The 72089-nt window shown below is 41.1% G+C and overlaps 5 protein-coding genes across 5 annotated transcripts; all 5 read right to left on the reverse strand.

The window, feature by feature from the left end:
* Positions 1–1636: 1636 nt before the first annotated feature.
* LOC117348151 (olfactory receptor 1019-like) lies at positions 1637–2590 on the reverse strand. The gene has a single exon (XM_033919853.1). The coding sequence runs from the start codon at positions 2588–2590 to the stop codon at positions 1637–1639; it is 954 nt and encodes a 317-aa protein (XP_033775744.1).
* Positions 2591–19034, reverse strand: LOC117348153 (olfactory receptor 1019-like). Its single transcript, XM_033919854.1, has 5 exons — positions 19019–19034; positions 17131–18032; positions 13262–13339; positions 9394–9567; positions 2591–2608 (listed from the first exon to the last, which is right to left on the reverse strand). Exons 1-5 carry the CDS (start codon positions 19032–19034, stop codon positions 2591–2593), a joined length of 1188 nt encoding a protein of 395 aa, XP_033775745.1.
* Positions 19035–29513: 10479 nt separating this feature from the next.
* Positions 29514–30465, reverse strand: LOC117348154 (olfactory receptor 1044-like). The gene is given in 2 exon segments (XM_033919855.1): positions 29514–29864; positions 29866–30465. Coding segments are annotated over 2 exon segments (951 nt in total).
* A 9126-nt stretch (positions 30466–39591) lies between these two features.
* LOC117348155 (olfactory receptor 1020-like) lies at positions 39592–40545 on the reverse strand. Its single transcript, XM_033919856.1, has one exon. The coding sequence runs from the start codon at positions 40543–40545 to the stop codon at positions 39592–39594; it is 954 nt and encodes a 317-aa protein (XP_033775747.1).
* Positions 40546–50356: 9811 nt separating this feature from the next.
* LOC117348156 (olfactory receptor 1019-like) lies at positions 50357–60391 on the reverse strand. Its single transcript, XM_033919858.1, has 2 exons — positions 60380–60391; positions 50357–51280 (listed from the first exon to the last, which is right to left on the reverse strand). Exons 1-2 carry the CDS (start codon positions 60389–60391, stop codon positions 50357–50359), a joined length of 936 nt encoding a protein of 311 aa, XP_033775749.1.
* Positions 60392–72089: the final 11698 nt, after the last annotated feature.

The raw sequence follows: 72089 nt of genomic DNA on the forward strand, positions 1-72089 counted from the left end.
TAAAAGGACAGGGAGATGTATGTTTTTAGATGTATCTAAATAAAAATAATAACAAAAAATTTATCTTTTTTATGTCATCTTAGCATATTTTATGCTGCAGAACGAATTATTTTTTTTTACATGTATTCCTATGGGAAAACGCGTTTCACATAACGAACGTTTCACATAACAAACTTACTCCTGGAACCAATTAAGTTCGTTGTGTGAGGCACCACTGTATATTCAAAAGTTGATAGGGAGCCAATGAAGTGGCTTGAGAAGGGTGACATAAAGATAGCAGCAGTTGTGGAATATGAGGCATGCAGCAGAATTTTGAACAGAGTAAAGGGGATAGAGATGATTTAATGGAAGACTTATGAGAAACAGTTTGCAGTAATCTAGGCATGAGGTGATGAAAATGTGGATAAGGGTTTTGATACTGTGATCAGACAGGAAAGATTGGATTTTGGTAATATTATAGAAAAAGAAATGACAGGCTGTAGTAATCTGTTGGAGAAGGACGATGAGCCAAAAATGATTTGCGAGCTGACAAGATAGAGAAAATAAGTGTTATCCATACGAATAGAGAATACGGGAAGAGGAGTGGCGGATTTAGGAGGAAAGATAAGAAGCTCAGTCTTAGCAATGGTGAACAAGCAGACTGAGATTTGGGCCTAGATTCCTGTAGAAATGTCACATGTAGGGATGTAAATCTGTGAGTCATCCACAGAGAGGTGATCAGATCACCAAGGGAATAAGTGTAGATGGAAAAAAGAAGAGGTCCCAAGACAGAGCCCAGTAGTACACTGACCGATAGCGAGAGAGTGGAGGAGAAGGATCTACCAGAACGTGCACTAAAAGTATGATTGGAATAATGGAAAGAAACCCAAGAAATCATAGAGCTCTGAAACCCAAGTGAGAACAGAATGTTGACCAGTAGTTGGTGAACAACAGTGTCAAAATCAGCAGGGGGTTAAGAAGAATATAGGCCTTTGGATCTGCAGGTCATTATAGACTTTAGCAAGTCTAATTTAGGGTCTACATGCAAAACACCCCCAATATCTGTCCCTTACCATGCCCACTTTCTGGTAGGTGCCTTGGATAAGTGTGTGTCTGGGGAGAAAGGTCAAATTTGGCTGTAGGTGGCCTCTACTTATACACGAGCCACACCAGTTTTGGCCATTTTCAGTCTCAAAACTGCTCTCGAAATATACGTGAGATCAACTTATAGTTGAGTATATGTGGTAGTCTCAACTAGATTAGAAGTGGATAAGACAATTCCTTCTACAGTATGTGGAAACTGGTGTGCTTGTGTACCTAGCTAGTAGCATAGGGTTTTCCTCAAATGCATTATACCTTTGATGGTAAAATTACAATTATCTCACACCTTTCTCAGAAGTTCATAAGCGATATTCTGGTATAGTAGAAATGTTTCTTGTCCCTGGAGGGCTTGTAATCTAGGTTTGTTATTGAGGTAATAGAGAATTAAATGACATCCAGAATCCCCAAGATCTTTGGTGAAATCAGAAGATGGCTTCTCCAGTTATCAGTTCACTACTCATACCTTATAGTTACTGATATCCATCCAGGGACTTTAATTATTAATTATTTTATATACTGTCTTACTAATGTATAAAATTGAGTCACAATATAACACTTATCTAGTGAACCCTCTAAATGCTGTGAATAATTGTTTCCCCACCTTTATCAAGGCTGCTTTTACATCTTTGTTTCTCAGGCTATAAATCAGGGGGTTTATCATAGGGATTAAGACTGTATAAAACACTGAAACTATTTTGTCCTGGTCCATAGAATAACTTGAATTCGGCTGTAAATACGTGACAAAAAGAGTCCCATAGAAAATCAACACAGCCGTGAAGTGGGAAGCACAAGTGTTAAATGCTTTGCGTCTTCCTTCAGCAGAGCGAATCCTCAAGACGCTGGAGATGATATAGGTGTAAGATATTATGATGGCCGTAAAGGTGGCTATGGTATGGAACGCAGCTAAAAAAAACAGTATAATATCAATGACAGAGTGGTCTGAGCAAGAAAGAACCAAGATTGGAAGGATATCGCAGTAAAAGTGATTAATTACATTGGACCTACAATAGGACAATTGAAAAGTTAAAATTGGAAGTATTACAGGAGAGCAAAAGCCAATAATATAAACCGCACTCAACATCCGAATGCATAGACCCCTGGTCATAATGACTGGATAGAGCAATGGGTTACAGATTGCCACGTATCGATCATACGCCATCACTGCTAGCAGATACAACTCTATGGTAGCAAAACAGATAAAAAAATACATTTGAAGAGCACAACTAAGGACGGAGATATTTTGGTGCTCTGTCAAGAGGGTTTGTAAGGTTTTGGGGGTTATATCTGAAGAATAACAGATATCTACAATTGACAACTGAAAAAGGAAAAAATACATTGGAGTCTGCAGGCGCACATCCAGCCTAGTTACAAGAATGATACCAATATTAGCAAGCAGGGTAATAACATAGACCAGTAGGAACAGCACAAAGAGTGGAATCTGGAGCTTTGGATCACGAGTGAGTCCCAGGAGAATGAACACAGTCATTGACGTCTGGTTCCTGCTTTCCATTTAGTATTCTGAATGTGACTGTTGGTAAAAAAAAAAAAAAATTAAATTTCAACCAAGCTTATGTGTTAGAGAAAAATAAACAATATACACCAAAGTAAGGCAAACTTGATAGATGTGAATGATACCCAGATTTTCAAACTTTTCTAAAGATTAGCCAAACAGGAGGAAGAACAGACCTCAAATGCCCAAAACGTGACCTATCATTTGACCAATCAAAAACCTCCTTATCCTAACATAGGTGCCACTAATCTTACATTAGCTACAAAACAATAAAAGTTACTTAGTTTGTAAAGCTGTTGGGCAAATAGCCGGGACCGTAACAGTGATAATTCCCTCAACGGAGTATCCCCGTTTCACCTCAAAAGATAGGCCCAGTAGTTCCCCGTAGCTTTTAGGGAGCACTGCAAAGTTTCCTAACTGAAGCAGTATGCAACACACCCATCGCTTCACGTTTGGTGATCAGACAAGATTTTTCTTTTTTTTTTTTTTATTCATTTTTTTTACTTGAAATTTTATTGAGTTTTAGTGAAATACAAAAAGGAGAAAGGTGTACAAGGGTCATAAGAACAATCAAGGACAATCATATAAAGGCAATATCAAAGAAATCAGGGATTAATGATAATAGATAATATAATACAGTACGATGGTCAAGCATGTCCAATTATGTTACATAAAATGGGAAGGGAAAAGTGGTAGGACGAGAAGACAAAGGGGGTGAGGGAAAGAAATGTAAAAGAAGGAAGAGAAAAGAGTAAAAAAGGGAGGGGAGGAGAGGCTAAACGAAGGAAAGAAAGGGGAAGGAAAGGGTAGAAAAGAAGAAAGAAAATCCCTCAGAGGTCAAGGAAAGAAAGGAGAAGAAGGAGAGAAAGAGAAGAAGAGAAAGCTAAAAGAGAGAATCAAAGAAGGTTAAGATAGTCTATGAAGGCAGATTTTTCTATATCAGACACCTGTGGGCACTTGAGGTCCGTTCTTCCTCCCGCTCTGCTAATCTTTTGAAAATTTTGAATATCTGGGTGTCATTCACATCTATCAAGTTTGCCTTACTTTGGTGTATATCTTTTTGTCGATTTTGATTTTTTTTATGAAGGTTGTTTATGTATAGAGAAAAAGCAATACCATAAAATTGGCTTATTTTCATTTTTAGTACACAGATTTATAACAAAGCAGCTCATATAAACTTTTTCCTGATGCATAACACAGTTTTATATGGATGATTAATTATCCATTAAAGGTTAGCCTACTGTTAATATATAGCAGTATGTAAAGTTTATATGGACTAACCGGTGCTCTTTTAACACAGGTTCCAGTTTAATCATGGCCCACTGTGTTTATTGTTTATTGTTTATTCAGATTTTTGATTAAACGCTTTTTCGGAACTACAAAGCATTGAACAAGGTTTAAAATAAAATTTAAACAAATTACCAATTAAGACATATATTTATATAAAAATTACTAGACTGACGGCAATTACATACTGGGTAAATACGGACCTGAAGGCCCCTAAACACAAATAGGAAGGGGGGGAGAAATACAATTGATATAGAAAATGTGAGAAACATTTAAGGTAAACACAAAAGGAACTGGGAAAATGAATATAAAAAACAAGAATAGATTAATCTCTAATTTTCAGATAATCAATTAAAAGCATCTTTAAAAAGAAAGCACTTTAAATCATGGCCCACTGTGATAACTTCCCCCCTAAGTCTGGCATATTCATACATTTCAAAGAGATGATTTGCCTCTTTGCGGATGATACCAAAATCTGCAATAGAGTAGACACACCAGATGGTGTGAATAACATGAAGAAAGACCTGGCAAACTTGAAGAATGGTCTGAAATTTTGCAGCTAAAATTTAATGCTAAAAAATGCGGGACTTGAGTATGATGGTATTTGATGATCTTAAGGTGGCCAAACAAGTTGAAAAGGTGATGCCAAAAGCTGGAAGGATGCTAGGTTGAATAGGGAGAAGTATGGCCAGCAGGAAAAAGGAGGTATTGATGCCCCTGAATAAGACTTTGGTGAGAAGTCATTTAGAATATTGTGTACAATCCTGGATGCCGCACCTTCAAAAAGATATAAAAAGGATGGAGTCGGTTCAGAGAAGGGCTATTAAAATGGTGCGTGGTCTTCATTATAACGAATATGGGGAGAGACTTAAAGATCTCAATCTGTATACTTTGGAAGAAAGGCGGGTGAGGGGAGATATGATAGTGGCGTTTAAATAAAAAATTCCAAAAATGCCACTCACCTGCAGCGGGCTACCTCTCCTAGATCCAACATTAAGAACCAAACCAGGTGGAGAAAAAGCCTCAAAAACGATTATCACGCAACAATCTTTGATGATTTGCAGCTGGCGTTATTGTCATTGGCAAAAAACCTCGCACCTACAGCACAATGTTAAAAGATCTAAAGAGGGAAAAACTCACTACTGTGCACAGTAATAACTTTTCGTTTTAAATCATTTTTATAAATAGTTTAAGTTATAAAGATTCAAAATGCAAAAAAGGCTGAAAGAAGAGATGCTATGAAATTTTGTTTAATTGTCACTACGATAGTGTTCTTGAGAGACGTTTGAATACCTACATGATGTAAATGTGCATGAGTCGAGCCTCTTTCATTTGAAAGGAAGCTCTTGAATGAGAGGGTATAGGATGAAGTTAAGAGGTATGAGAACCCAGTGGATGTCCTGGATCACTTCCAAATATCCCTCCCATACTACGAATACTCTGGTCAGTGTTCACTTTCCCTTGCCCTCCATCAGAAGATCTCCAAGTGTTAATATAGTTCTCAACTTTTCCAGTTTCTTCAGGGCAGTCTATGAAAAGGAAAGGGGCTACTTTCAAAGGCGGTTTTGTACATAAACAACTTAATTTTTGTAATTTGCGCTAGCCAAATGATTTGAACAGCTAATGTTTTTTTGTAGGACATTAAGATAAAAACTGGTGCATTCCTATTGAGTCCTGAGGAAGCAGCTGAAGAGCAGTGAAACGTTGACACGTCTCACCGATTTGAATGGCTGACAAATGAGATACATTTTTTTATTTTGATTCATCACACATATAAGACTATAAAAATATCTCTAAATATATTAATCAATAGTGTGTGGTGAATAATTGAATTGTACTTTTTTTATTTGCTCACCACGATCCTGAGGCTTTTTCTTTCATTCAGGGTGGTTGATCAGCTTTGTTGTGGAGTGCAGTTTTTGTCTTTGTATTATATGAATCCCCTACTTCCTTATCATTAATTTAGTTTCCAAATTCACATTTTTTTATGTGTTATCCCACACTGCTTGTGCTTTTACTCTCTTATAATGTTGGTCTGTGTTTTTAAATGTAGAGTGAAAATGATTGTCTTTTAAAAATTTGGTTCCATGTGAAGTACCAGATTATAATATTTTTTTTTAAAATATAAATCTTTATTCATTTTGAAGCCAAAAATAAGTGCAACATTTTATACTTTAACAGCACTTAAAATCAATCAAAATTATATTCTATGACAAATACATATATCACCCCCCCTACTACATATCCAACAATTTGCACTCAAATTAAAAATATATCTTCCCACCCCCCTCTCACCCACCCACCCTGGACATGTATTATCAAAGGGCAAAATCAACAATCACTCCTTACAGAATTTTGTCAATGGCTCCCAAATATCCATAAACTTCCTATAATGTCCCTGTTGGATGGCCATCATACGTTCCATTTTAAAAGTGTGACACAGAGATTCCCGCCGAAAAGTATAACTTAATCGATCCCAGTTTTTCCAGTTCCTCAAAATAAGTTGTATGGCTACCCCTGTCATTATAAAGAGAAGTTTGTTATTCCGGGCAGATATTTGGCTTTTAGCCCTCATTAACGTACCAAATAGGATGGATAATATTTTTAATATGGAAACAGGAACTTGGGGAGATTTCTACTGGGTTGTGTTTTCCAGAGTCTCAGAACAACAAGTTTTAAAGGTTTTGTTGCGATTATCTCATAAATTGTATGTTTTAGACATTTGTCCTCCTGTTTTACTGCCATCAGTTCCATCTGAGATTTTATATTGGTTAACTAACTTTCCTCCCCTTTGATCAAACTGTGCTAGAGGTGCGAAGTAAGTGCTTTGACGCTCATATGAATTCTATGAGTGTCGGAGCACTGTCAGAGCCTTTAGCACTCTGGGCCGTGGTTTAGTAAAATTTTAAAAAAGTTTTTTTAAAAATTATTTATATTTTACTCATCCCACTATTCGCTAGGGATTACGGACATATGCAATGAAGAAAAAAAAATGAATGGATGAATAAATGATCAGCAAATCTTTTCTTTCTCCCACCAGGATTCTTCTCCCTGGCCTCCCACGCTTGTCTTTCAACTACTGTAATGAACAGAATTATACTTTTCTAAAATCTCTGCACGCATTTTCCAGAAAGTGCAATGGAAGCAGCCGTTATACAAATACATATGTGGGAAAAATTAACGGAGCGTACGCCTCAACGCTTATGAGTAAATGCCCTCATGTTGCTAGATTATAACATACTAGTCGTTAAGCCCGTTACATTAACGGGTGCTAGAATTTATGTCTGTATTTTTCTTTCTGTCTCTTTCCTCCCTCCATTTCCCTGTGTAGTGCTGTCTCTGCTTTCTTCCTCAGTCTCCACTCTCGAGCTGTAACATTACTGCTTAGCTTTTTCTCCCTGCAAGCATCTCTGCTCTCTTTCTCATCCCCAGTCTCTTTGCTATTTTTCTCTTCTTGCAGGGGTCTCTGCTCTCCTTTCTCTATATGTTCCTGATTCCTGCAAACTTCTGTTTTCTCTGTATGCTCTTGATCCTGTGTTTCCCTGTAGGTGTCTCTTCCTTTTTTTTTTTTTATTCCTTCTTCACGTATGGTTGATTTATTAAAAGTTTTTATATTTTTCCTATTTGTTGCATGCCTGTCTCCTTGGCCGCTGTATGTTTCTCTTTTTTTTCTTTCTGTGTTTGTTTGTGGTTTTTTGCTGATTGTCTACTTGGTCGCTGTCAGTCTGTCTGTCTCATTGGCTGCTGTATGTCTTTTTTGCAGTCTAACTCCTTGGCCACTGTATGTCTGTATGGTTTATTTTCCTGAATTTATCCTTGGGCATTGTATTTTTTATTTTTTTCTGTTTGTCTCATTGGCTGTTTGTATTTTTTTTTTTGCTGTCTCCTTGCCCACTGTCTCTCTGTCTGTCTCCTTGGCTGCTGTATGTCTGTTTGTCATTTTTTTCCCTGTGTCTCTCTCTCTCTCCTTGTCCTCTGTGTTTTGTTATTTTTTCAATCTGTCTCTTTAGCCCCCTGTCCTTCTGTGAGTGTCTGTGTGTCTCTCTCTCCTTGTACACTGTTGTTTTTTTGTTTTTTTCAATATCTCTTTAGCTCCTGATCCCCTCTCACTGACCCTTGCGCGACTGCATGTTATTCCAGCTGGGTTTCCATGGCAACCCTGCTCGCGGGTCTGTGAGTGTAGGGCCGTTTTGTCGGGTCTGGCGGCGCTGTGTAGCGGGGAGGCGGGGCCTCAGCACCGGCCGGGCGGCTCGCACCGCCGGCCCCCAGGAGCCCGAGGCCAGCGGCGGGGGAGGCAGGGACATGCCTGGTGTGCCATGGTGCAGGAGGAACGGAGATCAGCGGCTGGCTGCAGTCCTGCTTGTGGAGGCGATCGGCTGGTGACGTATAAGCGCGCATGCGCACTCCTTCGGCCACAGACCTACAGCGCACGGAACACGCAAATAAGAGTGCGCATGCGCGAGTTAGCCTTTTATTATATAGGATTGTATAAGTCTGTGTTCGCAATTACACATCTATGTCAACCATTTCACAACCATTGGTGCATAAGTTTTCCTAATTAAGGGACCTTTTTATTAAAAGTAGTTAACACCTAATGCACACATAACCCACCCAGGGGAAAACATATTACCGCAAAAAAATCTTTTGGCATTTTCCTATTTTTTGGGATGCAAACCGCATCATTTATTGTATAGTTATATACTCTTTGTAGGGTTGTGCCTTGAGTGGATAATGAGCGTGGAAGCATTTTCCAGGAAGTGCATCAGTATTAGTACATGCTAAGTGGATAACTTAGGGCTCCTTTTACGAAGCCGCGGTAGCGGTTTAATGCACATAAGAGCGTGCGCTACACTGCCGGTTGCGCTAGCCACTGCTGCCTCCTCTTGAGCAGGCAGCAGTTTTTTGGCTAGCGCGGGGCTTAGCTCTTGATTAAAAGTCACGTGCGATAAAGCTGCTAACGCGGCTTCGTAAAAGGAGCCCTTAGAGTTAATGTAGAAACACTTGGCACCTTCTAAATGACTATTTTAAGATAATCAGATACAATCACCCGAGGTCCATCTCTTCGTTTGTGCAAAGAAGAAATTCTCATCCATTCTGTATCACTCGCTAAGGCTTTTGTAGCACAGATATATGACTCCATATTTTTTAGCCTTTAACATTAACTGTTATGATATGAAGCATTCTTCACGCTGTGTTAGATCCCTCCTCATGTGACTCACACCGTTCTCAATGTTTCTCCTGTTGCAGATTTTGGTATCACCTACAAAAATTAATCGGATTCATCCCTGTTGAACACTACTGGTGAAGACTTTTTACTTGGTAGTAGCTCTATCTGCCACTATCACTTTCAGCCTTCCACTCAACCAACTCCTTATCTAGACAATCAGATTAGGACCTTTATTAAAGACACACAGTCTATTTATAAGTCTCTATGCAGAACCATAACTAGTGCAGTCCCTTGATAGAACTCTGCTCACACAGTCAAAGAAATTCATCATTCTGCTGAAAAGACCTACCTCTAGGAGAACCAACTTGTTCAAATCATCAGTAGATTTGTCTTTTGTGACTAAGAAAACGTGCAAGTATGATTCCATTCCCATGAACAAGCTTCTAATGATCTGGTGCCTGAATCCAATGAAAGAGTTTATAGTTTCTGCAGTGAGACCTGGGACGTGATTTATACAGATCGCCTTAATCAAGAAAATTAAATAAGGAAAACAAAATGTAAATAATTATATGCAATTGTATCTCTTCATATTCAATAATTGGACTAATTCCTTCAGGATGTATCTTCATTTACATCATGTTTTGGATTTAAGTTTGTTTGTATTCTTTCCAATGCAATGAAAAATTATGAACAAAATATGCATAAGGCAAATATGTCTTCCAAATATTTACGGAACTGAATTAAAATTTAGTATGGGTGAAAGTGCAGAAAAGACACATCTGAGTAGATATTCTGTGGTGCTTAATTGGGCAAGAGATGTTCCTGCCTGCTTAGACCTTGTTAAGTGGACTCTTCCTGGATATTCAATATCGCTTAATTACACAGGCCCTGATTCTATAAATGGTGCCTAAATCATAAGCATCAAGGAGCGTGGTATATAGTACATGTTAATTATGAGTTAGGTGTGGAGGCCAATGTAATTGATGTAGACTGTATTGATGTTGAAGAGTCAATAAATACATCCACAATATGAAATGGTGAAGAGGACTATTTCATATTGTGGTTGTTTTTATTGACTCTTCAACATCAATTAAGTCTACATCAGTTACATCGGCCTCCACAGTTTTTTTGCTTCAGATTTCTATTTCTTTTTTTTTTTAATTGTCTTTATTAGCAACTGCAAAGGGACATACAACCAGGATCAAAGTAAGCATAAAAACAGTAGCAGCTGGTCCCAATATTTAGGCCAAGAAAATCTTGGCAGAAATAGGGGGTGTCTAAGGTTTTGACACCTACCGGCACCTGAGTCCAATTTAGATACTGCTAGGTGCCGTTTTATAAGAGCACCTAACTCATAATTAATCAAGAGGTTGACCCGTAGAAATCTACATATGAAACAGAAATCTGTTTTTCTGCCTGCTCAGATTTCTGTTTCATATGTAGATTTCTACAGGTCAACTTTTTGATTAATTATGAATTAGGTGCTCTTATAGAACGGCACCTAGCAGTATCTAAATTGGACTCAGGTGCCGGTAGGTGTCAAAACCTTAGACACCCCCTATTTCTGCCAAGATTTTCTTGGCCTAAATATTGGGATCAGTTGCTACTTATTACATATCATTTCTATAGCAATGCCAGACTCATTCATTTAAGAGGCAGACCTTGCTAGACGGAGCTCATAATCTAATCAAACAAAAAAGGACAATCAGAGTAGAGAATTACAGAGGGAGTGACTCTTTGGTTCCTCTTAAGTAAATATTATGACATCGCTTATGCTATTCCTATTTGGTACTTCTTAAGTAAATATTATGACATCGCTTATGCTATCCCTACAAACTTTTAATGTAATTCTTGATAACTTGATGTAATCTGCCTTGAACCGCAAGGCATTGGCGGAATAGAAATCACTAATGTAATGTAATGTAAAATAGACATGGGTATTTTCCACGTAGGTCAGAGTTAGGAGTTAAAAGCAGCCTTGGAAAAGTGGATTTTAGCCTGGATTTGAATATTGCCAGAGATGGAATTTGACATACTGACTCAGGTAGTCTGTTCCAGGCAAACGGTGCAGCAAGATTGAAGGGACAGAGTCTGGAGTTGGCAGTAGAGGAGAAGGGTATAGTTATGAGAAACTTCCCTAATGAATGGAGTTTCCGGGAAGGAGTATAGGACCAATAAGAGGAGTTTGAATTATATGCAGAAGTTGATAGGGAGCCAATGGAGTGACTTGAGAAGGGTGACATAAGCATAGCAACAGTTGTGGAATATGAGGCGTGCAGCAGAATTTTGAACAGAATGAAAGGAAGAAAGATGATTTAGTGGAAGACCTATGAGAAGCGGGTTGCAGGAATCTATGCAAGAGGTGATGAGAGTGTGGAGAAGGGTTCTGGTAGTGCGCTCACACAGGAAAGATTGGATCTGGCAATATTATACAGAAAGAAATGACAGGTTTTAATAATCTGTTGGATTTGTGCAGCGAAGGACAGAGATGAGTCAAAGATGATTCTGAGATTGCAAGCTGACAAGACAGAGAGGATAAGTGTTAACAAAATGTCTAGAGAATGGGGAAAGAGGAGAGGTGGTTTTAGGAGGAAAGGTAAGAAGCTCAGTCTTAGCCATGTTAGTTTTAAATGGCGGTGAGACATCGAGGTAGCAATGCTGAACAAGCAGACTGAGACTCGGACCTTGATTCCTGTAGAAATGTCAGGTGTAGAGATGTAAATCTGTGAGTCATCAGCGCAGAAGTGATCAGATCACCAAAGGGAATAAATGTAGTTAGAAAAAAGATGATGTCTCAAGACAGAGCCCTGGGATACATCGACAGATAGCGAGATAGCGGAGGAGGAGAATTTGCCAGAATGTACACTAAAAGTATGATGGGAATGATTTAAAGAAAACCAAGAAATAATAAAACCCTGAAACCCAAGTGAGAGCAGAATGTTGATGAGTAGGCGGTGAGCAGCTGTGTCAAAAGCAGCAGAGAGATCAAGAAGAACGAGGATAGAATAGAGGTCTTTGGATCTGGTCATCGTAGACTTTAGCAAGTCCAATTTAGGGCCTACATGCATAACACGCCCATGATCCACCCATGATCTACCCCTAACCATGCCCACTTTCTGGTAAATGCCTTGAATATGTGCCTTTCTGAAATTCGTAGGTGCTTACCAAGTTAAATATCTATGACTCAATTAATTTTAATTTTTCCCAATAATGAGCTCATTATTGCTCATTATCAGACCTAGTTAAGTTTTTAAAATAAGGTAAGCACCTACTGTTGACCAGCTAGGCATGTCAATCTAGGCGCCCAACTTCAGGTGCCATTTATAGAATCTAGGCCACAGTGCCACAGAATATATTTTCTGACCTGCGTGACACTATTATGGTTAGGCACCAAAGAAAAGCCAAAAAAGGACGCTCTACGATGAGCACAGGAAATCCAATACACAAAAGAAGTTGCAGAGCAAAGAAGTCACAAGCCAAGTTCAGGATTGGCCAAAGCAATCTTTATTCATGACAGCCACTATAGACTCGACCCTGACAATGTTTCGGCCAATGCAGGCCTTTGTTAAGAATCCAATCTGTATAACTCTTCTAATCAAACATTAGTTGAGAGATGGAGATATGAAGCATACTCAGTCCCTGTAGATCTTCTGTTCAAAGACATTAACGTGCCTTATCTATTTCTGCAATGGTAGTACTTTTTTTTATCAGTTCTCAAGAGTGATTCAGATCAAAGTGCTTCCACTCTGAGCATTATGAATTTATTTGCTCCATCAGTAATGCGACACATCATGTCCCTGAAGATTGCTGTAATACTGCCATGCAGCAGTTACAACTCCACGAGATGGGTTTGCCTCTTTCCCCAGACTTATTTCTCCCCGGCTCAGTCTTGGCAGCTATTATTATTCCAAATTTTTCCAACCGAATTAAAAAAGTGGAAAATCACTGGACTAAGTGTACTACCCTCTATGGAGACTGCCCCAACTTTTTAGCAGCCCCTTGTTTACCTTGAAACATTGTTACCTAAAGGTGATGGAAAATTATGAGGATCAACTCTGCGGGTTCATTTCATAATGTGACCAAAAATTATTAACTGACAATGTGGCTGGTAAGCTTAAAGAAAAGTGAATAACAAAGTGATCAGACTGAGATATCGAGGCTACAAAGAAATTAGAAAGGGTGAATAGGCAGCTGGAATAGGTCATTAAAAGACTGACGTATATATCCAGTTTGATAGATGGGGGTAGGGTTACCAGGCGTCCGGATTTCTTCAGACATGCCTTCCTTTTGAGGACCTGTCCGGGGGTCCAGATGACATTTCAAACCCCAGCACTTTGTCGGGTTTTGAAAAGCTTTCAACGTCGGGATGGCATCCGCGAACACATGGATGCGACACGGTGATGTCATGCGCATCCACGCAACATCATCGCGTTACATCTACGCATGCGCAGATGCTGTCCCAACACATAAATAGGTTAAGGGGCGGGGCGTGATGCAGGAGGGACTGGGCGGGCCTGGGGGTGTGGCCATGGTTCCGGATTTTCCTTCAGAAAATATGGTAACCCTAGGTGGGGGATGTAGCCCACAGAGTGATACCCAATTCATTTGATCTGAACATATCCACTTGGAGCTTTGTCTAAGTGTAAAGGCCAAATGGTAGTCATAGAAACTTGGGAATTTAACTCCTTCCTAACGCTTATCACACTAACTTTTTTAGGCTAATTTGGGGGGGTTTGTTATTCCATAAAAATCCTTAAACTAAACTAAGCCTTAGGTTTATATACCGCATCTTCTCCACTACCGACTGTTACATTGGCTCCCGGTGGAGGCATGAGTACTATTCAAATTCTCTTGCATCTGTTTTAAGCTGGTTTGGGGATTTGCCCCAACAAGGATAACTAGGAATTCCAATCTAAACTAATCTAATCCTTAGGTTTGTATACCGCATCATCTCCACATTCGTAGAGCTCGACGCAGTTTACAGTAGGAGAAATAGGAAGGAACTACAACAGAGGGTTAGAGGTAGAAGTGTGAAGAAAATTTAGAGGACTTGGGATGCCAAGATATAAGAGTTTCCTTGATTCCTAAGTTGGAGGGAGACTTACATTTTTTGAGAAAAGCCAGGTTTTCAGATGTTTGCGGAAAACTTGGAGAGAGCTCAAGTTCCGAAGAGGGGAAGTAAGGTTGTTCCAGAGCTCAGTGATTTTGAAGTGGAGGGAGGTCCCTAGCTTTCCTGTGTGGGAAATGCCTTTTAGCGAGGGGAAGGATAGTTTTAATTTGTGGGAGGATCTGGTGGTATTAGGGTTTGAGGAATTCCAAGAAAGAGGGATAAAGGGAGGGAGGATACCATATAGGATTTTGAAAGTTAAACAGGCGCATTTATAGTGGACCCTGGCGATTATCGGAAGCCAGTGGAGCTTGGCCAGGAGCGGGGAGACATGGTCAAATTTACTTTTAGCGAAGATGAGCTTATCCAAAAATTACTGGCTGCAGATACGAGACTTTTTTGGATAGGACTCTTGCATTTCAAGCAAGTAAGCAGCAGTCCTGGTGGGGTAATTGTATTGGAGGAGTCATGTTGTCTTATGGGGCATTTCAAAAAGTAATTAAGTCAGCGTGGTTTGATAAATTCATTTCCTAAATGTGGATGTTACTGTTAACAAAATTTTACATTGAACATATTTAAGAAACTTCTTGTATTTTAATTATTTGTATTGTATTTCGCTGATTGTCCAGCCTTCTTTTGTGCAAACCACCTAGAAATTGTTTGACTATGGCGGTATAGAAGAATAAAGTTATGTTATGTTATGTTGTTTGAATTTTATGATATGTTGGCCTGTCCAAAAGAATAGACAACATACTGAGCATATAATTGGTCACCAGCAGAATCATCATTTTAATCATATCCAGCTTACCCCACCATGATAGTTTAAGAGGTGACCAAAGTGAGGTCAGTTTTGTTATAGTGTCATATAAACATGTAGTGTTATATTCCATTGTTTCTTCAACTGTCAGTTCTAGTCCTTTTGTGTGTCTGACTAGCTAGTAGTGGAGTGGCATAATCAAAACATACTTCTAAGTCTGATTCGGACATATGGTGCTAAAACACCCAAAGTCAGCAATGGATAAATGTCCAGTCTTGAAAAATACATCTACATTTTTTTCTTCCAAAAATCATCTATCTGGATGTCCAGGTGGTTGATCGTCCAGACCACAAGAATGTCTATCTTTATACCACATTCTGAACCAAAAATTTGTCCAAGTCTCAAATGTCCAGAACGAGATCTTTTGGATGTGGGAGGGACCAGCATTGTGATGAACTGGTCACCCAGATATGACAACAGAGCAGGGGGACACCTTACAGGGCACCGCTGTGAACTTTACACAGAAGAACCTCGAACCCTTTCGCCTTCCCCCCACTCAAAGGCACACAACGCAAGAAAATGTTTGACAACCTTCTAGCAACACAAGCAGCAAAAATCAACCATTCCATCTCCAATCTTATGACAATATCAGACAACCTCAAAACATTCAGAAAAGAAATCAAAACCCTGCTTTTCAAAAAATTCATCCAAATATTTTAACCCCTCCTCTTTTACCTCCAGAAGATTCACCTACCTTCAGATAACCTTCCCCCGAATTACCCACCTTAACACCTTCCAATTAAACAAATACCATCAATAGATTGTAACCTACCCTCTCTAACTGCATTCCATATGTATTTTTCATACAGTTCTTCACTGTCAGTTTAATTTCCATCCTATAAGTTCACATAGAATTTTTCTTTTTTCAGCCATCTTTATTTTCTCTTCTTTATTAATTTCCAGGTACTTTAGTTAGATTGTGAGCCTTCGGGACAGTAAGGGAATTTTTTAAGTACCTTCTTACTTCTCATTTATAATCTTAATGTATATTTTCTTCAAACCGCTTAGAACCTAAAGGATATAGCGGTATATAAGAAATAAATTACATTACATTACATTTACAAAAAAGGTATCAGATAAAGATCTCACCAGAAGTCCCTTATAGGTTATGGTGAGCCCCCCAAAACCCACTATACCCACCTGTCTGCAACCCCAATAGCCCTTATGGCTTCAGGTGGTACCTACTGTATATGGCAGTAGAGTAGAGTTTTGGAGGTTTTTGATGGGCTCACACTTTCCACCATGATTGTAGTGGTTAGAGTGGCTTATGGACCTGAGTTCTTTTCTCCTTGGTTTATTAGCCCATCCCCCAGGCTACTTAAGACGCTTCTGTGCGGCTTTACTAGGCTTTCCTATACCAGGTGCTGATATTCTGGAGGCAAGTATGTAAGTTTTTATTCTGAATTTTGAGGGGGGGGGTGAAGAGGTCAGTGAACACGAGGGAGTGTGTGTGGGTTTTTGTCTCTGCAGTGGTTATCTGGTCACTTTCTATACTTTTTTGCACTTATACCCGTCTTTACATTGTCTAACTCACAACGTATAACTTTCGTCCAAGAAGTCTCATAAAACATTCGATTATCCCTGCAGAATGACTAAGTCTAGGTTGTCCCACATCGCACCCAAATACCCCCCTTACCACTCCTCCAGAAATGCCCCTTTCAGCTCTGGGTGCACAGCAGGATTCAGATGCCTAAGAAGTTCCTCAATATGATGAGAAATTCGGTTTGATTATCGGCAACTGGACGACCTGTCTTTCAGATCACTCAAGTGCTGACTTGAACAGGTTTTTAGATGTGTTTAAGTTTTGATTATGAGTCCCATAGAGTTGTACCTTTGATGGAGGAATTGAATTTTTCTCACACCATTCTTAGAAGTTCAAGGTAAGTGACATTCTGGTACAGTAGGCATGTTTCTTTTCCCTGGAGGGCTTGTAATCTAGGTTTGTTTCTCAGGTATTGTCACGGATCATCGGTGAAATCTGAACAAGGCTTCTCCGGTTATCAGCACACTACTCTCACCTTTGAGTTACTGATATCCATCCAGTGACATTAAGTATTAATTAATTATTTAATATACTGCTTTTAACCGATGTATAAAATTGGGTCACAATATAACATTTACCTAGTGAACCCTTTAAATGCTGTGAATAATTGTTTCCCCACCTTTATCAAGGCTGCTTTTACATCTTTGTTTCTCAGGCTATAAATCAGGGGGTTTATCATGGGGATTAAGACTGTGTAAAACACTGAAACTATTTTGTCCTGGTCCATAGAATAACTTGAATTCGGCTGTAAATACGTGACAAAAACAGTCCCATAGAAAATCAACACAGCCGTGAAGTGGGAAGCACAAGTGTTAAATGCTTTGCGTCTTCCTTCAGCAGAGCGAATCTTCAAGATGTTGGAGATGATATAGGTGTAAGATATTAGGACGGCCATAAAGGTAGTTATAGTGTTGAACCCAGCAAATAAAAACACTATAATATCATTGACAAAGGTGTCTGAGCAAGAAAGGACCAAGATTGGAAGGACATCACAGAAAAAGTGATTAATTACATTGGACCTACAATAGGACAGCCGAAAAGTTAAAATTGCAAGCATTAGAGGAGAGCAAAAGCCAATAATATAAACCGCACTCAACATCCGAATGCACAGACCCCTGGTCATAATGACTGGATAGAGCAACGGATTACAGATTGCCACGTATCGATCATACGCCATCACTGCCAGCAGATACAACTCTATGGTAGCAAAACAGAGAAAAAAATACATTTGAAGAGCGCAACCAAGGATGGAGATAGTTTTGTGCTCTGTCAAGAGGGTTTGTAAGGTTTTGGGGGTAATATCTGAAGAATAACAGATATCTACAATTGACAAGTGGAAGAGGAAAAAATACATTGGAGTCTGCAGGCGCACATCCAGTCTAGTTACAAGAATGATACCGATATTAGCCAGGAGGGTGATAACATAGACCAGTAGGAACAGCACAAAGAGTAGAATCTGGAGCTTTGGATCACGAGTGAGTCCCAGGAGAATGAACACAGTCACTGATGTCTGGTTCCAGCCTTCCATTTATTATTCTGAATGTGTCTGATGGGACAGAAAAAAAATCAAATTTTAATTAAGCTTAAAAAAACAGTATCATAAAGTTGGCTTATTTTTATTTTCAGTACACAGATTTATAACAAAGCAGTTCATATAAAATTTTTGCTGATACATAAAAGAGTTATATATGGACGATTAATTCATAAAAACTTAGAAACATGATGGCCCATCCAGTCTGCCTATCCGCAGTAACCATTATCTCATTCTCTCACTAAGAGATCCCACGTACCTATCCCACACTTTCTTGAATTCAGACATAATCTCTGTCTCCACCACCTCTTCCGGGAGTCCGTTCCATGCATCTACCACCCTTTCAGTAAAAAAATATTTCCTTAGATTACTCCTGAGCCTATCCGCTCTTAACTTCATCCTATGCCCTCTCATTTCAGAGATTCCTTTCAAATGAAAAACAATTGACTCGTGCGGATTTACTTCATATAGGTATTTGTACGTCTCTCAAGAACACTATCGTAGTGACAAAAATCCAAAATTTCAAAAAATGTCACTCTCCAGCAGTGGGTTACCACAATAAGATCAAACATTAAGATATAAAACAGGTGGAGAAAAAGCCTCAAAACCTTATATCACACAGCAATCTTTGATGATTTTCAGCTGGTGTTCTTATTGTCATCGACAAAAAACTCACACCCTTGTAACAATGTTTAAAGATCTACAGGCGGAATAACCCACTACTGTGCACAGTAATCAAAAAAAAATTTCAAAACGTTATAATACTTTTTACTATTGTTTTAAACATTTTAATCATTTTTATAATTAGTTTTACAAAAGTTTTCAAGCTACAATCTACAAAACTTTAAAGTTTTTTGCCGATGACAATAATAACGCCAGCTGAAAATCATTAAAGATTGCTGCGTGATATAAGGTTTTGAGGCTTTTTCTCCACCTGTTTTATATCTTAATGTTTGATCTTATTGTGGTAACCCACTGCTGGTGAGTGACATTTTTTGAAATTTTGGATTTATACATCTCTATCATATCTCCCCTCTCCCACCTTTCCTCCAAAGAATAGAGATTGAAATCTTTAAGTCTATCCCCATAAGCCTTATGATGAAGACCACACACCATTTTAGTAGCCTTCCTCTGAACCGAACCCATCCTTTTTATATCTCTTTGAAGGTGCTGCCTCCAGAATTGTATAGTCTAAATGAGGTCTCCAAAGTCTTATACAGGGGCATCAATATCTCCTTTTTCCTACTGGCCATACCTCTCCTTTACATCCTAGCATTCTTCTAACTTTCGCCACCACCTTTTCAACCTGTTTGGCTACCTAAACCCTCTAGGTAGACTGCACTGGGTCTGAATCATTCAGACTCAGCAAACCTCCTCGCTCCTCCGGCGCCTTTATACACTGTGGCTGCCATATGATGCTATACATCTATATATATATATATATATGCCCACTTCCCTCCGGCTCCCCCCCCTACACCCTGCCATGGCCTACATACCACAGGCCCTGGCCATGTCGGCCGCAGCGAAGTCGGAGTCGCATCCGCCTCCTCTGAGTGCCGGATTGAAAGAGCGACTTTCTTTCCACCCTCCGCTATCCTTTCTATGCTTCCTGACCTGCCCTACCTTGATTGGCCCTCCTCATGGCTCCTCCCCTCTCCTAGCCTTCTCTGCCCCTGCCTAACCCTTCTTCCTACCCCCCCTCGCAACGGCTTCGGCCGATTTGGCCGTGCTCCTCCCTAGATGGGATAGGAGCTTGTTTTCATCCTAGCATCCTTCTAGCTTTCGCCACCACCTTTTCAACCTGTTTGGCTACCTAAAGATCATTACATACAATCACACCCAAATTCCGCTTATGTTAACTCCATAAACTATACCGTTCCCTCGGGTTTTTGCAGCCCAAATACACGACCTTGCATTTCTTAGCGTTAAATTTTAGCTGCCAAATTTCAAATGATTCTTCAAGCTTCGTCATGTCTTTCTTCATGTTATTCACATTATCCTGGGTGTCTACTCTAATTGCATATTTTGAGATCATCCGCAAAGAGGCCCTTCAGCAATATCGTTTATAAAAATGTTAAAAAGAACAGGCCCAAGAGCAGAACCTTGAGGCACACCACTAGTGACATCCCTTTCCTCAGAGCGATCTCCATTGATCACTACCCTCTGTCATCTTCCACTCAACCAATTTTTGACTCAGCCCGTCACTTTTGGACCCATTCCAAGAGCACTTAGTTGAAGCTATCAGTGTAGCCTACTATTAATATACAGCAGTATATAAAGTTTATAGGACAAAAGTTCATTCATCATTAATACAGTAGGTGAGGTTTTGGAAACTCTAGAGGCTCAATTTTCTATGCTCAGATCTCCACTTTTCAGCATGTGTGTTTCTAATTTCACTTTTGGAATTTAAAAAAATCTTTTTTTTTTTTTTTGGAATCTTTATTGATTTTCCATTACGAACAAAAAGTGCAACACACTATTCATATCAGTAACAATAACAAATAAGCACTTAAATTCAGTCAGTAGCATTGCAACAATATAAGCTCTCCCCCACCCCACAATTACATCAAAGAATCACATTAAAGATATATCCCTCCCCTCCCTCCCCCACTCCCCCCCGGATGTGTTTGAAATATACCAACAAAAAGAAGGATAGAAAAACTAAAAACTGATAAATCGCCGTGCCCGGACGGAATCCACCCATGGGTTCTGAAAGAACTAAAGGAGGAAATAGCGGAACTACTACAGCAAGTTTGCAATCTATCCCTGAAAACAGGTATGATCCCGGAGGACTGGAAGATAGCCAATGTTACGCCCATCTTTAAAAAGGGATCAAGAGGTGACCCGGAGAACTACAGACTGGTAAGTCTGACCTCGATTCCGGGAAAAATGGCGGAAGCACTGATAAAGGACAGCATCGATGAGCATCTAGAAAGAAATAAACTTCTGATAACAGACAACATGGCTTCTGCAAGGGAAGATCATGCCTAACGAACTTATTGCACTTCTTCAAAGGAATTAACAAGCGGATGGACAAAGGGGACCCCATAGACATCGTATACTTAGATTTCCAGAAAGCCTTTGACAAGGTACCCCACGAATGCCTACTTCGGAAACTAAAGAACCATGGGGTGGAAGGAGACGTACATAGATGGATCAGGAATTGGTTGGCGGGTAGGAAGCAGAGGGTAGGAGTGAAGGGCCACTACTCGAACTGGAGGAGGGTCACGAGTGGTGTTCCGCAGGGGGCAGTGCTAGGACCGTTACTATTCAATGTATTTATAAATGATCTAGAAACAGGAACGAAGTGCGAAATAATAAAATTCGCAGACAACACCAAACTATTTAGAGGACTGTGAAGATTTACAAAGGGACCTGAACAATCTAGGGGAGTGGGCGACGAGATGGCAGATGAAGTTTAATGTAGAGAAATGTAAAGTCTTGCATGTAGGACACAGAAACCTGAAGTACAGCTTTACGATGGGAGGGCTGTTATTGGGTGAGAGTACCCAAGAAAGGGACTTGGGGGCAATGGTGAACGAGAAAATGAAGCTGTTGACGCAGTGCGTAGTGGCCGCTAAGAAGGCAAATAGAATGCTAGGTATAATCAAGAAAGGTATTACAACCAGAACGAAAGAAGTTATCCTGCCGTTGTATCGGGTGATGGTGCGCCCGCATCTGGAGTACTGCGTCCAATATTGGTCACCGTACCTTAAAAAGGATATGGCAATACTCAAGAGAGTTCAGAAGAGAGCGACACGTTTGTTAAAAGATATGGAAACCTTTCATACACTGAAAGATTGGAGAAACTGGGGCTCTTTTCCCTGGAGAAGCAGAGACTTAGGGGGGATATGATTGAGATCTATAAGATCATGAAGAGCATAGAGAAAATGGAGAGTGATAGATTCCTCAAACTCTCGAATACTACAAAAACGAGAGGGCATTTGGAAAAGTTGAAAGGAGACAGATTCAAAACCAATGCTAGGAAGTTCTTCTTCACCCAATGGATGGTGGACACCTGGATTGTGCTTCCAGAGGGCGTGATAGGACAGAGTACGGTACTAGGGTTCAAGAAAGGATTGGACAATTTTCTGAAGGAAAAGGGGATAGAGGGGTATAGATAAAGGATTGCTACACAGGTCCTGGACCTGTTGGTCCACCGCGTGAGCGGACTGCTGAGTACTATGGACCCCCAGTCTGACCCAGCAGAGGCACTGCTTAAGTTCTTATGTTCTTAAAAGAACTATAACAATTGTACAAAAGACGTCAATGGACCCCAAACTAAATTAAATATCTTAAAATGCCCTAGTATGTCGGCATTCGTTTTCTCATACCTATAGCTTAAACATAAGCTCGCCCACCAAAAAGAAAAATTAAGTCGATCAACAATTTTTCCAATTATGAGTTATCATCTGCATGGCTATCCCATTCATAATCAGAAAAGGCCAGCATTATCTTTCTTATAAAAAAAACACGGGTTGGCAACAGGTGATGTTTGTGGGTAGATCCGGCAGTGCACTGTGGGGTGCACACGAATTGTGGATATACCCGGGTGAACCTCCCAATCATTGATAGGAGGTTCCCACAGACTGATTAGCCACCCTGTATGAACAATTCTAACTTTCTACAAAAGTGTAAGCCCAGGGTTCTGTGTGCAAATTTAGAGATACGGGAGCAGGTCTTTTGCATTCGTGTTTCCAAATTCACACATTTTTTTGTGTCATTATCCCAAACTGTTTTCAGCTTTTCTATATTGCTTCTACCCTCTTATTCATTCCAGCGGTACTTTAACTAATTTGCTATGTTGGCCTGTATTTTGAAATGTAAAGTGAAAATGATTGGTTTTTTAAAAATTTGGTTGCACTCCCATGCCAGCCCAGTTCCACCCATTCCCGTCCTGTTACGCACACGTCATGCCCCAGCCTCATCCCTAACAACCAACCCCCCCCCCCCCCCTCCAGCCAGTTCTTATCAGTTGGGAGCAATGGATGCCCCTTCCCGACGCGATCTGCTTTTCAAGACCCGGACAAAGTGCTGGTTTTAAAAAGCCATCCGGAAGCCTGGACATGCCCTCTAAAAACCCTACCCTGATAGAACTCTACTCACCCAGTCAAAGAAATTCATCATTCAACTGAAAAGACCTACCTCTAGCAAAACCAACTTGGTAAAATCATCAGTAGATTTTAGATGATTTGTTTGCTAAATTGGTTTCTGTTTGCATGTTGGTTTATCTGCTCCAAATCTTCGTAAAATGTTCCATAAAAATACAGTAAATCTAGATGTGTCTTTTGTGACTAAGAAAACATGCATGTATGATCACCTTCCCATGAACAAGCTTCTAATGATCTGGTGCCTGAATCCAATGAAAGAGTTTATAGTTTCCGCAGTGAGACCTGGGTCGTGATTTTTACAGATTGCCTTAATCAAGAGAATTAAATAAGGAAAACAAACTGAAAATAATTATATGTAATTGTATTTCATCATATTCACTAATTAGACTAATTCCTTCAAGACGTATCTTCATTTACTTCATGGTTTGGATTTAAGTTTGTTTGTATTCTTTCCAATGAAATGAAAAATTATGAGCAAAATATGCATAAGGGAAATATCTCTTCCAAATATGTACAGAATTGAATTAAAATTTAGTATTGGTGAAAGTGCAGAAGGACACATCTAGGTAGATATTCTGTGGTGATTACATTACATTACATTAGTGATTTCTATTCCGCTTGTGCCTTGCGGTTCTAAGCGGATTACAAATTAGTAGTCTGGATATTTCCAGGAGCATTACAATACAAAGAATCATGTATATAGCAGGTTACAATTGATAGTCTGGACATTTCCAAGAGAATTACAAAACAAAGAGTAAGTATATAATAGGTTACTGTGATGAATAATAGTACATTCGGGATACAGTAGTGAGTTATACAATGTTGAAGGAAGCCGTTTTCTGGTTACAGACGGTGATTTCTTGTATCGATTTCTGACTATGTAGTGGGGAAAAGGTATGATGAATTGACTTGGTGTTGCTGTGGTGGTGGTATTCATGAGAGTATATTCTAGTGCTATAGTGAGGTTAGAATGATGGGAAGTGTATTTTGAAAAGATGAGTTTTGACTTCTTTTCGGAATACTTTAATGTCTGTTGTTTTGATCAGTAGATTGGAGATGATAGGGTCAATTTTCGCTGCCTGTGTCGCTAAAAGGTTGTCGTATAGTTTCTTGCGTCGGGTACCATTGAGAGGGGGGTAGATGAATAGGCTCTGAGTTCTCCTTATTCTGGGTGAGAGGTTATGGTATAGTCGGTTGTTTAGGTAGCTGGGTGCAGTTCCATGGGTTAAGTGGGCAAGATTAAGTGGGCAAGAGATGTTCCTGCCTGTTTAGACCTTGTTCAGTGGACTCTTACTGGTTATTCAATATCACTTAATCACATAGGCCCTGATTCTGTAAATGTTGCCTAAATTATAGGCATCAAGGAACGTAGCCCATGTCTTAGGTTTGCTGGACTATTGCAACTCCCTCTATCTACCTTGTCCTGCCATGATGATAAAACAACTTCAGACCATACAAAACACCGCCCTCAGACTGATCTACTCCCTGAGAAAATATGATCACATTACAACTGCCTTCTTAGACTCTCACTGGCTACCCATACAAGCACAAATTCAATTCAAATTCTACTGCCTATTATTCAAAGCGTTAAATGGCTCTTCCCCCTCCTACCTAAACAACTGCTTAAACCAGATCTTCACCTCAAGACACAGAAGAACCCCGAACCCTTTTGCCTTCCCCCCACTCAAAGGCACACAGCGCAAGAAAATGTTTGACAACCTTCTGGCAACACAAGCAGCAAAACTCAACCATTCCATCTCCAACCTGCTGACGACAACGGGCGACCTCAAAACATTCCAAAAAGAAATCAAAACCCTGCTTTTCAAAAAATTCATCCAAATATCTTAACCCCTCTTCACCTTCCTCCAGATAATTCTCCCCTATAAAATCCTCCCCAAATCACCTACCAAGTAAACAGATCCCTGAAATGTATAAAATGTCCAGTCAAATCTTTTGTAATCCGCCTTGAACTGCAAGGTATAGGCGGAATAGAAATCCGTAATGTAATGTAATGTAATGTAATAGAATTGCCTAAATTGGACATGGCACCCATAGGTATCAAAACATTGGAGCTCCCTAAATATCGGCACCAGTTACTTCTTACTTATCATTTCTATAGTTCTGCCCGACGCACGCAGCAATGTACGTTACATTAAGCATGTAAGAGTCAAATCCTGCTTGACGGAGCTTATAGCCTAATCAGACAGACCAAGAGGACAATCAAGGTAGAAAATTACAGAGGGGGTGACAAAATAGATATAGGTGCTTTCCAGGTGGGTCAGAGTTGGAGTTAAAAACATCCTCGAAAAAGTGGGATTTTAGCCTGGATTTGAATACTGCCCAGAGATGGAGCTTGATGTTCCGACTCAGGAAGTCTGTTCCAGGCATACGGTGCAGCAAGACAGAAAGGACGGAGTCTGGAGTTGGCAGTAGAGAAGGAGGGTGCAATTAAGATAGACTTACCTGATGAATTGAGTGTCCGGGGAGGAGTATAGTGCCAAGAAGAGGAGTCTGAACTATATGCAGAAGTGGATAGGGAGCCAATGGAGTAACTTGAGGAGAAGGGTGACATAAGCATAGGAGCAGTTAAGGAATATGAGGCATGCAGCAGAATTTTGAACAGATTGAAGGGGAGAGTAACATAGTAAATGATGGCAGATAAAGACCTGAATGGTCTATCCAGTCTGCTCTTAAGTTATACTCATTAAAAAATACACGATTGGATTAACATGTCTCTTTTTTGATATTTCTGAGCCGTAGACTGTAATGTCTGGTATTGTCCTAGGTTCCAAATGCTGACATTGCCGTCCTAGCTCACTCCAACCATAGGTTTGTTGTATTGAGTGTTTTATTGCTGCCAGCGTTCGGGGAGCCAGAAAGGAAGGATGCGAGGGCTGTTGGGCCCATGAGAGGGAGGGATGGAGGGAAAGAGGGAATGGGGCTGCTGGACTCATGAGGGGTGGCTGCTGCTGCATCCTAAAAAGGAGGGAGGGAGTTGCATGGGCTGCTGGACTGGCTGGAGCTGAAGGGAAGGGAGACAGTTACTAGATCTGGTCTGGGGATTGGGGGGGGGAGAGGTGGGAAACAGGTGCTGGGCCCATGTGGTGGTGGAGTGGAGCTGAAGGGAAGGAATAGAGGTATTGGACCCATGGAAAGGGGCTAGAGGGAAGGAAGAGAGGTGCAGGACCTGCAGGGAGGAAGAGAGAGAAGGAAAGGGAAAGAAAAAAGCTGAACCAAGGGGATGAAGGAAGAGTGAGTGAAATATTGAACATAGTGGAGGGAGGATAGAGAGAGTGTAAGAGAGACATTGGTGTAAGGGAGTAAGAGGGGGGAGAAGCTGGACACAGGGAGATATACAAAAAGATGGGAGATGGTGGGCATGGATGGGAGCATAGGAACAGGGACAAAAAGGGAAATGCATGGGAGTAGTATATGGACACAGAGGGGTAATGCTAGGCATGAGAGAGACACAGAGAGAAGATGGCTAGACATGGGGGAGATAAAGAATTCAGAAGGAAGATGCTGGATAGGGGGGTATAGAGGAGTGTATACAGGGAGAGGGGGGTCATAGGATGGAGTAATGATGAAGGCAGGGAGATGGGCACAAGGGAAATACTAGAAAGGGACATATAGGAGACATATAGAAAGGAGATGGTGAACATGGGGAACAATACATACACAGAGATAGAAAATAAATGGTGAGCATGGAGAAAGAAGAAATGTCAAATGGTCAGGAGCCCCTGGCAAGTGAGTTAGGAGAAGACAAAAGAAAACAGAAACCAGCACCTGAGACCAACATGATTTGAAGAATAAAATGACGAGACAATAAAAAGGTAGAAAATAATAATTATTTTATTTTTTATTTTGTGATTAGAATATATCAGATTTGAAATATGTATCTTGCCAGAGCCGGTATTAGATGTAGCTGGGGGCTGTGCTTCTGTAGCCAAGGAGAGAGACAGCAAAAAAATAAAGATAGACAGACAGCGGTCAAGGAGAGAGAGAGACAGAAAGAAAGAAAGATAGACACACACATCTATTCTATCACCTGTTAATGTAACAGGCTTAAAGACTAGTGTTGTCAGGGCAGGATTAATTCATCGAGGGCCCCTAGGCACACAAGTACACTGGGCCTCCCTGCCACGCCCCACCCCAGCCCAGGTAGAAACAGGAAGTTGCGTCAGAGGGAAGCTTTGGGCAAGCAGCACCACTTGCAAAATTACAGTTCCCATTGCCTTTCTTACCCCCATTGCTTGCTTGTCTTACTTTCCGTCGATGGGGGGGGGGGGGGCGTGTTGCCAATCGATGCTGGAGGGGCCCAATCTCCATTTGGAAAAAACAACGTTGATGCCCTCCTTCATTGGGCCCCCCTGACCATTTCTGGCCCTAGGCACGCGCCTACTGGGCCTATTGGTTAATCCTGCCCTGAGTGTCGTTATAAAAGATTTGACAATAGACTGCAGGGACGGGGACAAAATTTTTCCCCATGTCATTCTCTACTTGGAACATTGTTATCTCTGTGGCAGATGCTTCCAGCAAATTTTGCAAAACTGCAGACTGTGTACAAGATGCAGGCAAAATTTATTGTGACAAGAATAAAAATATTTAAAACCCTTTTACCAATCAAGGGACCCGACACGGTCTGTGTTTCGGACAAACCTTCGTCAGGGGTCCATGGTAAAAAAGGGAGGGCTAAAATATGCCACAAAAAATGGAGAATAACAATGAAATGCCTGTATATCAAGTTCGCCGAGGATCGACAACAAGTAGTAAAGCGTCTCAAAATTGAAATTTTCAATTTTGAGACGGACCGTGTCGGGTCCCTTGATTGGTAAAAGGGTTTTAAATATTTTTATTCTTGTCACAATAAATTTTGCCTGCATCTTGTACACAGTCTGCAGTTTTGTTTTGTTTGTTCCTGGTTGGCTTTTTCTGCAGATTAGCTTGGACCCCTTTTTTTTTTGCTTTTGTTGCTTTCCAGCAAATTTTGAACAAACTTTTTTAAAACATGAATCAAAATCTGTGCTGAGAGAGCAAAATTGCTGACCCCATTGACTCTGATGGGCCCATATGAAATGAAAAAAAAAAAAAGCAAAGCTTTCGGAACTTGAAAGTGATTAATGAGGCTAATTGATCTCTTAAATGTGTGTAGGTTTTGAAATACATATCTATTTATTTATCCATGTATCTTAAAATGTTGGTGTTGAAAAAAGCACTATCTTATACCACACTTAAAGTTAGGCACAGTTTATAGAATAGCACCTAAGCCTGGCAACCGTAACTCAGCTTAGGCAAGGCCATTTGCAGCCACGATAATGTGGTGCAAATTTAGTTCTGGATCCTTTTATTTTGCAATTACAGTATGTGCGTAACTTAAAAAAATGCACACAATCTGCCGATGACCTGCCCATCCTGTGCTTAAATTTATGCATGTAACTTATAATCGATTCTAATTAGTACCAAAAATTGCTCGTTGAAATGTCAATTCTGTAGGGAAAGGCTGGAAGCAGCTGTTAGCACCCTTCAGCTAGGAGAAGAGATGGTTCAGGGCTGATATGAAATATAAAATACTGAATGGAGTGGAAAGGGTAGGTGTGAATCGCTTGTTTACTCTTTCCAAAAATACTAGGTCTAGGGCAGTGGTCTCAAACTCAAACCCTTTGCCAGGGCCACGTTTTGGATTTGCAGGTACTTGGAGGGCCGCAGAAAAAATGGTTAATGTCTTATTAATGAAATGACAATTTTGCATGAGGTAAAACTCTTCATAGTTTATAAATCTTTCCTTTTGGCCAAGTCTTAATAATAATATTGTAATTTATAGCTAAAGAGACATGATCAAAAAAACTGTTTTATTTTACTTTTGTGATTATGATAAACATACCGAAGGCCTCAAAATAGTACCTGGCGGGCCGCATGTGGCCCCGGGCTGTGAGTTTGAGACCACTGGTCTAGGGGGCATGCAATGAAGCTACTCACCAGACAAACCAGAGAAAATATTTATTCACTCACTCAACCTGTAATTAAACTCTGGAATATGTTGCCAAAGAATGTGGTGAAAGCAGTTAGCTTAGCAAGGTTTAAAAAAGGTTTGGTTAATTTACTAAATGAAAAGTCCACAAGCCATAGTTTACAGTTTATTCATTTGTATCCCGCTTTATACAAAGCGGATCACAATAAATACATCCATCATAAAATAACAATACATAAGACTCCTTTTACTAAGGTGCGCGATAACCATGCGCTAAACGCTAACGCATGGTTAAGTCTATGGATGCATTAGCAGTTAGCACGCACTAAACGTGTGCTAAAATTCTTAGCGCACCTTAGTAAAACAAGGGATTAGACTTGGGACTATAACACTTATCTAGTGACCCCTCTAAATGTGAATAATTGTTTCCCCACCTTTATCAAGGCTGCTTTTACTTCTTTGTTTCTCAGGCTATAAATCAGGGGGTTTATCATGGGGATTAAGATTGTATAAAACACTGAAACTATTTTGTCCTGGTCCATAGAATAACTTGAATTTGGCTGTAAATACGTGACAAAAAGAGTCCCATAGAAAATCAACACAGCCGTGAAGTGGGAAGCACAAGTGTTAAATGCTTTGCGTCTTCCTTCAGCAGAGCGAATCCTCAAGATGCTGGAGATGATATAGGTGTAGGATATTAGGATGGCCGTGAAGGTGGTTATGGTATGGAATCCAGCAAAAAAAAAATACCACAATGTCATTGACCGAGGTGTCTGAGCAAGAAAGGACCAAGATTGGAAGGATATCACAGAAAAAGTGATTAATTGCGTTGGACCTACAATAGGACAACCGAAAAGTTAAAATCGCATGTATTAGGGCAGTGCAAAAGCCAATGATATAAACCGCACTCAACATCCGCATGCACAGACCCCTGGTCATAATGACTGGATAGAGCAACGGGTTACAGATTGCCACGTATCGATCATACGCCATCACTGCCAGCAGATACAACTCTATGCTAGCAAAACAGAGGAAAAAATACATTTGAAGAGCGCAACCAAGGACGGAGATGGTTTTGTGCTCTGTCAAGAGGGTTTGCAAGGTTTTGGGAGTAATACCCGAAGAATAACAGATATCTACAATTGACAAGTGGAAGAGGAAAAAATACATTGGAGTCTGCAGGCGCACATCCAGCCTGGTTGCAAGAATGATACCAATATTGCCCAGCAGGGTGATAACATAGACCAGTAGGAAGAGCACAAAGAGTAGAATCTGGAGCTCTGGATCGTGAGTGAGTCCGAGGAGAACGAACTCAGTCACTGATGTCTGGTTCCCGCCTTCCATTTTTTATTCTGAATGTGTTGGTAGAAGAAATCGGATTTCAAGTGAGCTTACGTAATCATTTGACGTTTTAAATTGTGCTGCAGAAAAGAACAGTTTCATAATTGAAGTTGATGTTATTTTCAGTTACAGTCACAGAATTATAATACAGCAGCCCGCGAAAACTTCATAAAGGCAAACAACAGTTATGTATGGAGGATTTATTAGCGCTAAATGCTAACGCGTCCGTAGACTGCAGTTACTGTGCGCTAAAACGGCTAGAGCGCCTTAGGGCTCCTTTTACGAAGCCGCGTTAGCGGTTTAACGCGCGTAATAGCGCACGCTCATTTGCCGGCCGCACTAGCCGCTACCGCCTCCTCTTCAGCGGGCGGTAGTTTTTTGGCTAGTGTGGGGGTTAGTGCGCGCTAAAAAGGTGTGTGCGATAAAGCCCGTAAAAGGAGCCCTTAGTAAAAGGACCCCATTGTTATATGATGCACTGTTGTGACCCCTGAGTCAGGTCGTTAAACACGGATTTATATGAAGATTCAAAGACATTTTATCCACGGTTTTATATCCAAAATAATTTCTCCAGAGGACTGTATCCAGCACCCAGCAGCAATCTGGACTGCATGTCCTAAACCTTATTCCAACTTTTCATCATTTATTTGTGGGATTTTGTTCTGGGGTTTTTTTTTTTTTAAATAACCTACAAAAAGCAGCATTTCCTGGTTACCCTGGGAGTGTGTGGCGCAGTGATTAGAGCTATAGCCTCAGCACCCTGAGGTTGTGGGTTCAAATCCCTCGCTGCTCCTTGGGCAAGTCACTTAATCCCCTCATTGCCCCAGGTACACTAGATAGAGTTTGAGCCCACAGGGAAATATGATAAAGTACCTGAATGAAAACCACTTAGGAAATAAGTGGGTATACAAATAAATTACACTTTGCTAAATTCTTTCAAAAGTTATTAAAATAACTTTATGGAACGCTCTTCCTAGCCCTATCAGGAATGAAACCTCCTTACTCATATACAGGACGAATCTAAAGACCTTTCTGTTTATGGATGCCATTGCTCCTTATGAATTCTTCGTTCCGAGGTAGTGAAACTCTTTACCCTTACCCCCTCCCATTGTGTAAGCCCTTTTCATTTTTTTATTTATTTGAATATTGTGTCTCTAGTTAATATGTACTCTTGTTTACTTGTTCTAGTGTGATATTTTTTAACCCATTATTTTGAACTTTGTTTTAACCTCTTGTAAACCGCCTAGGTGTAATAACAGGGGGGGATATGACATACTTAAACTTGAAACTTGAACACAACTGGTGAATCTCTTTCCTCGGATGGAAATCCATTTACCATAATCACTTGATGCTTTCCACTCAACCAAGCTTCTAACCCTTTACTAAAAGCACACAGTCTTTTTATGTCACCTATGCAGAACAATATCTAGTGTTGTCCTCCGATAGAACTCTCTCCTCAAATAATCAAATAAATTCATCATCCAACTGAAAAGACTTACCTCTAGTAGAACCAACTGGTAAAGTCATCAGTAGATGATTTGTTTGCTAAATTGTTTTCAGTTTGCATGTTGGTTTATCAACTCCATCTCTTTGCAAAATGTTACATACAAATAAAATGAGATTTGACTTTTGTGACCCAAAAAGCATGTATTATTGATAGCATTCCCATGAACCTTCATGTTTCTAATGATCTGGTGCCTGAATCCAATGGAAGAGTTTATAGTTTTTGCAGGGAGACCTGGGACATGATTTCTGGAGATGTCATAACTGAGAATTAGACAAGGAAAACATAAATTAGTATAGGTAATTACACCTCATCATATTCAGTAATTGGACTAATTCCTTCAGGACATAACTCCATTTACTTCATGCTTTGAATTTAAGTTTCATTTGTGTTCTTTCTAATCCAATAAAATGTTATAAATAAATTATACGTAAGAGCATGAAAATGTTTAACTGGCCATCTAGGCCCCTTCTCTCTCTCTGCTGACTCTCCCTGTATTTAAATTCTCTCCAAAAACTAAATCCAATCACTAAACCTGTTGTACCACTTATATGTCTAGTTGCTCCCCACTGTGCATGTTCATTTGTAAACCGTTCTGAGCTATTGGGAGGACGGGATAAAAATCTAAATAAATAAATAAATAGGAGCTAAATATCTCTTCCAGATATTTAGGAAATGGAACTAAAATTTACCCCCTGTTTTATTAAGGTGCGCTATGCGTTTTAACACGCGCTAAATATACGCGTGTGCTAACTGCTAACTAATATGCACGCGTTAGCGTTTAGTACGTGGTTAGCGCGCGCTAAAACTCTTAGTACACCTTTGCAAAAGGAGCCCTTAGGGCTCCTTTTACGAAGCCGCGTTAGCGGCTTTATCGCACGTGACTTTTTATCGCACGCCAACCCCTGCGCTAGCCGAAAAACTACCGCCTGCTCATGAGGAGGTGGTAGCGGCTAGCGCGGCTGGCAGTTTAGCGCACGCTATTATGCGCGTTAAACCGCTAACGCGGCTTCGTAAAAGGAGCCCTAAGTCTTGGAGAAAAACCGCAGAAAAACACATCTGGGTGGAAATTTTGTGATGGTGACTGGGCCAGGGACATTTCTGCTTGTTTAAACCTTGTTCCGTGGACTCTCCCTGGATATTCATTCTCAGTTATTCACATTGTGCCTCTGACCAGTGCGGCACTATTATGGTTAGTGCCGGGTCACTCCATAGTTGGAGCTGGAAAGGAACCAACAATTTATACAGGCACCAGGCCATATCCATATCCGGTGCCTTCATAGCGTTGACCAGTCGAAATACGAGCCCAAAAGATCCCCAACAAAGTACACTTCCCCCTCCCCATTCGCGGTTCCTGCACTCGCGGTTTCATATCATCGCAATTTTTTTTCTGGGGAGGGGGAAAATGTAAAAAACAGTCTTTTTTCCTCCCTGCCGCCTTCCCGGCCTTACCTGGTGGTCTAGAGGGTTTTTGGGGCAGGAGCGATCTTCCTACGCTCCTGCCCCGTGCAGATCGGCATGAGGAAATGGCTGCTGGGAGTTCCGGTAGTCTCTCGAGACTACATATTTCCTGATGGTGATATGCACGGGGCGGGAGCGTAGGAAGATCGCTCCTGCCCCGAAAACCCTCTAGACCGCCAGGTAAGGCCGGGAAGGCGGCAGGGAGGTGGGGGTGGGTCAGAGCCGGATAATCACGGTTTTTCGGCATTCGCGGTCCGGCTCTTCCCGTATCCCCCGCGAATGACGAGGGAGAAGTGTAGCTCAAAGACATAACAGCTCCCAACAAAATGGCCCACATGTCGTGGATTTAAGTTTGCGCTGTTTTCTTTCCAATCTTGTGAACCATTAGACGCAGGAATTGTTTAAATGTCCCTAAAAATTGGACACTGGAAAAGATTGACAGCAAGGCCCCAATTCTATAAATGCCACCTAAAATTAGGTGCCTAGATTGGGGCTTCTCAGCTGATCTAGGCACCTAACTTAAGTGTTTAATTGGCTTAATTGACTGTTTGTTTTTATTTTTTCACTTTCTTTTTTAGTTTATGATATTTTATTTTTAAATCTCATTCATTGTTTTGCCACTTGGTTTTTGTTTCCTACTTTATTATTTAAATTTCATTTAAATTTCCCAAGAATTCTATAGTTTCAACGGTTCTCCCTTCTGCTTATATTTCCTATCTCCCCTCTTTTTCAACCTTTCAAAGTCCTTTAGACCATTGTAGTCTTATTAGAATGTTTATTTTCTTATTTTTTTCTCATCTATCTCTATTTTATTTTTTCATTACTCTACTAATTGTCATTTTTCTAGGTACTTTAGTTAGATTGTGAGCCTTCGGGACAGTAAGGGAATATCTAAGTACCTATTTTACTTATAATTTTAATGCACCCTATTGTCTATTTTTTCTGTAAACCGCTTAGAATCCTAACGGAGTTTAGCGGTATATAAGAAATAAATTACATTACATTAATTGACACCGATAATCACCAATTATGAGTTTTAATTGGCCTTAGTTGAAACGTAGGTGCATAGCAATCTGATCGCATTCTATAACAGTGCGGCTAATAATTTGTAGGTGCACTAGGAAGTAATAAGCGCATAGAGAGATAGGTGTGGGTGTGGTTTACACTTAAGTACATTCTTAAAGAATCAGACTAGCTAGACACAACTAACAATGCCGATATTTAGGCTGGCCAGAAGCAGGCCTACTTTCAAGGTACCTAGAAGTGAATGGCGCTAGGTGTGGTTCATGACAATGTGCCAATCGGCATGGTTGGTACATCATATTGATTGAGATCTAATAGTGAGCAAATGAGGAGGATTTCTTTTTTTTTTTAATGCAATTTTCAAATATTACAAGTTTACACTCGATAAAGAAAATAGATAACGCTAGAAAAGCTCCAATAGCAATTAGTTAAGGCAATAAGACAAAAGTGTAACTCTATATTAACCTCAATTTAAGCAAAAAAGAAATAAGTAGAGAAGGGGCAAGATTACAGAAATCTTGGAGGATAAAAAAACAGCATAATTTCAAAACAGAAATTTTCCTTTTTTGGACCATTTAGGTAACATTTTTATATCACGAGATTAATATCACAATCAGAGGGGGTGGATACAGCTATAGGAACTGGAGGTTGCTTTGCCTCTAAGAAATTCTTTAAATGATCTGGGTCCAAAAATACATACGTTCTCTCACTCATTTTAACTATACATTTGCATGGGAATTGAAGGAAAAAGACCCCTTTGAGCTCCAGCACCTGAGGTTTGAGTGCCAAAAAGGATGAGGATTTCTGTTACAGTGTACTCCCATTAATAGGGCTGCAGGAGGCTATTCTAGGGGGTTGTTTGCTATCAGGCTGTACACCCTATTCCCTAGGGGGGGGCTATGTCTTTTAACACTCACAGATGGCCATGCTTTCCTACTGTGGATATGAGGAGGCCAGTGGTTAAGAATGGATGCCCAATCATTCCCAAGCGGTGGGTTAAAATCCCCCAGGACACTGTCTTCGCTCCTCCCCCATTCCAGCAGGGGAGAGCCGACGGAGGAGGGCTGCAGTCCGGCCATCGGACCAACGGTCGGCTCGGGGGCCCGTTCCAGCGGGGCACCCGACACTGTCTTCGCTCCTCCCCCATTCCAGCAGGGGAGAGCCGACGGAGGAGGGCTGCAGTCCGGCCATCGGACCAACGGTCGGCTCGGGGGCCCGTTCCAGCGGGACACCCGACACTGTCTTCGCTCCTCCCCCATTCCAGCAGGGGAGAGCCGGCGGAGGAGGGCTGCAGTCCGGCCATCGGACCAACGGTCGGCTCGGGGGCCCATTCCAGCGGGGCACCCGACACTGTCTTCGCTCCTCCCCCATTCCAGCAGGGGAGAGCCGGCGGAGGAGGGCTGCAGTCCGGCCATCGGACCAACGGTTGGCTCGGGGACCCATTCAAGCTGGACTTCAGTTTTGACTGTTTTGTTTTTATTTTCACTTCTTTTTAGTTTATGATATATTTTTTTAATCTCACTCATTGTTTTGTTTTATTTTATCATTCAAATTTCATTTAAATTTCTCCAGAATTCGATTGCTTCAATGGTTCTTCCTCTGCATCTATTCTTATCTCCCCTCTTTTTTCAACCTTTCAAAGGCCTTTAGATCATTGTAATCTTATTAGTATGTTTTATTTTCTTATTTTTCTCCTCTATCTCTATTTTCTTTCTTTATTACTCTTCTAATTGTCATTTTTCCTGGTACTTTAGTTAGATTGTGAGCCTTCGGGACAGTAAGGGAATTTCTAAGTACCTATCTTACTTATAATTTTAATGCACCAATATATTCATTGTAACCCATTCTGGGCTCTTTTGGGAGGACGGGCTAAAAAAATCGAATAAATAAATAAATAAAGGAAACACAGATATGGTAGAAGCCCCAGCACAAACCCTGGGCTGCCTTTTTCCAGTGCAGATCTATATTGATGTAGTCAGGCTTATGCATCAAAATGTTCCTCTGATCAACCGCCAAGGTGAGTGTCGTCTCTGTTTTTGTGGATTTGCACGGTGTTACCATCGTTTTCATGCCCTTTGGGAATGAGGTGTACTTTGCAACATATTCTTTTCATTCTATTTGGTATCTTTGGTGCACTGTTGAACATACATGTATTTATATATATTTTGTGCTACCTAATCCACTGTACTCTCTTCTGTCTCACCTCTGTCTGTTTCACAGTTCCCGCACAGCTCCTGTCCCTGAACCCCACAACTTCCCTCTGCATATCATCCCTGTTGCAATATATGTGGGCGTCCCCAAGTGTGTGATGGGCGGTCTGTGCTCCCCACTACAGTGCAGCTGCTGTCTGCAGTCTTTGTGGGTGTTGGAGAAGCCGTTAGTGCTGGCTATAGTCTTCCTGCTGTATGTCACAATCTATAGTAGCGTGAAGATGCTGGAGAAAGAGCCTGGATAGGCCTCGATGAGGAAGACAATAATCCAAACGAAGGCGTCGTGAGGAAAAGATGTCGATCACTCAGCAGTGAACTGTCCAAAAAGCACTTTATTGATTAACAACACAGTGTGAACGGGTAGACTCGACACTGATAGTGTTTCAGCAATTCTGCCTTCATCAAGAGTCTTCAAATGCAGATCTAGGTTCATGTAACGCTTATGGCAGAAAAAGCTGCAATTGACAGCTCAGCCCAGAGTCCAGGAGACGTAGTCCCAGCATACTCCTTGATTTCAGGACCCAGGCTGAGCTGTCAATCAGAAGTTACACGCACAACATGGGAGGAGCATTGCACAAAGCGTTATGTGCCATGTCCAGTGGGCAAATCTAAAAGGGGGCGTGGCCAGGGGCAGATCTTGGGCATTCCTAGAAGTTATGCGCCAAACAACTGGTCAGTGCATAGCTTAGGTGCAGACATGTAAGCTTGGTTTTAGCAAAATGGGTTTAAGGAATTTTGCGGTAGTTTGTTTCTACGAATACATTAATCCTTGAATTTGAGCATTTTTCAGATTTTTTTTTTTTTCTCTTAGAGCAGTCTCTCAAATTTTTTTAGCTCCAGCACACTAAACGGAGCAAATGTATTTTCATGGTGCATTATAACTGAAATGATAAAATTGCAAAACCAACAAAAAATTACACGCCCCCCCCCCACACCTTTTATAAAATCATAGCACAGTTTTTAGTGCCGGTTATGGCAGTAACAGCTCCGATGCTCATAGAATTACTAAGAGCCATCAGATCTGTTACCGCTAAAACCGGCACTAAAAACCATGCTACGGTTTTGTAAAAAAAAAAAAAGGAGGGGGTAAATTTGAGAGTTATTTATTTAAAGTTCTTTACGTAGAAACATGATGGCAGCTAAAGGCCAAATGGCTCATCTGCAGCATCCACTATCTCCTCCTCTCCCTATTGGTTAAGGCTCTTAATACCTGCATTGTGATGTCATAGACCTTTATGGTTATAGAAACATGATGGCAGCTAAAGGCCAAATGGCCCATCCCCAGCACCCACTATCTCCTCCTCTACCTATTGGCTAAGGCTCTTAACATTTGCATCTCCTCTCCCTATTGGTTAAGGCTCTTAACACCTGCATTGTGATGTCATAGACCTTTATGGTTATAGAAACATGATGGCAGCTAAAGACCAAATGGCCCATCTGCAACATCCACTATCTCCTCCTCTCCTTATTGGCTGAGGCTCTTAACATTTGCATCTCCTCTTCCTATTGGCTAAGGCTCTTTACACCTGCATTGTAAGGTCATAGAGCTTTATGATTATAGAAACATGATGGCAGCTAAAGGCCAAATGGCCCATCTGCAGCATCCACTATCTCCTCCTCTTCCTATTGGCTAAGGCTCTTTACACCTGCATTGTGCATTTATTTTATTATTTATTTTTTTTTACTAGTTTTTAGCCCTGCGAGCCCGTGGTTTTAACCCACTTTAACTGGGTAACATCAACAAAGGAGTCCTGAATATCAGTGCTATCCAGATAAAACTGAATGGTTTCCCTGCCATACCTAATCAGTTAAGTTTCAAGTTTCAATATTTGATTTGATCGCAAAATCCAAATCCAATGCGATTTACATTTAGTTAAAAATTAGGTAAAAATAAAGGACCCCAAAGTTAGGCCCCATTTTATCAAGCTGTGCCAGAAGTTTTTGGCATGAGCCAGCATGGTAAATGCTCCAGCGCTCATAGAATTCCTATGAGCGTTGGAGCACCTATCTCGTCAGCCCATGCTAGAAACCTACTTGGTGCCAATTGCCATCATTTATTCATGGTTAGCATCTAACAGATTAGCAACGGATCGTTAGCTGATTAAATTGAGTGCACATTTCAGCAGCCTGGCCAAATTTGGGCATTAAATATAGAATCAGGTGAATATCAACATAATACGCCAAAAAATATCTTTAATGGGCAGGAAAGGTTTAGACAAAGATGGACTATATTGACAGATAAGATAGGGTAATAAAATAAAGGGACTAATTTAAAGAAAGTTAGACGAGAAGTTTCAAGTTTATTCATGGCTTGACATACCAACCATCACATGTATCTGAAGTCAGACAAGTCCATGAACATAATCTCACCTAGGATAGAAGTGGATAAGCAACTCTTGCTAGAGTATGTGCAGACCAGCGCTGGTCCTTTTGTATATGTGACTAGCTAGTAACGTAGAGTTGCACCTTTGATGCTGGAATTGTATTTCTCTCATAGCTTTCTCAGAAATTCAAGGTAAGTGACATTCTGGTACAGTAGACATGTTTCTTATCCCTGGAGACCCTATAGTATACTAGGGGCCACTGAAAAGTTCTCAGCCCAACCAACAAAGCTGGAGCAGTCTCCTACACTTAATCCAGTGATTTTCCACATTTGTTGTTCCGTATTTTTCCAATGGAATGAAAAAGTGGAAAAATCACTGGATTAAGTATGTAGCCATCGATGAAGACTGCCCCAATTTTGTTGGTTGGGCTGAGAACTTTCAGCAGTTCCTCATAGGTTTGTCCCTGAGGCAATGGAGAATTAAGTGAAGACCAGAGTCACAAGGAGCAACAGTGAAATTTGAGCCAGGCTTTCCTGATTATCAGCCTACTGCTCTTACTTGAGAGTTAGAGTTACCCATCCAGAGACTCATGATCATCCAATTATAACGCTTACCTAATAAAGTTTCTAAATGTTGTAAAGAATTGTTTCCATACCTTCATCAAGGCTGATTTTACCTCTTTGTTCCTCAGGCTATAAATTAGGGGGTTTAACATAGGAATTAGAACTGCATAAAAGACTGAAACTATTCTGTCATGCTCCATAGAGAAACTCGAAGCAGGCCGTAAATACATGAAAAAAATGGTCCCGTAGAAAATCAGCACAGCAGTGAAATGGGAGGCACATGTGTTGAACGCTTTGCGTCTTCCTTCAGTGGAGCGAATCTTCAAGATATTGGAGAGAATATAAGTGTAAGAGATTAAGATGGTCAGGAAGGTTGATGAACAGTTGAACACAGTAAAAATAAAAATTACAAGTTCATTGACAGAAGTGTCTGAATACGTAAGGACCAAGAGTGGGGGAAGGTCACAGAAAAAGTGATCAATTACATTGGACCCACAGTAGGACAAATGAAAAGTAAAAACCGTCTCCATTAGGGCATTACAAAAGCCAGCCATATAAGCCGCAGTCAGCATCTGAATGCACAGTCTTTTGCTCATCATGACAGAGTAAAGCAACGGGTTACAGATGGCCACATATCGATCATACGCCATCACTGCCAGCAAATAACATTCTGTGAGAGCATAACCTACATAAAAATACATTTGTACGGCACAGCCTAGGAAGGAAATGGTTTTCTGCTCTGTCAAGAGAGTTTGCAGGGTTTTGGGCGTGGTGACTGAAGAATAACAGATATCTACAATTGACAAGTGAAAGAGGAAAAAATACATTGGAGTCTGCAGGCGTACATCCAGCCTAGTTACAAGAATGATACCCATATTAGCAAGCAGGGTAATAACATAGACCAAAAGGAACAACACAAAGAGTGGAATCTGGAGCTTTGGATCACGAGTGAGTCCCAGGAGAATGAACTCAGTCACTGACGTCCGGTTCCTGCATTCCATTTATTATTCTGAATGTGTCTGTTGGTAGAGAAAAAAAAAAATCAGATGTTAACTAAACGTATGTAATGATTTCATGATTCTAACAGTGGTAAAGAACAGTGTCATAATTAACGTGGGCTTATTTTCATTATCAGTACACGGAGCTGTAAAAAACCAATCCATGTAAAGTTTTTTTGCAGATTTATGTATTTAAAAACTTAATATACCACCTGGAGTCACAGCGGTTTCCAAATAAGCATAAATAGATCAAAAGCAATACAAATCGTTCTTCAAAATAATATCAACACATACGAAAACAAGGCCTACAAATTCATCTAGTCGCAATGAATGTATAGAATCAATAGACAGCAATATCCACCATGCAAATGGCATCGCTGCATGTAAAAAATTCCCAAAAACATCTATCCTGGACAACCGACGTTCACCAGAAACTATTATAGCATTAATCAAAATCATTCTAACTCACAACTATTTTTACTATAACAATGATATCTATCTGCAAATCATGGGTATTGCTATGGGCACCAGCAAACCTCTTCATGGCAGAATTAGAACAGGCATTTCTAAACACATATCAGATAAAACCCCTGAAATACTATTGATGATATTTTTATGATTTGGACTGAGGGAGAAGAGACTCTCAAACAATTTTACGATTCTTTCAATACATACCATCCTACAATCAAATTCAAAATGGACTATTCTCCAGAAAAAGTCAATTTTCTAGACACCACAGCTAGAGAATGACACCGTGGTTGTTACCCGCAGCTAGCCGTGGCTAGCCACAGGTAACCCGCCAAAACGGTGACCAAAAAAAGGTCACCGCGAGTTCGGGGACAAGGCCATTCACCGCCCCGTGGAGTGGTGAATGGTAGCACGGGGCGGTGAACAAGTAGTGAATGCGTGGTGAATGAGGGTTTGATCCGGCAACCCACTCTCTCCCGCCGGCCGTCCATGCATCTCCCTCCCTCCTTTTCCCTTACCTTTTCTTCTTGAAACTGGCGATTTCTATAAGGCTACGAGCTGTATTACAGCCGGAGCCTTGAAGTCGCGTCGCGTTGCCTGCTGTAAAAAGTCTCCTCTGACGCAACTTCCTTGGTAGTGACATTCAATCCAGAGCTGGAAAAATTACAAGAGATTTACAATCACTACGCCAGGAAGATGAATTACTGAAAGAAATATTCCCAGCTCCACCTGTGCTGGCCTTCCATCAGCCACCTAATCTCAAACAGAAATTGGTGAAAAGCAAACTCCCTACACAAACCCACAAAGAAGAGAACGGCACACATCCCTGCGGTGTGGCAAGCTGCAAACTGTACGAGCCACTCAGATGGGAAAAAGACATTCAACATGAGGGGATCCTTCACATGTTCATCTTCTAATGCAGTGTATATCATTCAATGCAAAAAGTGCAAAGAAAGATGTTACATTGGTGAAACAGGCCTACAGATATCATATTAAAAATTGTAATACCAACCAGGATATCACCCGTCAGACAACAATTTGGAAAAACTGACCACTGCACTAATGATTTTATGGTGAGAATACTAAAAGGAACTTTTATGACAGTCCAAGAATGTAAGACCTTTGAAATAAAAATGAAGAAATATATATATCTTTATTCATTTTCATTCTAAAAACAGTGCATGCAAAAATTGCACAAGTTGCCTGAAAAAAGCACTTATATCCATCAGTGAAATACATAAGAATAATTTTCACACACACCCCCCCCCCCCCGATTTCAATATATTCAAGATACCCATACAATAGTACTAACAACTCATACATAAATCAGTCCCTATACATTATCCTTCTCCCTCCCCCCCTCCCCTTCCCTGGATGGAAAAAGTATAACCAAAAGTAAAGGGAAAAACCATTCAATTAGAATCAATAAAATTGGTCAATGGACCCCCACGTCAGATTAAACCACTTAATATTACCTCTTTCTTCAGACATCATTTTCTCGTAACGATAATACAAGCATATCGAAATCCACCAAAAAGTAAAATTTAAGCGGTCACAATTCTTCCAGTTTTTCGTAATCATTTGGATGGCTACCCCAGTCATTATACCCAATTACCTGTTTTTATGCCTGTCTACTGGAGATGAAGGAGATAACAGCGTCCCACATAACACCACTTCATATGACAGCGAGACCACAGTCTCTAGAATCAGCGTAATATGTCCCTATATAGATCTCCAAAAACTGAGTATCAAAGGACAATAGAATGATATCGAGATGACAGTGCCAGCATCTGTTTGACTTAGAACTATCTAATTTCTGAAAACGAACAGGGGTCCAAAAACTTCTATGCAACAAAAAATAAACAGGTTTGTCTCATAGAAATGAAGAAATATTTTGATACCTACCAGACAGGACTTAAAGATCTTGGCTTCCTTTCACGCTACAAAGAAATTTAAACTGATTTGTCATCTCTGTCTCCTACTTACCCACCCACTCCTCCCTCTTCCTGTGAAACTATCAATTTCCTTTTCAATATAGATTAATATTTGTGAACATTTGTATATTTCTGATCTGAAGAAGAAGGATTATCTTCAAAAGCACATCATAAAATGCATTGAGTTAGTCCAATAAAAATGGTATCACCTTATTTCCTTTGTTTTGGTTTTATTTCCATATATTACATGTTGGTTTATCAACTCCAAATCTCTGTAAAATGTTACATAATAAATCTACATTTTCCTTTTGTGACTAAGAAAACATGCGTTTATGAATTTTAATGCTTCTAATGATCTGGTGCCTGAATCCAATAAAAGAGTTTATAGTTTCTGCAGTGGGAACTGGGTCATGATTTTTGCAGATCGTCATAATCCAGAGAATTACACAAGGAAAACATAAATAATTATGCGTAATTATATCTTATCATATTCAGTAATTGGACTAATTCCTTGAGGACACAGTTCCATTTATTTCATTGGATTTGATTTTTGTTTTGTATTTTTTTTCAACTTAATGAAAGATTATAAACAAATTATACATAAGAACGTGAAAATGTCTGACTGGCCATCTAGGAGCTAGGTATTAGAGAATGACACGGTGACAAAATTCATCACCGTCCCCGTCCCCGCGGATAACTGCGGGAAACCATCTTCATGTCATTCTTTACAGAGAGAGCGAAGAATCAGGGTATGAATGGCCACAACCACTGACCCGCAAGCTTTGCTTTGAAGAATGCTAGTGTAGAAGGCTTGAGATTGAAATAGACACTAGAAAATGACATGGGATTATTTCCCGCGGTTATCCGCGGGGACGGGGACGGTGCTGAATTTTGTCACCATGTCATTCTCTACTAGGTATCTCTTCCAAAAATTTATCTAATGGAATTTCTAGGAGAAAAATTGCAAAATACGCACATCCGGGTAGATATTTGGTGGTGCTTAAGTGGGCCAGAGAATATCCCCTTTCACCATCAAAACACTAGTCAGATACCCCTTCTAAAATTTATTAACAATATGTCGATACTGTGTATTCTCAATAATTGTATTCTGTTTCCACTGATTGTTCAGTGACATCTTCTCCAACTGTATTCTGGAATTCGCCGATTGTCCAGCTCTCTTCACTTGTAAACCACCTAGAAGTCGCAAGATTGTGGCGGTATAGAAAAAAATAAAGTTTTTATTATTACGATTGGTACCGGGGCAGTCTGTAGTTGTAGTTGGAAAGGAACCAGCGATTATGCAAGTATCGGCCATATTCATATTCACCGTATTGACCAGTCAAAACACGAGCTCAAAAGATCCCCAACAAAATAGCTCCAAAGATAAAACAGCTCCAAACAAAATGACCCACAATAAATGAACAACATAATCTCAGCAGAATGGTTCTGATTTAAAAAAGAGTCCAACAGAATGAGCAGAAATGCTCAGCTAAATAGCATATTAAAACTCCCTTTTGTACTATTCTGAGGGCTCCTTTTATTAAGCTGCGTTAGGGCATTAATGCGTGGAATATCGTACTAAGAGCTAACACCAGCATTGAGCTGGCTTTAGTTCTAGCCGCGTAGTGCACGGTGTAGCGCCTGGTAATACCCTGTGTGCGCTAAAACCACTAGTGCACCTTAGTAAAAGGAGCGCCGAGTCATTATTCCATATTCTCCTTTCCGCTCCTTATGATCCAAGGATGAAAATCTATATACTATTCCATCCCTACGAACTATACACACTAGACGTACCACACTCTTCTCTGTCACTACCAGCTCAGGTAAGAGAAGAAAAGAAAATTTAAAAAAACACAAAGCACACTGTACGCAGAGAAAATGGACACCTGGAATGCTCTCCCAAAGGAAGTAATTGAGGAATCCACTGTTCTAGGATTTAAGGGTAAACTAGATGCACATCTCCTTAAGAGTTGCATAGAGTGATACGGGTATGGGTAAGCTGGATGCACATCTCCCCAAATGAGAAGCATAGAGTGATATGGGAACCAAAACTATTCCAGGGTACTCCTGGCGGGGCCTCCGCATGTGCGGATCTCCGGACTTGATGGACCTAAGGTCTGATCCGGAGATGGCAATTCTTATGTTCTTATGTTAACCTCGATAAATTTAAATCAAAAGTAAAACGTTTCTTGTACAGAGATGCCTTTAATTAATTTGCCTTTTTAACTGAGTTGCTATTCCCATTTGAAGCAGGCGACTCCTGAACTAATATAACATAACTCCTATTGTTTATCCTTATTTAATCCTTTCCTATATCAAATTGTAGCTCTTCCCCGATTTCCCTATGAAATGTAGATCTGTCTATCCCTATATTGTCTGTCTCCCGCTTTTAAAAAATATTTATTGTTCATCGCTTTGTAATCTTTGAAAAAAAAAAACCATTTTATCAAATACGAAAGAAACTTGAAACACAGAAGTCTTTTTTTTTTTGTAAATCTTTTATTAATTTTAAAATATAAATAGTGCAAAACAATGATTTTAAACGTAAATCAAGAAACGCACTTTAAATATGCAAATAATTAGAAAAACACTCATTTTCTCCCCCCTTAACTAATAAAAGTAGATATACATTTATAATTTCCATACAATAAATAAAATAGGAAAAACAAACAATAATACAATTCCCACCACCCTCACTCCCACCCTGGATGTTGTAAGGAGGTCAGATAAAAAGAAAAGGTACATTACAGCTATTGTGACTCAATAAATGATGCCAATGGGCTCCACACCATGTTAAATATTTTTCTATAACCTAAAATTTCAGCGTTCATTCTTTCATATTTATAACTAGAACACAAGTTTGCCCACCAGAAAGTATAATTAAGTCGATCATAACATTTCCAATTTCATGTTATCATTTGAATGGCTACTCCCGTCATTATTAAGAAAAATCGCCTTTTATAACGATCCAAAGAAGGTTTAACTTGTAATAAAGTACCACAGATTATAGCTTCATAAGTTAGTGGTATCGATGACCCAAGTAGAACATTCATTTGTCCCCATATCGACTTCCAAAAATTAAGTATCAATGGACAATAATACATCAAATGATCCAATGTCCCTATATCAATATGACAGAAGTCAGCAATGTGTTTCATACATTTGAGGGAAGGCATTGGCAGCACCGCCAACTTTTGCATTTGTTGAGGCAGGACAGGTAGGGGGTCAGTTTTGGTTTATTTTTGTACACATCCAGGAAAGGGTGGGAGGGGGGCTATTTCTGTCCTAATTTAACTTTTGAGAATGTCCACTTGGGGTGGGAGGAGGGTGGGAGGATATTTTCAATCTGAATAGGGTAAGGTTATTGGGATAGTCTATGTTTCTGTTTTATTGAATAATCATTGGGTGGGAGAAAATGGTTGGTTATGCATATTTGTAAGTTGAATGTGCTTTTATTAACTTATTATATGATATAGATATATGTATTGCACTTTTGAAGTTTAGAAAATCAATAAGAATTTTTTAAAAAAAACAATTGTGCTATTTTAAGCAAGCAGGGGCCACTTTCAAAAAAACTAAGACGTCCAAAAAGTGGCATAAATCAGCCCTTGGGCATTTTTCTCAGCAAAACGTTCAAGTGCCAATTTTTGAAACCATCTTTCTGGACGTCTTGTGAGGCATTCTACCCGCAGAGCGAGCTTAGACTTGATGTCTTGCGGAGATAATTGGACATTTCCCAAGACATCTTGGATGGAGGTTAGACCTTTTTCTTTTTTATAAATCTTTTTTTTTTTTTTTTTTAGTTCAATCATCTTTATTAACATTTTAAAATATACAACAATCAGGTAACAATGACCAATAACCAAAATCAGCAATATCAACAAGGGTACATGTTGTCAATCATTACCACACAAGAAAGCACGGTAGGAAACATCCTACCAAAACAATAACCATTTTCCATTTGAAAACAGTGCATCAAGATATACATACATTTGACTTCAAGAAAGCACTTATAGTCGATCAAAGAAATACTACATAACATTTCCCCCCCCCTCCCACCCACAACAAAGTGCATTACTTCATATGATTAAAATCATAAACAGCACTTTCATTTGGTCAATCAATAAAACAAAATATAATACCCCCCTCCCTCCCACCTCTCTCCCTGGATATGTGAATCAAATAGGAAATAAGAGGATAATTCAGCTAATCAGTGTTAACAAAATTTGTCAATGGACCCTCACGTTAATTTAAATAGCTTATTATTACACGAAATTTCCTGAATTCATTTTCTCATATTTATAACATAAACATAACGAATCCCACCAAAAGGAGAAATTAAGTCTATCCCAATTCTGATAAAAATTGGATATTAAAATTATTCTTCAAGAATAGACATAAGGAATTTCTGGGTCAAAAAACTCAAGCGTTTCCAGATGTGACAAAGAAACTCAGAAACGAAGAAAACAATGTCTGTTGTTAAAGCCAGGAGTAACTGCATTGGGTGCAACTTTTCTTCCACAATATCCTTGTAAATATTTAGTAAAATATAAGTCCTGTAACTATGTATGCTTTGAACCCTCCCAGCTGTCATTATTTCTAACCATGAAACGTCTTGAGGGGGAAAATGTAACAATAGCAACCTAATAAGAAAACCTTTCTGTAATCACTAATAGTCGTCCGCTTATCTTCTAAATAGGTTATGTTATTTCCTTTTTTCTTTGTTGATTCACTCATTTTAATCTTGGATCTCTCAAATATGAGACTTTAAATATTGGTTAAGTTGACAACTTTACTTTTTATAATTTAATTGCTGTGCTATTGGAATCTATATCTTACTCATTTTCTGTACAAGTTTATTTTCTTGTTTAAACTGTTAAAAACAAATAAATAATAAATAATTTTTTTAAAAAAAAGTCTATCCCAATTTTTCCACTTCTTGGTAACCATTTGCACGGCTTTCCCAGTCATTATGGCAAATAGTCTGCTTTTATGTCTATCCAATGGAGGTTTAGGTGACAACAATGTACCTCAGATAACCGCCTCATAAGACAACGGAATCGAAGACTCCAGAATCAGATTGATTTGTCCCCATATTGATTTCCAAAAGTTGAGTATCAAAGGACAATATAACAACAAATGATCCAGTGTTCCTATTTCAAGATTTTGAACTATCTAACTTCTGCAAATAAACTGGCCTTTTTCTTAAAGCATCTAAGTACCAAAAAGGTATCCAAACTGACTGGAAGGATTAGGTAATGACCCCCACTGACCCCCCTTCCACCCTCAAAGAATCTGACTGAAACAGTATATAACTGTATTTAGAAAAGCACCACCTGGTATGGGAAAGCTTAATAGAGCTGCACATAGGTGTCTTAAGTAGTCTGTTAAGTGGACTAGTGAGCCATAGAAAGGAGGAAAGTGTGAGGCCACCAAAACCCATGAAATGGGGCAAATGAACTGGAGGGGGAGAGGGAAAGGGGGCTGCTTTGGTGGAGGGGTGTGCTGTGAGGCAGACAGCTTTGCTGGGGGGGGCGAGACAGAAGGGGGCCACGGAGAGACAGTCAGGGAGGAACTGGAGTGGGAGAGGGAAAGGAGGCTGCTTTGGGGGGAGGGGTGTGCTGTGAGGCAGACGGCTTTGCTTGGGGGGCGAGACAGAAGGGGGCCACGGAGAGACAGTCAGGGAGGAACTGGAGGGGGAGAGGGAAAGGAGGCTGCTTTGGGGGGAAGGGTGTGCTGGGAGGCAGACAGCTTTACTTGGGGGGAAGACAGAAGGGGGCCATAGAGAGACAGTCAGGGAGGAACTGGAGGGGAAGAGGGAAAGGGGGCTGCTTTCTAGCACCCGTTAATATAACGGGCTTAAACACTAGTGATATAATAATTTAGCAGGTAGCCCCAAATAGTTAATACTACAATAATCAAAATAGCATGGCCTGGAAACTATCGCATACTGACCTGTGAAAAATACATTTTAATATGCTGAATCAGTCTTGCTTTGAGATATATCTTACATACAACCTTACCTCATCAACCTGTAGCTCAGTTTTTAAATGTGAATCTGTAATAACTCCAGTAGTTTCAACAAAGTAATCAAGGGGACAATAGTAGGGTAAGAGAAGGGCAAATCGTCATCTTTCATCCCTATCCACAACAATGTCTTCTTTTAATTTAAGATGGTTAGAAGTTATCCATGCCCTCATCTTACACAAGTTTGTCTCTGGGATGATTGTAATGCTGTTAAAACAATTATCAATCTTCAATGGAACATAGATTTACTCAATTTGGTTTGGTTTGCTTTAATAAAATAATTTCATCACCGTAAGAGTTAAAACAAATATCTAATTCCCAAAGAGTTCCCCTAAGCTACCATGACCCCATTACTCCAGCGCTCTATGCAATTCACTGGTTACCGGTCAAAAAGCGATGCATCTTCAAAGCCCTTGTCATGACACACAAGATATTCTACCCAAAAAACCCCAGCCTACATAGCATCCAAGCTACACCCCTAACCGCCCCCTCCGCTCTAAAGCAGAACAAAGACTCCTAGTACTCTTCGCTATGACCAGTCTGGTCTCTAGAATAAGCTCTGTTATTGTCTACTGTAACCTATTTGTTGTCATGACTAATCTGTTGAAACGATTGTGAATGTCTACTTGTAACCCGTTCTGAGCTTCTGGGAGAACGGGATAGAAATCGAAATAAATAAATAAGTATAAGAATACAAAATGACATTGAACAGTTGTGGACATAGTGGTGAACCTTGTAAAATACCAAAGACAAGTTGTCAGACCTCTCTAATTCATTGCATCACTTAACTATGCAAGTTGATTATACAGAAAATCCTCAAACTACCACAAGAATCTGCCAGAAATTATCTTATGTCTCAGGTCCAGTTAAAGTAGCTGCCTCCTCCCTCCCCTCCTCCCCCCTCTCCCCCCCCCCCCCCCCCACAATTCAACACTGACTTAAGAGTATCTGTGCTTTGAAGACTTCTAAATCTAGATTTAGAGGAATGCAGAGAATTAGGAAATTTCCCCCCCAAAAAAATTATTGAAGATGAGTGGCTATAATTGACTCTATCAGCTTTGCCACCAAAGGTACTCTTAACCATGGTATGATATCTTTGACAAGAAGCTAAATCAGTACTGTCATTTTTAGGAAGAAGAGTTGGCACAATGTGACTCGAATCTTCAGGATGTTCACTTTTCCTAATGCCTGTGTCACACATTTCACCAGCCAAACTCAACAGTGCAATTAGTGAATCCTTAAGCACGGAAGCACAGTAGCAATTTAAAAAATCTGGTTAAAAAAATGCTGAATGGCCTTCAATTGAAAAGGCAGAAAACTGTTCCCACAAATAATCCAGGTGAAGTTAAGTATTTTTGACAGATGGATACTGAGTCATTCACTATTCAGTGTGCTCTAAGCCTCTGTTTCACAATGTTTCTCAGAGCTCCTTTGACATCCTGGTTCCTCAGGGTATAGATCAGTGGGTTTAGCATAGGGATTGCCATAGTGTAAAACACAGACACTACTTTATCATGATTAGAATAGCTTGAGTTGGGCCGTAAATACATAAATATAATTGTCCCATACAGTATTGCCACGGCAGTGAAGTGGGAGGAGCAGGTGGAGAAGGCTTTGAGTTTCCCCTTTGTGGAATCAATCCTTAAGATGTTGGTTAGAATGTAGACATACGAGATCAGGATAGAGAGAAGGGAGACTATACCGCTGAGCCCAACGACGACAATAAGTACGAGCTCATTAACAGTGGTGTCCGAGCATGAGAGCTCCAGAAGCGGAGGGACATCACAGTAAAAATGATTTATTACGTTGGACTCACAGAAAGATAAATGAAAGGTACAAATTGTATGTATCAAGGCATTACAAAGGCTGACAATGTAAGCGCTTGTGACTAACTGGATACAGAACGTATTATTCATGATTAGTATATAGTGGAATGGCTTACAGATGGCTACATACCGGTCATATGCCATCACTCCCAGGAGGAGGCATTCTGCACTTCCACAAAAAGTAAACACACACAGTTGCACGCCACAGTCTTTAATAGAGATAACTTTCCGCTCTTTCAGGAGATTAGACAATGTGTTTGGCGTTATACTCGAAGAGTAACAGGCATCGATGAAAGACAAATGAGTGAGGAAAAAATACATGGGCGTGTGGAGTTGGGAAGCCACTCTGATTAGCAAAATGATGCCAACGTTGCCCAACAGGGTGAACATATATACATGCAGAAAAAAGACGAAGAGCACAATCTGGAGGGAGGCGTCATCTGTTAGTCCAGCCAGAAGAAACTCGGTCACTAAAGTACGGTTCTTCCATTTGATTGAATCAGTCAATGTCATCGTCTGCTGAAATACGGTAACAAGAGCATCGGTATGTTATGCGTAAACTTGTTCTGCACATGAGTCGAAACCTCAGCAACTGTTGAGTGTGGACCCTGGAGCTTAGTACTTATTACAGCCAGAGAGCATCACACAGTGGTTGTTGTTTTTTGTTTTTACCCAGACAGTCTCTAATGTCTCAAACCCTCTGGGTCAACCATTAAACTCAATTTCAATTGTTAAACTACAGGCCTGATTTTTATTTTTATTTTTAAGAATAGACACTTCAGGCCAACACGGTCCCCTTCCTTTGTGTTTTTCTAATTAATTGTCCTTTTCTTTTAAAAATGGTAGTTCTACCATCTTCCCCTCCATTTCCAAGTACGGTGTCTATAGTTAGTCCATTGTGCGTCTCAATAGGTATAATTGTATGTTTCAATATGTACCCTGTTTCCCTGAAAATAAGACCTATCCGATAAATAAGCCCTAGCATGATTTTTAAAGATGCTCCTAATATAAGCCCTACCCCAAAAATAAGTCCTAGTTAAGATCGATGCAGAGGGAAGGCCCCGGCGGGGAAGGCTGCGAAGCAGCTAATTCAGAGCGCTGCCGCCGCTGCTGTTTTTGGAGGCCTCGGAGGGAGGGAGTCTTATGGTGGGAGGGTCGGTGGGGTTCTGCACAGGGAGATGGGAGGGAGGGATAGAAAGATGCTGCACCATCAGATGGGTGAGAGGGGAGGAATGATGCTCCCCATGGGCAGCGGGAGAAAGGAAAGGGGAAGAATTGTGGTGGAGGAGAGGAAGGGAGAGATTGTTGTACATGAAAAAAATAATAATAATAAGACATCCCCCGAAAATAAGCCCTAATGCATTTTTTTGGACCCCAAATTAATATAAGACACTGTCTTATTTTTGGGGAAACACGGTATAATTTTTTATGTACATCGCTTTGAATTTATTATAAAGACATTTTTATTAAATTTTAATAAACCTGAATTACCCAGAGAAACAAAGCAAATTGAAGGCAGACAAAGATCATATTGTTTATCCAGCCTGTCCATCCTTGACATCTACTATCCCTGCCTCTCCTTTAGGGATCCAATGTATTTTGGCAGACTGGATAGGTCATTTGGCCTTTATCTGCCATCATGTTTCTATGTTTGTCCCAAGCTTTCTTGAATTCAGATACATTCTTCATCTCCACCACTTCCACTGGGAGGATGTTCCACATATTCACCACCCTTTATGTGAAAAAGTATTTTCTGAGGTTCCTTCAGAGTCTATCCCCTTTCACCTTCATCCTATGTCCCCTCATTCCAGAGTTTTCTTTCAATTGAAAGAGACTTGCCCCATGCGCATTTATTTAAACATCTCTATCATATTGCCCCATCTCGTCTTTCCTCCAAACTATACATATTGAGTTCTTCAAATCAGCCCTCATATGCTTTATGAAGAACACAACGGATCATTTTAGTAGCCTTCCTCTGGCTCGACGTCATCCTGTTTATATCTTTATGAAGGTGCGGTCTCCAGAATTGTATACAATATTCTAAAGGTGACACATCAAAACCGCCCGAGACAATCGCACGCAGACAAAGCCTGGCCAACAATCGTGTGTAGGACATCAGCGCGCCGGATTTAAACTCAATTTGAAAGCGCTCCACGGGGGGAACCACCGCACTTAACTTAGTAGTGTTGGCACTGCCGTTGGAGGAGTATGGGGGGAAACCCCCTCCTCCCCCCACATTAGAGAGGAAACTGAACTTTTTCCCTAACAAATAGGGAAAAAGCCTGTTTCCTCTATAATGGGGGTTTCCTCCCACAACCCCCCCCCCCCCCATGGCAGCGCCAATTTACTGTTCCCTCTAAGCTGAGCAGGAGTCCTCCACCCACAGTCTCACCAATAGAGGGTGCTGTTTTACTGTCACATTTTTCAATTGTGAGGGACAGGCAAGTTCTGCAGGACTCCAGGGAACATACCTGTTCTTAGCGACTGAAAATATTCCACCCCCTAGTGGTAGCAATGCAGCTGGAGGACACCTGCTCAGCTTAGAGGGAACAGTCGGCCCCAACCCCGTTCGGAGCGCTTTCAAATTGAATTTAAATCCGGTGTGCTGATGTCCTTTGCACGTCTGTCGGCCCGGCTTTGTTTGCGAGCGATTGTCTCGCACGGTTTTAACTATGTATCATTCTAAATGAGGTCTGACTTGAGGCATCATTATCTCCTTTTTCCTACTGGCCACACTTCTCCCTAGGCACCACAACATCCTTCTAGTTTTTGCTGTGGCCTTTTTTTTTAACTTATTTGGCCACCTTAAGATCATCACATATAATCACACCCAAGTCCCGCTGCTCTTTTATGCTCAAAAGCTCTTCACCACCTAAACTGTGCGTTTTTGCAGCCCAAACGCATGACCCTGCATGTCATAGCATTAAATCTAAATGACTAAGGGAGCCTTTTGCTATGCCTCAGTAGCAAGTTCCAGCACGGTAAATGCAATACACCACATAGGAATTGAATGGGCTGCGTCATGTTTGCCGCATGGCTATCGCTACCGCGGCTTTGTAAAATGAAGCCTAAATGAGGAAAAGCCCTTGTCGAATCAGCCGAATGACACCAGAAGCTGGTAAAAACTTAGGCACCTGAAACGTAGGTGAGGGTTTTAAAGACCTACATTTCAGGTGCCTACGTTTTTGGAGAATCGCGCATAGCGGCACCTAAGTCGCGCTCTGTCCATAGAAATGCCAACTCAGGCGTTAGGCGCCACTAAGCACCATGTAATAGCCTATCGCCTAATTAAATTTTTTTTTAGTAATTACTGAGCCTATATAAGGGCATTTTGCCAACTAACGTAGGTGCCCTTTATAGAATCTGTCCCTATATGTACAAATGTTGAATATGGCAAAAGGTAAGGGTGCATGGATTGGACACGATTAGGGTGTGGCCAAAATACACACATGTAGTCCACCATTTCAGGAGTGTAATGCATGCTTATGAGCACCAAGATCAACATCTGGATTTTTACCTACTCCCTGGCATGTCTAGAGTTTGTATAAATGCTAATTTTGGGCAGCACTATATAGAAGGGTTTGGGGATGCTGCCCCCCTTAATCTCCCTGTACCCTGTTCCCCCCTTCCCCCCCACAAAATAAAATTGATTGTGCTGCATGAGTTCAGATTCTATCTCTAACTGGGAGAATATAGATGTCTAGATCAGTGGTATTCAACCCAGTCCTCAGGGACCACCTGGCCAGTCGGGTTTTCAAAGTCTCTGTCATCCATATTCATTGTGGATATCCTGAAAACCCAGGAAGGGGAAGGCCCACCATTCTGAAGAGGTGGGCATGCCGGCCAGAGGTATTAACCATCCCTCTGTCTGGCCTTGCTGAAAAAGGTAGGGGGGGGTCTAGGTGAGCTTTGGGAGGTGGGGGTCAGGGTTTGGGGGTGTTGGAGTGGGGATTGGGTGGGTGGGGGTTTGGGGAGTTTGGAGGGGTCACATGTTCAGGGGGTGCAGCAAAAGTGATTGGGCATCCCTCCTGCTGGGGATTGTTTCGGAGGTGGCGGCAGGAAGGAGTAGACATCTATCCTGCCAGGACTTTGAGGGGGAGTTCGGGGGTGACAGTGGGAGCATCCTTCCTGACGGCCGACTTGCGGTGGGGTTTGGGGGTTCCCTGCCATGGCCACTCAGCTGATCGTCGCAGAGAGATTTCTTTGCTGTGATCAGTTTAGCAGTCACATCTATTTGAAATGTAGGCCAGCATTTCAATGACCTACATTTCAGGCACCTATTGTGGCCCTGGGGAGCACTTCCAGGTAAAACCACGCCCACACCTAGCTGTGGGCAAGCTTAAGTGTCCTTAGGTGCCTCCCTGTACCCATGACAGATGTCTACTGTGTAGGTGGTCTGCCTCTGGTTTGTTTGTTTGGTTTTTTTTACAAAACATACGTCCCGATTGGCTAGTTAGACAGTGGTAGAATGCCTACCGCTGCCTACAATCGTGACACTGTTTATAGAATTTGACCCTTAGGGTCTGATTCTACATATATTGGACACCAATATCAGTAGTCACCTAAGAAGCGGCCACCGATTGTATGTCAATCATGCATTGGCATCCTATTCAGAATTGCATCTACAATCCCAGACAGAAGCCTAGATTGTAGGCCAGCATTTTTCAGGCCTACATTTAAGGCATCTGTCTTATGTCTACAGAGATGCATACCAATGCTTAAGGCCAACCAAGGCCACTTGTGGGTGAAACCGGGCCCACACCTCGCCTTGGGTGTGCTTAAGTATGGGTGCGTGTCTCCGTAGACTAGCTACAAAGGCCTATAATGTAGGCGTCTTGCCATGGACACTTTTTTTAAAAAAAAAAGTACATTCCAATTGGACGCCTACTGCTGTAACTGGGATGGACGTTTTGAGAATCAGGCCCTTAGTCCAGTGATTTTCCACTTTTTTGTTCCGTCAGAAAGATGCGGAACGAAAAAAGTGGAAAATCGCAGAACTAAATTGGTTGGGCTGAGAACTTTTACTGGCCCCCTCGTATAATATCATGCCTAACTTCTTGTAACACCCTTGATCTGCCTCCACCTCATTGGTTAATTACTTTGCACGTACATCTGCCCTCCGAGCTCAAATTTGGGTGCGCTATATAGAATCCAGGGGTTGATGTCAGAGCTCCCAGAATGAAAAAAAAAATGCCTGGAAACACTCTCTCCCCCCCCCCCTCAAAAAAAAAAAAAATAACTTTCCAATAAATATAGAAAAATGACACAAAACTAAAATGTTCTGCCTGCACACCCCTTAAAAACAGGGAGAGAGGGCTAAAGAGATATAGGATGTGATATGAAGCTGCAAGAAGTGCTTCAAAGCAACATCAGCAAATAATTTTCATGGAAGGAGGGGGGAGAATAAAATGATATTCTGCAGGAGGTGATAGGGACGAAAACCATGACAGACCCTCGGCCACAAGAGGGCACCCGCTCAAACTCAGGGGCGGAAAATTTCATGGCGACTCCAGAAAGTATTTCTTCACAGAGAGAGTGGTTGATCATTGGAACAAGCTTCCAGTGCAGGTGATCGAGGCAGACAGCATGCCAGACTTTAAGAATAAATGGGATACCCATGTGGGATCCCTACGAGGGTCAAGATAAGGAAATTGGGTCATTAGGGCATAGACAGGGGGTGGGTAAGCAGAGTGGGCAGACTTGGTGGGCTGTAGCCCTTTTCTGCCGTCATCTTCTATGTTTCTATGTTTCTATGATGGGTCATTTGGCCTTTATTTGCTATCATGTTTCTATAATCAGAAAGTTCTATGACATCACAATGCAGGTGTAAAGAGCCTTAGCCTATAGGAAGAGGAGATGCAAATGTTAAGAGCCTTAGCCAATAGGGAGAGGAGGAGAGAGTGGCTGCTGCAGACACCAGAAAGTATTTCTTCACAGAGAGAGTGGTTGATCATTGGAACAAGCTTCCAGTGCAGGTGATCGAGGCAGACAGCGTGCCAGACTTTAAGAATAAATGGGATACCCATGTGGGATCCCTACGAGGGTCAAGATAAGGAAATTGTGTCATTAGGGCATAGACAGAGGGTGGGTAAGCAGAGTGGGCAGACTTGATGGGCTGTAGCCCTTTTCTGCCGTCATCTTCTATGTTTCTATGAATTCATAGAGACGTGGAATAAGCGGAGGATCTCTATATAGCCAGATGAAAGGAGAAATGTTCTGGGGCAGTAAACTGACTGAATAGCACTGGAATTCACAGGGCCGCTAATTTACCTAATTCCAGGCCTGGACTGTTGACAGCCATAGAAAAAAAAAAACCCCAAACTGTGCTTAAGTTAACTGAATGAAGATAGTTAATTTTAACCAAGGGCTCATTTTACTAAGCTGCGTTGGGGCATTAATGCTTCGAATAGCGCGCGTTAAATTGCCCCCCTCGCTAGACGCTAATGCCAGCATTGAGCTGACTTTAGTTCTAGCGCCGGTTTAGCGCACGCTAAAATGCTGCGTGCGCTAAAAACGCTAACGCGGCAAGAATATTCGTTGCTGCTGGTTTAACCCCTTTTAAATAACCTGGTTAAAGTTATGCGGATAACTTTAACTGGGTTAGCCCCTCAGACCATCGGGCTCCTCGTGTACAGTCTAAAATAGTGTGGGAAAGATTAAAATGTGAAATAAACCAAAGCTTTCATTTTGCTGTCAGCGAGGCCAGCATTAAGATTTCTTTTTTTCCCCCCCCCCCAATTAGAGCCGGTTCATTTGCCTCAATCAGTAACTGATTCCCTATTACTAAATTATTTCTGAAAAGTTATTTCCCAGTGAGTAATGGAGCAGAGACCGAGTTAACGACGCTTTCTCTTCTGCCCTTACAATTAAATCAGAAAGCGCTGCAGTTTGCCAACAGGTTGTTAGGGGAATTTGCTCTGCTGGCTGGCGCAGGAGACCCCAAAGAGATTAATAACGCCCAGTGCGACTGATTTAAAGTTACTCTTTAAAAGGAAGTCTCAGTAACTATAATTGTTCCGGGCCTCCTGTGGCTGGATTTGTTAATTATTCCCTCGGCTTCTTGTTAGAAACTTTGACTTTTAATGCTTTCCTGGGAGAATTTGTACTTGCCGAAAAGTTAAGCTGTATCAATAGAGAATACACATGGAAGGTTGTTTCAGCTGAAACGCTGCAGCCTGCTGGAAATGCATTGAGGATATTTTTGTTCTGTTTATGTTCATGTCTTTACCACATATCATAAATGCCCAATGAAGAAAGTGGGATAGAACAACAGACCTCCGATGAAGATTGAGCAAAACAATTTATTGCAACAGCCCACAAAGACCGTTAAAATGATGCAATAATCAAATGACTAAGTCTAACCCTAATCCTCCAAGCACTGCATAAATAAAAATCAGTCTGGTATGCAAAGGGAGGTTACTTGTTGGTTGCTGGTGGGGTAACACATAATGCCTTTATCCATAGATTTTTGTAAAATATATGAACACCATGGGCCTGATTGAGAATGTAAGAATTGGCATACTAGGACAAACCAAAGGTCCATCAAGCCCGGTGTCCTGTTTCCAACAGTGGACAACCCAGGTCCCAAGTACCCGGCAGAAACCCAAAGAGTAGCAACATTCCAGAGCTGAGTTTGTGACATCATAAAGCCTCATTCTACCAATGCCTAAGAGCCATCCACATCTATGATGTCACAATGGCTTGACTGTTCTATGCTTGGTTCACATAAGAATAGCCATACTGGGACAGACTGAAGGTCCATCAAGCCCGGTATCCTGTTTCCAACGGTGGTCAACTAAAGTCCCAAGTACCCGACAGAAGCCCAAAGAGTAGCAACATTCCAGAGTTGAGATTCTGATGTCATAAAGCCTCATTCCACCAATTCCTAAGAGCCAAACTCATCAGTGATGTCACAATGTCTTGCTTGTCCTATACTTGGCTCACATAAGAACGTAAGAGCTGCCATACTGAGACAGACTAAAGGTCCATCAAGCCCAGTATCCTGTTTCCAACAGTGGCCAACCCAGGTCCCAAGTACCCGGCAGAAACCCAAAGAGTAGCAACATTCCAGAGTTGAGATTGTGATGTCATAAGGCCTCATTCTACCAATGCCTAACAGCCATCCACATCTGTGATGTCACAATGGCTTGATTGTCCTATTCTTGGCTCAAATAAGAATAGCCATACTGGGACAGACCGAAGGTCCATCAAGCCCAGTATCCTGCTTCCAACAGTGGCCAATCCAGGTCTCAAGTACCCAGCTAGATCCCAAGTAGTAAAACAGATTTTATGCTGCTTATCCTAGGAATAAGCAGTGGATTTCCCCAAGTCCATCTCAATAATGGCCTATGGACTTCTATTTTTTGAAACGGTGCCTGGTTTGGGCGCTGCTAGGTGCCCTAATCATGGACACCTAGCGACGTCTTAGATCCTTATGCAACTTAATTGTTTTTAACGGGTTTAAATGGTCTGGTAATTGACCACACCATTAAAAACAGATTAAAAATACAATTTACCATTTGCTTGCAGATATCAGTGTGGTACCTAGCGATGCCTAAGTCCGGCACTTTGTCCAGGCTTTGAAAAGCCTCCTCAAATCGCGTTGGGCAGGAAGGAAGTCCGCGCATGCGCGGATGCCACGCAATGACATCATGCGCGGGCTTCCTCCCTACCCGACAAGAGCAGGCAGAGGGGGCGGGGCTAGGGCGGGACTGGGGGGGTAGGATTAGAGCGTTAAGGGGCGGGGAAGGGCAGAACTAGGCGGGCCTTGGGGCAGGTCCAGGGTTCCGTATTTTCCAATTGGAAAATCTGGCAACCCTACAGTGGCAGCTCTAGATGCAGTCTTGGTGTTTGAAAACTCTTTAAATTCACCAGGATCTAGCTATCTGCAGAGCTCTCATTTTAATCCCTTCTGTCATTCTAATGCTGTCAAGATGAATTCCTTGCCATTTTCTTTACCCCTGGTATCCTTAAAGATCCTTTTGACCTGCAATAGAAACGTCTAGGCCAATATTCAAAGGGACTTATAAGTGGCGTACTTAGGGTATGTTAGAGTAAACACTTTCAACACTGAGTGTGAAGATGTCCAAAAATGTAAGACAGGAACAGCCTAGACCTAACTCAATCCAAAAAATGAAGGAAAAAGCCTCAGAAAGGGCCCTCCCACCTCACCAAAACAGCTCAAAGAGGTGGTCGAGTGTTCACCTAACTGGCAAAAAACCTTCATTGTGTGATAAAGTCTTATGCTGTGCTGTAATGTGCCAGAGCAAGAGGCGGTTTGGCGTCCTGTTCTGAAAGAAACCTGATCGGTCGGGATACTCCCGAGGCAGCATGAATTTGTGAAACGCTGGCCACTGTTGGTGTACCGATCAGTGAAGATAAGTGGAATAATTCCTCTATTATTTAATTTCCGTTGGCACATTACAGCACAGCATAAGACTTTATCACACAATGAAGGTTTTTTGCCAGTGAAGTGAACACTCGACCACCTCTTTGAGCCGTTTTGGTGAGGTGGGAGGGCCCTTTCTGAGACTTTTTCCTTCATTTTTTGGATTGAGTTAGGTCTATGCTTTCCTGTCTTACATTTTTGGACATCTTCACACTCAGTGTTGAAAATGTTTACTCTATCATACATTGGTTTTTCATCACATCTGGGCTACCAGCGGATACTTAGGCTATGTGACACCCGGGGCCCATTGTTTTTTGAACCCCCCCCCCCCCTCCAAAGTAAAAAAAAATATTTTTAGCAATGTTCCCCCAGGTGCAAGCCATGAGGGGGGTGTTCCCGGCCTGGGAGTCATGGTCCGGGAACTTCCTTTCTCACAGCCCAGTGCCAAGGCTCTGGGTAGTCCCCGTGGCCCAGCTTGTTCCCAGCCCTTCTCTCCTATCCGATGGCCCTTTACCTTCCATGAAGCTGAAAAAACTGCCGGCCTCGGCAGTGATTCAGGTATGTCGCCCGCGGCTCCCCTTCCTGCTTTCCGTGTCTGCCTCTGCCGCAATCCACCCGGGCGGAAACAGGAAGTTGTGTCAATGGCAGACGCAGTGAGGGAATATTGGCAGACATTAATGCCCCAGTACCATAACATCAACTGTGGAACCGCTAAGCTCGGCTAGAGGTTCAAATTCACTGGATGATTCAGATAAATTTGGTATTGGTTCTGAGGTACATGAGGTGGGTCATATATGTTGTGTGAGAGAGAGGTCACTAAGATCCTCTGCACTTATAGCATTTCTTTCAGTCACTGTCTTAATTAGTGACCCATTTCTGACATGTCTCACTAACTCAGTTGGATCTAGGCCTTGTGATGCCAGTTTGAACTTTTTTATCGTCTGCTTTTTTGGTTTTATTTCTTTGCTATTTCTTTGCAGTTGGTTTGCCTCTGTGTTTTTTTATTGCCATTGGGTCAATACAGTATCCCATCCGAAATGTGGATTTCTCAGACTCTGAAAATTCGGCAGAGAAGTCTAGTCGCAGCTTTCTTGTTCGTTCTGTGAGCGAGTTTGATGTCTTAGCTTTCGTCTGTGTTTTGCAATTGGCCTGGATGTTGCAGATGTTTTAATGTGCGGCATTCGGACTGATTGGCCTATGGTGAGTAGGTGATTTCTGTGTAGAGTTTTCTCAGGACCTTTTCCGCTTTCAGGTGTCAGCTTGTACACTGGCGGGTTTGGCAACTGAGTCACTACCACATAAGTTTGATAGCTTGTGCTTGCCTGGAATGCCTAGGGCCCTGTTCAGTACTCTGTCCCCAGCTTGTAGCTCTTGGCTTTTGACTCAGACATCATAGCGGAGTTCATTGCCTGTATTTTGTTTGTCAGCTGTCTCCTGAGCTGCTTGATAGGCAGCTTTGAGTTGCTGCTTGAGACTCTGAATATATTTGAGATGGTTTCTGAAGAGTGTCCATCTGGTATGACCCTAAAACATACATCCACAGGTAGTCTAGCTTCTCGGCCAAACATAAAATAATAAGGGGAATACCTAACGTGACCATTTATTTTGTTTCCTCAAAACGGGACGGAACAGGCCCTCCCCCAGACCCTACCCTCCCAGTACCTTTTTTTAATTCCGGTGGCTGCCTCATGTCCTGATGTCTTCCGGCAGAGCGGCGCACAAGGCAGGTGCGAGCTTTTTGCCCGCGCCGCCGGTAGTCTTCACGGGGGGTGGGGACGGGTTGCCGCTAAACTTATCATGGCAGCCGCGATAAGCTCAGCAGCAACCCAATTCTCTAACCGGCGCCTGTGACATGGATGTTGGTCAGAGAATCAGGTTCTGAGGCAGGCTTAGGCGTCTGTCCATGAGGACAGATGTGATTCTTTGTAGGACGCCTGTGTGCGATTCTCAAAAGCCGCTTAGGCGGCTTCTGAGACTGGGTGTCCTATATAGAATCTGGCCCTTTGAGTGCAGTTCAGGGATTCGCACCCATATTTGAATGACCTTTATAGAATCCAGGGAAAAGTGATTTTAGACAAAGACAGCTTGCCTTCTAATACCAAGACATCTTCTGTGCCTATCAAATGGTTTATTCGATTCTTCTTCATTTGTTTTCATGAGATGTTACTTAAGTGGGAGAACTTTATTCAATCCTTTGGGTTTTGGTTTTCACTAGAAACATATCAAGTCCTTCAGTGCTCTCTTTTAGATGAGAGATGCTCTCGAGATCGTGCCCCTAGAGTCTAAGAACTTCATTATAAAACTTAGCATGATCCAAGCAAGGAGAGAGATACGTTCTTTTTCTTCTTGCCCTGTGCTATAAATTTATTTTCTAAGTGCAACAACTACACATTAACCATCTGGTTCTGTTGTTAGATGTTTCAAACAAAGCACTGTAGCCCTCTGACATCACATCTCCACTGCTGGTGCTTCTCAGGTTGGTAAGTAAAGCTTCGTATCATTCTCGCAAATGCTTGCACAGAGCAGAAGAGCCGTTTAGTGGTTGGAGAAGGAGTGAGAACCGGGGAAGCCAGGCTCCAAGTCCCTCAAGATGATCCTTGTGGTCTTGGGTACATCTTACCACTCTCTATTGCATCAACTTCAGTCTTAGATCAGCAAAGAAGGAACTAATTTGCTTGAAAGGCTACTTATGGTTACGGTTACCATATGGCTCCTGAAAAAGGAGGACGGATTGAGACATCCGGGTTAACGCGCCTTTGTAAAAGGACCCCTAAATGTTTATTTGTAATGCCTTAGGCCCATAAAATGACATACAATCATCTTTCTGCTTTGATGAGGGGAAGAAAACTAAGACTGCAGGGATGGTAAGGGGATGAAGATGGAAGATGTGCTTCACTGTGGAGACAGCGAGGGGTTGGGAATAAAATGCAGGCATAGCGAAGGAATGGGAATGAATATTTGTCCTTGTGTGACTCTCTCTTAGTCCATTTTCACTGTCTTTCAAGGATGCAATGGGGGAGGAGGGTGCAGATGTAATTGTCTTATTTTTGTGAGAAAGCAAAATGATGTTCCTCCTCATTTCTCTTTCAATATGAGGCTTGACTGTAGATGCTCTCCATTATAGTGTTCTCACATCGGAGCACATTTTAAGACTTTTTTAGACCATGACATCACATAAACCACAATTCCTTCCTACTTCCCCATGTTCCTTCAAATAAAATAACATATTTATCATGTTGACAATGAGGCTGGAGAAAAGAGGCAAAATACCAACGACTTCCCATCTTTATCCAAACTAGCTAACACAGAAATCTTTATTAAACTTAATTTTTCAACCTTAGTGTCTGTAGTTTTTTATTCCTTGTTTTTGCTTATTCTTGGTCTTCTCTATTTTCTTCCCGTCCTTTTTATGAATTCTCTTCTAGACTTTCTCTCATTTCTTTCTTTCCTCTTTCCTCTTGTGTTGTCTCTCCATAGCCTGTCCATCTATCTTCTTTCATCATACTTCCTTCTAGTCTCACCCCTTTCTCATGCCATTTATTACCCTTTTCTTACATTCATAAGAATAGCCATAGTGGGTTGCACCAATGGTCCATCTAACCCAGTTTTCTGTTCCCAACAGTGGTTAATTCAGGTTACAAGTACCCAAATAGTAACGACAGTGACTTCCCCCATGTCTCTGCATGTGAGCTTTCAATGAATTGAATTTTGAGTGCACAAGTAGAGTTTTTTCAACCTGTGATGTATTCTCCTCCTGTACCTGAACGGTATAGTGTTAAGAAGGAGGCTATTGAATAGTGAAGGGTTTGTGAATCCTTTCAATACATTTACGAGCAACACTGACATTTTTTTTCTCCACAATCTTTGTGAACATCATATTTTTCTGTAGCCTCTTTGCTTTGAATAATGTGAATGGAGTGTTAGGTTATTGTTGATGTCTGGATCCATTTTTATTCTATAATTTTTTTGGCTCCTTAATAAGTCATTTTAATACCCTTATAAGTGAAACCATGAGCTCCTTTTACGAAGGTGCGCTAGCGTTTTTAGCACACGCACTGGTTAGCGTGCACTATAGCGCGCGCTAGCCGAAAAACTATCACCTGCTCAAGAGGAGGTGGTAGCGGCTAGCGCGCGCTATTCCACGCGTTAAGGCCCTAAAGCGCCTTCATAAATCCAAGAAGATAGACGCCAAGCTTGGTGCCTCAATTAAGAGCAGCAGAGAAATAATTTCCACTTCTAAGAAGAGACAGTGGTGGTGGTTTTCTTGGGTTATCATCTGATGTTACAGGCTGGATTGGCCAGTTGTGTCTTTAACAGCCTTCAAGTATGATGTTAACATAGAAGTCTTGATTTTTAAAATTCCTGTTTCAAAGTTTTCAAAAGAGCAAATTCTTTGAGTTTGAGAGGCAGAAAAAATTATTTCATCACTTATTCATACTAAATAGGTACTGGCTTCAGATATACAGTGCTCCCCCGGTCATTCGCGGTCGGCAGTCACGGTCCGGGTCGTTCCCGGTATTTTCCGACCGTGAATGACTGGGCAGGAGAGAGCAGCCGGAGCGCTGGCGAGTGAAGAAAATCATTCACGGTATGCTCTGACTGCCTCTTTCTGCACCAAACTCAGGCCTCACCAATCAGGAGCTGCTTTGACATGCAGCTCCTGATTGGTGAGGCCCGACTTTAGTACAAGAAGAGGCGGTTGGAGCATACCGCAAGTGATTTCCTTCACTTGCTGGCGCTCCGGCTCCTCTCTCCTGCCTCTCCGGCTGCCCTTTCCTGTCTCCCCCGCTAAAAAACGTATTTGTGGTTTTTCAACATTCGCGGGGGTTCCTAAAACCAGACCCCCGTGAATATTGGGGGAGTAATGTATACAGAAAACAGATGAACTATTACAATGTAAGTTATACTAGTTGAATGAATGGATCATATGTACTTCACATAGCTATTTTTATATATTTTTTTCTTAACTAGGAAGCCTTATAAAAGAAGATTCTTTTTGGAAGAAAACATTCAATCCCCTTATGGACATCAGGAATCATTCCTCAGTGACTGAGTTCGTTCTATTGGGACTCACTGAAGATCCAGAGCTTCAAATTCTGCTCTTCATTTTCTTTTTATTTGTTTATATCATAACAATATTGGGTAATATCGGCATATTTGCGGTCATTACTATAGATCCTCAGCTCCAGACGCCCATGTACTTCTTCCTCAGACATTTAGCCTTTGTAGATCTCTGTTACTCAACGGTTATTGTTCCTCAAACACTAATCAATTTCTTATCAGAAAGGAAAACCATTTCATTCCTTGGCTGCGCAGCTCAGCTGTTTTTTTTTGCTGGAATTGCGGGCTCAGAACTATTGATTCTTGCAATCATGTCTTACGATCGCTACGTTGCCATCTGCAACCCATTGCTTTATACCACTGTAATGACCAACAGTATTTGCACTCGATTGGTAACTGGTGCCTACATTGGTGCCTTCCTCAACTCTCTCTTACAAACCGCGACTACCTTCAGTGTGTCTTTCTGTAAATCCAACGAGATCACTAATTTCTTCTGTGACATTCCACCCCTTTTAAAACTCTCCTGCTCCGACACCTCACTGAATGAAATCGTAATGTTCATATTTGCAGGCAGTATTCAGATTGGCACCCTGCTGGTTATCCTCATTTCCTACGCGTACATCCTCTACGCCATCCTGAGGATGCCCTCGGCCGCAGGCAGGCACAAGGCCTTCAATACCTGCGCCTCCCACTTTCTCTGTGTGATCTTGTTCTACGGCACTCTCATTTTTATGTACATGCGGCCCAGCTCACAGTACTCGCTGGACCAGGACCGGGTGGCGTCTGTGTTTTACACAATTATAATCCCTATGCTAAACCCCCTGATCTACAGTCTGAGAAACAAGGATGTGAAAAAAGCTGTGAGGAAAGTCATAAAGAAGGCAGTTGAGGCCAGATTCTGCAAAGGATGCCTATGTTAGGTGCCTCAAAACACCCAAACCGGTGCCTACAATAATTACCTAAACGAGCTTTAACAAGCTCATAATTGTAGAAAAAAAAAAATTATTTGGCCAATAGGCACCAACCAATTCTATAAAAGGTAGGTGCCTGTTGCATTGTGTCAAACAACGTAGAGAATGACACGGTGACAAAATTCATCACCGTTCCCGTCCCCGCGGATAACTGCAGGAAATAATCCCATGTCATTTTCTAGTGTCTGTTTCAACCTCGGTCCTTCTACACCAGCATTCTTCAAAGCAAAGCTTGTGGGTCAGTGGTTGTGGCCATTCATACTCTGATTCTTATATGAGCCAAGGATAATGAAGCCATTGTGACATCACTGATGTGATTGGCTCTTAGGCACTGGTGGAATGAGGCATTATGACATCACAATATCTGCTCTGGATACCAGAGACTGTCATTCTGTAGTGTCTGTTTCAACCTCAGTCCTTCTACACCAGCACTCTTCAAAGCAAAGCTTGAGGGTCAGTGGTTGTGGCCATTCATACTCTGATTCTTATGGGAGCCAAGGATAATGAAGCCATTGTGACATCACTGATGTGATTGGCTCTTAGGCACTGGTGGAATGAGGCATTATGACATCACAATATCTGCTCTGGAATGTTGCTGCTCAATCTCAGCATTCTTCAAAGCAAAGCTTGCGGGTCAGTGGTTGTGGCCATTCATACTCTGATTCTTCTCTCTCTCCTTAAAGAATGAGATGAAGATGGTTTCCCGCGGTTATCCGCGGAGACGGGAACGGTGATGAATTTTGTCACCGTGTCATTCTCTAAAACAACGTCTAATGCCTAAATGTGTGTTTTTGTGGGTGGAGTCAGAGTCAGGCGCCATTAGGCATGATTTTGAAAAGAACCTAAGTGCCTGCAATGTAGGCCAGTAAAACCCTGGCCTATATTACTGGCACCTAAGTTTGTGATAGGTGCCGTAAGGCGTGAATCTGTATATGGCGGCTAGCCGTGATGTTTTTATAAATTACGTCTAATCCGTTCACTTTCCAAGTTTCTACAACCCGAATCCACTAATATTCTCATTCATTCTTTAATAATTTCTAAACTAGACTACTGTAATTCCCTTTTTATTAACATCACACAAAAAGAAAAAAAAGGCTGCAATTGATTCAGAATACTGCCGTTAAATTAATTTATAACGCTAAAAAGTACGACCACGTCACTCCCCTGCTAATCAAATCTCATTGGCTCCCAGTAAGTCATCGCATTACGTTTAAATTATTACTCTTAGTTTTTAAAACCATAAATTTTAGTGAGCCACAATTTGTCAATAGATGGTTGATCCCCTATAATACTACTCGACCGCTCCGCTCTTCCTCTTCTAACCTCCTTTCGGTCCCCTCACTGAAGGTTATTGGTACTAGGCGTAATGACATGTTCTCCATTATGGCCCCTCAATCTTGGAATCTCTTACCTCAATACATCAGAGATTTAAAAGATCTTACCGTATTCAAAAAAACTCTAAAAACATTTTTTTTTTAAAGATGCCTATGATTCTTAAGATTATATCTCTTTCTCATTTTTCCGGCATGCTTCTATCTCCCTTCCACTTGTTTCTCCCATTGTTGTAATTCTTTCGCCCCTGTTCAAACATTGTCATTTCTCCCCTATCTATCCTCACGTTTCTTGTATGTTTTTTGTCCTAAACTAATATTTTCTTATCATGTATGTATTCTTGTATGTTAATTTTTTTTAAAGTATAACAAAAGTTAATTTATATATTGCCACCCATGTTTTAATTATATGTTTAATTGTATTGTACATCGCCTAGTAATTTAAAATAGGCGATTCATTAAGTATAAATAAACTTGAAACTTGTGATGCTCAAGATAAAAGAACTGATGAGGAACCATAACCACTAAAGATAACTTGTGAAGTTAAGCACCCCCCCAAAGTACATATAAAAAAACCTCAAGATATAAGTTCTGAAAAGGAACAAGAACCAGTGAAGATAACTTGCAAAGTAAAGGAAGGGAGTGTGGCACAGTGGTTAAAGCTACACCCTCAGCACCTTGAGGTTGTGGGTCCAAACCCACGCTGCTCCTTGTGACCCTGGGCAAGTCACTTAATCCCCCATTGCCCCTGGTACATTAGATAGATTGTGAGCCCATCAGGACAGACAGGGAAAAATGCTTGAGTACCTGAATAAATTCATGTAAACCGTTCTGAGCTCCCCTGAGAGAACAGTGTAACATAGTAGATGACGGCAGATAAAGACCCGAATGGTCCATCCAGTCTCCCCAACCTGATTTCATTTAAATTTTTTTCTTCTTAGCTATTTCTGGGCAAGAATCCAAAGCTCTACCCAGTACTGTGCTTGGGTTCCAACTGCCGAAATCTCCGTTTAAATCTACTCCAAAATTTGAATAAAGAAATAGTGTGAAAAGTTTCAGCCTCTGATAACCAGAGCTGGTATTGTGACATCATAATGCCTCATTCCACCAATGCCTAAGAGCCAACCTCATCAGTGATGTCACAATGACTTGATTGTCCTTTACTTGGCTCACTCAGTTATGATTTCTAGAGTGGCACAATGTTTAAAGCTGCAGCCTCAGCACCTTGAGGTTGTGGGTTCAAACCCACGCTGCTCCTTGTGACCCTGGGCAAGTCACTTAATCTCCCCATTGCCCCAGGTACATTAGACAGATTGTGAGCCCATCAGGACAGACAGGGGAAAATGCTTGAGTATCTGAATAAATTTATGAAAACCATTCTGAGCTCCTCTGGGAGAACGGTATAGAAAATTGAATGAATAAATAAAGCACACCAATGCACATATAAAAAAGCTCAAACCAGGATTCCATCATCAGAGGGATTAACCTTGGAACACAGGACAAGGAACTCGAAACAGTAAAATATCTTCCAGGATTCTCAGCTACCAGCGATGCCAGACAAATACTAACTATAATTAGGGAAGAAGCAAAAAGTGTGAACCCTGATATTATCCACCTTGGAACAAATTACCTGGTCAACAATAACCGACTTGCAGCACAGAAAGCTTTTTGGGAGGTTAGGGAGGGGATAAAACCTTTTGTAAAGACTAGATTTTTCAGAAGTACTGCCTACATACGTAAAGGGAGAGGGACCCAGATCTTGTTAATCTAACACCCAATATTATCCGTTGCTAAGCTTCGGACCTGGGCAATGATGGTCTAGATGAAATTGAATGCTGCTAAGACCAAACTTTTATGGATCGGTCCAAAGTTAGATTCTGTTCCCTCAGCTGTGACCTTTGACTGAGGAGAATCTCTGAAAATTGAGTTTTCCTCGCTAATATTGGGTATTGTTATTGATTCATCTCTTACATTTAAGGATCAACTAAATTCTCTCGTTAAGTATTTCTTCAGCCTTCGTATCCTCGGAAGAGTGAGAGCGCTCTTTCATCTGCAACACTTCTCTGTATTGGTTCAGTCAATTATCTTGTCAAGGTCGGATTCTTGCAACTCAATGTACCTGGGTCTCTCAAAGGTCAGTCTGCAGAGACTTCAATTGATACAGAGCACTGCTGCCAAGCTCATATTTGATAAGAATAAATTTGATCATGTAACCCCATTGCTCAAGGAATTACGTTGGCTTTCAGTATACCTTGGAATTCAATTTAAGTGTGTTTGCATTGTATTTAAAATTATTTTTGACATTTTTATTACTTTGGTTCCTTTAGATTAGAATACACATAGATCTCATCTCTCTAGGAGTTCAAATAAATTAAAACTTACATTTCCTTCCCTTAGGGGTAAAAATAGAACTTTCAAGAGATTCAGCCATTCTTTCATTTTCAAACTAACTGAGCTCTGGAATGAGTTGCTGCTTTCAGTTAGAAGTCTAGGCCCCTTCATTTTATTTCGGAAAGCTCTGAAAACTTTCTTGTTTACTAAACACTTTGGAAACTAAGCCATTCTAGATTTCATTCTTCTTCTTTATTTATGTACTGAGTCGAGCACCTTTTTGGTTGAAGACCCTGTCTAAAAAATTAAGTTTTAGTTTACTTTAAAATACTGAGAACTTCAATAGATAGATCAAAGCCTGGTGTTATCAAGAAGTCTTTAGGTACATGGGAGGATGGGGCAATACATGGTAAAACAAGAAACTGTATTGTAATAATGGGCTACACCGTACCATGGCAGGAAATAGAATCCTAGCTCAGAAATTCAGGCCATATGTTTCTAGGCATTTAAACTAGAAGGTAGGGGTGGCATATGTATGGAGGTTACTTTTGGTGGCCACCTCCAGCAAAAGATAAGATTTGAAGATAATAAAGATAGCAATGAAAACAACAATATTAGCAATTTACTTCATAGCGATGCAACAGGAAATGAACTGAAATTGAAAACTATACAAAAAAAATGAGATTGTTGAGGAATAGTAGCTGGAAAGCAATGACCACAAACGCCCATAGTCTAAGCAACAAAAATCAGGATCTGCAAGTGCTGATGTTAGAGGCAGACTAGGATATTGTTGCTTTCACTGAAACATGGTTCACTGATTCCCATGGATGGGATGCCAACATACTGGGCTTATAATCTCTTCAGGAAGGACAGAGATGATTGAAAAGGTGGAGGAGTAGCTTTCTATGTAAAGACAGATATCCAAGAAACTGAAATGCAGAGCACCTGGGGAAAGGAAGAAGTGGTATGCAGTGATTTGAAAATAGAAGATGGAACTTCTATCCACTTAGATATTGTCTATAGACCTCCAACTCAATTGCTGCAAATTGACAAAGATCTGATTATGGATATACAAAAGTTGGAAAAGAAAGGAGAGGTGCTGTTGCTAGGTGATTTCAACCTGCCAGATGTACACTGGAAAGTTCCTTCTATGGAAGCAGAAAGAAGTAGGGAGATCATGGATGCCTTTCAAGGGGCTCTGCTCAGGCAAATGGTAATGGAACCCATGAGGGAAAAAGCGATACTGAATCTGGTGTTCACAAATGGTGAAAGTGTCTCTAATGTCCGAGTGGGGGCCCATCTGTGAAGTAGCGATCATCATATGGTTTGGTTCGATATAGCAGCCAAAGTGGAGGATGGCCACACAAAACTCAAAGTCCTGGTTTTCAAATGTATGGACTTTAGTAGCATGGGAGAGTACCTGAAGAAAGAACTGAATGGATGGAAAGACATGAGAAGTGGAAAAACAATGGTCCAAGTTGAAAGGTGCTAGAGCTACTGACTTTTTGTGTGAAGGAAATAAATAAAAATAAGAGAAAATGGAAACCAATATGGTTCTCCAAACTAGTGGTGGAAAAAATAAAGGCAAAATAATTGACATTCATCTATGCTATATATATAAAATTGTATGTATGTATGTATGTTCCAACATAACTGAAACGCATGGACAGATTTCAACCAAACTTGGTATACATATCAATTACTATCTGGGAAAACATACTGTGGGGGTGGAAAGGGGGTGACATGTAAAGAATCATCGAAAAAGACAGATATTGCTTTGACCAATTATGTGAAGCTTGGGGAATGATGTCACACTGTGCTGTGCTGTCATTGCTGTAACAATGCCTCCAAGGAAACATAATGTAATTAGTCAAGTGAAATCAAAGCTACATCTAGAGCTTCAGAGACAGTACAGCAGCATGAGGTCCGACTACAGGATATGAAAGATAAGTGTCTAATCCATAGTTTTCAGGATCGCTGAGACACTCCCAATGCCGTTTAAGTCCAGGTTCAGCCCCATAGAGAGGGCCATTCTTGCTGCTGGGATTGGGATATCCAGGATTGGGCTATTCGGGCAACGCCGGGTGATCAGCTAGTGAAATATTTTTTTTTAAAAGAACTCAAGAAGAGGAGTACAGAAAGGAATATCGGATAAAACAGAAAGAAGTCAAGAGAGAGATATGCCTGGCAAAAGCGCAAGTGGAAGAGTA

Source organism: Geotrypetes seraphini, chromosome 14 (assembly GCF_902459505.1).
Source record: "Geotrypetes seraphini chromosome 14, aGeoSer1.1, whole genome shotgun sequence".
Lineage (NCBI taxonomy): Eukaryota > Metazoa > Chordata > Amphibia > Gymnophiona > Dermophiidae > Geotrypetes > Geotrypetes seraphini.

Coding starts and splice junctions, on each gene's coding strand:
- LOC117348151 (XM_033919853.1), bottom strand. CDS start 2,590: ATGGAAAGCAGGAACCAGACGTCAATGACTGTGTTCATTCTCCTGGGA.
- LOC117348153 (XM_033919854.1), bottom strand. Junction 13,340..17,130: donor TAAAAGCAGCCTTGATAAAG/GTGGGGAAACAA, acceptor ACCCCCGGACAG/GTCCTCAAAAGGAAGGCATG. Junction 9,568..13,261: donor CTATCAAACTGGATATATAC/GTCAGTCTTTTA, acceptor TTCTTGATTAAG/GCGATCTGTATAAATCACGT.
- LOC117348155 (XM_033919856.1), bottom strand. CDS start 40,545: ATGGAATGCAGGAACCGGACGTCAGTGACTGAGTTCATTCTCCTGGGA.